Below are 71,666 nucleotides of genomic sequence, written 5' to 3' on the forward strand. Positions count from 1 at the left end.
AACGCTAGAAACCTTAATCCCAAATCAAAGTAATTTCTATTAATCAGGTTTCAGAAAAATAAATCAGGATACCTTCATGGATCTCGTAATGTTGTGATGGACAATTCAAAACTATATGAATTCCAATATCCTTGTGACAATGCAATCCAACTCATAAAGACAATTCGTGCTGATAATGTGTTGTGAAACAAACCTAATAGCCAAGTAATATGACAAAGAGATGTATGGAGAAAAGGGAGAGATATTATTAATAAGGTGTGTCTAATACAATGAGATACAAGAATATTATATAGAGATGTGAAAACTTGGAGAAGAAGCCAAATCTATTTTAGGTGTTGATAACCATAATAATTATAATTCATAACACGTTATGATTTTATTTTATTTTTTTTGAATTTTGCGGGGTTTTCTATTGAAATAAAAAAACCCCTCAAAAAAATTATTCAAAAATAATGATAAAAATTTCATAACTCAAACTATAAATCAAAAACAAAAAAAAAGTTGAAAACTAAAATGTTTTATTCGTTGTTCTCATTCAAATAAAAAAAAACTCGAGAAAATATTCCAATAAATTTACTTGAATTCCTTCACATTTTGAAAGAATTTGGAATTCCTTTATATAAAGGAATTTGAAGGAACTGAATTTCAACTCAAATTATTTGAACCAAGCACACTATAATGGAATTAAGATTCTAACGAAATGAACACGCCATGCCATGGAATTTTAATTCCAATTTCATTAAATTCCCACGAATTATGTGAAACAAACACGCCCTTAGATTTCTTTCTTACTTTTCCTATATATTTAAAAATTTTGTATATATCTATCATAAATTAAATAATTCACATAAATTTGTTACACTATAGCAGTATTGCCTAAGAACACATAGTTCTCAAAGCTATCTTCTTTCATGATTTGTATTTCTTCTGATACAAGGACACCGTGAATATTTCAAAAGTTTTAAACCTTTTTAAAACTTAAATGAATTAGTAATGCCAATTTTGGAACCCTCTCTAATGGTATTTGAAAATTTCATAAAGACGATATAGAAAAATTTTAGTGAGCTCATAAGAATTTTAGAGTGAACCTATATTATGTCAAGTGGTAAATCATTATTCCATGAACTTCCTCCGTCCATCCGTTCTTAAAGAACCCGGGTTCAAAACTCCTATGCTACATTTTTCTTCTACGTTTCTCTTCTTTTGGCCTTCCCCAAAATCTTACCATTGGTCTTCCCCAAAATCTTACCATCATCCTCTTCTTCAATCCTCTGTCACCGCTTTCACACATAACAGGATATGGTTAGCTTAAGCTACCCAGCAATGTTCGCGGACACAAATGTATGAGGTCGTCTTTTACCATTGGCTTTCTCCGAGTAAGCAGACTTTTATTAATTCATCATTAAAAAATATATATAATTAAATAAATATAGTAGAAGAAATAAAAGATAGAAACAAATGTAGATAAGAGGAAGTTTCTCTTGCAGAAGTTGCACACACACAAACAAATAAAAGCGGTCAAGTGTATAAACTTTCATCAATCTTTTGTCTGATTTTGGCATCCCTCAATTCCAGTTCCATTCGAGGTTAGTCGTCTTCTGATTACATATTTCTATTTCCTTTCAAATCATTATCCACTTTCGTCTTATATTATATGAACCACAAGTTTCAATTTAGGTCAAAATTGCTCTTATCTTTTCAATTCCCAAATGCTAATTGACGATCTGTGTTGCCGAATCAGTTGTTAAGTAGCAAAACTTATAGTCTTCGTTTTGCATACGATCCGTTCCCGTTTATATGAAATAGAATTAGGTCAATTAGCTCAAACAGTTGGTTTGTATAATGAGTTGACCATTGCTTTCATATCCTGCAATTTAACCAGAAGCTAGGTTAGATTTAATATATGTTTGTTACATATTTAGGGTTCAAGGCCCCACTCAAGTCTAGATCAAAATAGTTTAGAATTTCCATTTATCTCGATATAAACTAGTCTCGACAACGGTAGATCCAACCCTCCACCAGCCGCCGCCTATCCATCAGCAATCGGCTGCCAACCTTTGGCTGCACTCGCTAACCATGGAACTGCCTCCGCTGACTCCACAACCATCACCGTTATCGCTTTTGAAACTGCCGACACCATCAACCCCTCCGATTGCAATTTGATCTTACCTACGCCAAACCATGCAAATGCATTTTATAAGTCGTCCTCTTGGGCTTCTTCATGTACATTGGTTATTGAAATCATTCACCTTTCAATTGCTTAATCCGGGTGTTGCCTGAACTGATGGGAAATCATCTTCATCTTCTTCGTCATCGTCGTTGATTAGCAGATTAAGTTTATTCGATTTCATCGGATTAAAAAACTTCTCCCAGAAGGCTTTATGAGAAAGAAAGCATATGCTCGGTAGTTTCTAAAGTGATTAGTGTAAGAATTATCACTGATCTCAAGAGCTTGTAAGTGTTTGGTGAGTTACTTGAAATATTTCCTATTTTGCGAAATAAATTAAAAAGCTAATAATAATATCAATAATTAAGAAAGAGGTAAAAGACCGGCCAGCTAAGAAATTACCGAGGCTAACTGGACACAATAATGAAACTATGTGTATCCCTTATCAATATTGATAACATTTTCAACCGGGGTAACAAAATGGGCTTAACCGAGCAATCATTTAATCAGTTTACGCAAGCCTTCAGGGAGAAGTTTTTTAATCCGATGAAATCAATAAACGGAATCTGCTAATCACCGATGATGATGAAGAAAGATGATTTTGCCATCAGTTTCGGCAACAACCAGATTTTAAGCAATTGAAAGGTGAAGTATTCCGGTAACTAGTGTACAAAAAGCAAATAAGCAATTTCCCCAAGCTTAGCCAAGCACCCCCTTAAAAAATGCATTTGCAGAGTTTGGGGAAATTAAGATCAAATTGCAATATCATTGATAAAAACAATGGCTTGGAAAACTAACATAAAATTGCAATCGGAGAAGGGGGGGGGGTATATCAACAATTATAAGAGGTCGTGATGGTGGTTTTAACTTTAAGCGATAATGATGGTGGTTCTGGAGTGAGCGGAGGCAGTTCCATCACTCCATGGGTGGCGAGCGCCGCCATGAGTGCAGCTGATGGTGATGCATAGGCAGCTGCTGGTGGAGGGTTGGATCTACTGTTACCGAGTTCCCTGCGCAACGTGCATTGAGAAACCACTAGTTTCTATCAAGATAAATGGAATTTCTACACTATTGATCTAGACTTGAGTGGAGGCCTTGAACCCCCCCCCCCCACCCAACCAACCACCCACACCCACACATACATGTAGATCCGCCACTGATTGTCCTGCCAGTTTCACCGGATTTATAATCTCATGAACATTTGAATGTTTGTTACATACTTACGGTTTAAGGGCTCATAATTCATTGTTTTAGTAACTGATTACATCCATAATTTGTGTTTACTTCATTCACTAGCCACTTGTATTCATCAAATAGGAAGATTCTACTTTACTTTACCACAGCAGTTGGATTTTAAAACCATAACTTTCTGATTTGAAGTCTGACGAATTTAAAGTTCTTTGTAGTTGTCAACTATCACTCTAATTATCCATCATATCAATAACTTCAACCCTTTTTTGTTCTTTATCTGTGATTTGTGTAAAATAACTTAAATTAGATGTGCATCACTTGTAGACGGTGATGATCGAGATGCAAGATGGATCCTAAATTTAGGGGTGTTAAACGGGTTGTGTTCATGGGTTTGCGGGTCGAACTCAAAAATCGTGTCAGATGCGTGAACCTGAAGATGACACGGATATTCACAGGTTAACACGAAGACGGCCCGTTTGACTCGATTTTTATATTTAGCGTATTAATACTCTAAAAGTACAATTTTTCAACAAATAAATACAAATGTATATAAAGCAATTACCTTTAAGTTATAGAAGTTAAGGTCAGTTTTTCTTTTAGCTGTTAAGTTTTGGCATAAAATACCCCATCATTTGAAGGTGTGACGTAAGAACACATTTTTAAAAAGAAAAAAAGTAAACAGGCCAATCAGCAAATCCGTGAGGTCAACCTGAACCCAACCTGCTTGGCTCAACGTGTTTGCGAATTGATCCAAATCTGTTTGGACTAAATCTAAAGTCTAAACACATGAATTTCGTGTCGTTTTATAAATTTGCACCCCTAATCCTAATATCCACATAGCCATTTTAAGACTTAGAGTGCATGCCTTTGTGCATCTGCTATATGCCTTTGCATATCCTTTTTATTTTAAGTGTGAACCTATATTTTGGGTGAAAACCTATTGTTTTCTTAAACCATTTCCTGAAGCACTCAAAACAATTGTCTTTAACATAGATTATCACGAATAATAAATCAATTGTTGCATATTCTCCTTGCAGTTGTAACTTATGGACACCAATGACACATCAGTTGTGGACCCCACAAGAAGATGTTGCCTGTGTCATCGAACCATTCCTTCAGAGATCGATACCCGTGGATCACTTGAACCAATGGGCATATGCAACAACTGCAATTTTCTGTTTTTCGGGGATAATGTCACAACGCAAACATGGTACAACAACGGCATAGAATCTGTTGAAAGCATGTTGGCACAAGAGTTTCCAGATTTGCAGCCTGCAATCTCTGAACATGTTTATGAAACTGATTCTGATGCTTCTGTTGATGTTGATACTTACCTTAATAATGATGATATTGATGATATCGATAATAGTCATGACGAAAATCCAGGTGAAAGTGTAGTGGGTAGAATTCAGTTGCATAGATCATTAGCGACAAATGGACGAAATCGCCCTCGTGATTGGCTTAGTGAGATTCTTTCTGATGAGAGTATAAGAAATAGTGAAAGGAGACGGCTTTTTGGTATTTTGGAGGACTATGTCGATGTTGAGACACACGGGTCAACCCGGTTAGCTGCACCGGCTGCAGCAGCCGCTTGGTTTGTTAAGAGTCTTGAACAGGTGGTTGTAGATGAACCGGGTTCAGTTTGTGTGATTTGCAAGGATAATCTTTGTATTGGTGTTGTAAACCGGTTACCTTGTGGTCATGTGTACCATGGTTCGTGTATTGTGCCTTGGTTAAGTGCACGGAATACTTGTCCTCTTTGTCGGTATGAGTTACCGACTGATGATCGGGATAGAAGCTCGGAAGTGCAAGTAGAGGGTGTGGTGGCGGAGAGTGGCGGAAGAAGATGGTGGTTTGTGGTGGCGCCACTAGTGAGTGTGGTGGGTATTGTGTTGTGGTGGCTGGGTGGAGGAGTGTTTGGTGGTCAAAGGGATGATAGAAGTACAAGATGGTGGTCTCTTTTTTGTATTGAGTAATTAGCTTTGGTGTGTGGGTTGTGAACAAATTTGAAGAACCCTTTCAATGTGTTACTGTTAAGTATGTAAATATTAAATTAGCTAAAGGCATATTTATTGTTAAACATTTGATTTTACTTAATTGCAACTGAATAGCGGTAGACATGTGCCGAAAAATTTAAGTAAAAATATCTGAAAAAAGGAAAAAGAAAAGCAGCAAATCATTTCATGAGTTATAGAATTTTAAAATGATAGCTCAATCATCTAAGTTAAAATTGGTTGATTTGGGTGACCGATCCATATAGTATTGGGGTTTCAGGTTTTATTGTTGCTATATATTATACTCAATACTGACCCGTATAACATTCGGGTTTTGGGGTGGTTTGGGATATTCGAGTCAATGCTCGGCTTAATTGGGTCCGGTTCATTACACTGTATTATTCAAAACCCAAAAAAAAAAAGAAAGCTAAACATATAATTAATAAGAAAAGAAATCAAATTTAGATAACTGGGTCAGGTTATTCAGAATTTTTACTGTATATTACGCCCTTTCTCACCGACTGATATAACATTTGGGTTTCGGGGTTGTTCGTGATATTTGAGTGAACGTTTGTGTTAATCGGGTTATTTGAGTGGATGATTGGTTTAGTCTGGTTCGGTTTGTTCGAGTTATTCTAACGGATGATTGGGTTAATCGGTTTGGGTTGTTCAGGTTATTTGGGTTTCAGTTTGTTACGTTCTATTATTTGTTAGAAATAAGAATGCTAAACATATTATTTGTAATAAAAATATACAAAATTAGATAATCAATCATTGTTACATTCATAACATTCGGGTTACTCGGGTTCAATTAAAACCGAGTTATGAAGCTTAAATATGTCTCACTTTCATTACTTATTTATTTTAGATTTGGAACGATAAATCGTATGCCACCCTAGCAGAAATCGATACATTACTCTAAAACATCATGCCGCAATTTTCTAAGAAAGTGTTTAATTTTGAAGAAGATCATGTAAGATTTTTGGTTTTTTTAAATTCTTTGACGTAGTTTTAACTATGCTACCATTTATATGAAGGTTGAACAATGGTATTAAGTGAAATATTGTTTCGTAATTCGTACACTCAAGTAACCATAAAGCATGACTGTTAGCCTAAAAGTTAAAAAAAGTATTTACCCATTGTGGGTGGGTTTATCTGTATTGTATTTAGGGGTGTCCCAAAAAACCCGAACCCGATTAACCCGACCCGACCCGAACCCGAATAAGCTAATTAGGGTCGGGTTAATAGGGTAAAAAAATATTAATCGGGTTATTCGGGTTAACCCGATTAACCCGAAATGTTAATAGGGTCGGGTTTCGGGTTCACTTTTGAAAATAAATCGGGTTTCGGGTTAACCCGAATAACCCGATTAGTGGTGATAATTAACTTCATATATGATATTTATGCAAAGGTAATATAAAAACTACAAAGTCAATGACTGAAGTTTTATAGAGGGTTTATTTATTTTACTTGCTTGCTAACGTTTGTTTATGACCGTTTATTTAAGTTTATCTATGTTCGTTCATGTTTGTTCACATGAAAGTTATTAAATATTAGGGATTTTCTAATATGTCCTCTAAAGGCACATGTAAGAAGCATTTATTATATTGAATGTTCTTGTTGCAACTATCATTTTACTTTAATCTTTAAATATTTACCATATTTACCATTCTATTATTCCTTTTTAAATTTTCTTTCCATTCATGACTACTACTTTAAAAAAATATTTAATTTTCTCTAAAATAACTCTTTAATCCAAACTCTTAATTAATACTATAATTACAATTAAGTACACATTTATTTGAAATAAACTTGATATAAAATGTGTAAACCATCATAGGTAAGTAATAGAAAAAAAATATACGAATATAATAAAATAAAATGTGTAAACCATCAATAGAACCTTAATTAGGGATATAAAATTAAAATTAAGCAATTTATTTCGTTTAGATAATAGTATTTGAATATTAAATGTTGACAACGGCCATAACGTTTTTATGGAGGTTGTCATAAGTTCTTTTACCAAACTTCATATTTCTCTTTACATAGCTCCTAGATTTTGTATAAAAAATATGATGAATTCATGTGACGAAAAAAAGTAGAAATATTATGTTTAATCAAACTAAAGAGGATTAAATTTATACTATTAAGACACTTATTTTTAAGTAATTTATAATTTTTAATGGCTAATGTACATCTTATATAGCATGCAAGATAAGGACAAACTTGTCCATTACAAAATATGACTTGAAATAGTTATAATATAGCTCCCTCAACTTTACACAACTTTTGTAAATTTTAAGAAATAGTTACCATTTGGATCTTTATCTTTACACATACATTCCTTTTAATTTAATTGTAAATAACTTCCCACCAAAGATTTTATAACGACCATAACTTTTTCATACGTTAATATTTTTTATAAAAAAATGCACCCTATAAATGAGCATTTTATTGTCTTTAATTTGGGTATGGTCTTGCTATAATTTTTCAAATACAAAAAATTAACATATTACGTATGGGTATTCACAATTTGGTTTTAACAGTTTCAAAGTTATACCGTGAGCCAAACCGTTGGTTTGATATTTTGTTATTAAGAACCGAAACTGAACCCTTGAAACTTTAAACTGAATCGTTACTAATGGTTTGGTTTCACTTATTGAACTTCAATAATAAATTTACCGTCTGTACCGATTTTATATGGTCAATTTCCTGTATAAACCATAAACCAAATCCTTTGCTATGGTTTGAACATTAAGAAACCGACTGACCAAAAGTAATGATTGGTTCAAACGTTTTCAAGGATTCAAACGAACATTGAACATCCACAATTGTTACATGATTACTATAATTTTTGTATCCCGCCGCATCGCGCGGGCACCAGTCTAGTAGTAAGAATATATATAGTATAGTTATTTTATAAAATGGACAAAAATAAAAATGATGAAAATGATTTGTGGTAAAAGAAATTATAGAAAAAATAGAAAAAATGAAAAAATCATAATGAAATTAGAAATAAAGAAAGAGTTATTTTAGAGGAAATTAAATATTTTTTAAAGCAGTAGTCATGAATGGAAAGAAAATTTAGAAAGGAATAATAGAATGGTAAATATGGTAAATATTTAAAGATTAATGTAAAATGATAGTTGCAACAAAAATATTCAATATAATAAATGCTTCTTATATGTGCCCTTATGGCGCATATTAGAAAATCCCTAAATATTATTGACAGAATTACAAATTTTATCCTTTAAGCAAAGTCAATTTATGGTTCGTGTCCTTTTTTTAGTTTTTTTTGCAGGCGGTGTACTTTAAACATTTTTTTTCTACACATTATGTCTTTTACGCTAACTGGGTTAGAAAAACTCAGTTAAATATGACATGTGCCAGACATGTGACGGGTAAAATGGTCTTTTATAACTTCCATTCACACCTACAAATACTATCCCATTACCACCATTAATAACACTTTCATCATTTCTAACATAAAATATCCGGCCACCATTAACGCCGCCAGACAGCCTGCGCGCATTCCAGTTTCCAATTGCTCCCCAGAATGAAAGCATTTCATCATCATCTTCTTCAATCTAATTCTGTATCTATCAATCCACTCTTTAATTTTCATTTCCCACTTTCACATCTGCAATCTTTCGAAAAAACAAACCCAAATTGTCAATCTAATCAAACTCAAACACCCACTCTAATGGTGATCAAGATTCACTTTTTTTAACAAAAACCCACAAATCGGTGAAGGTGAAGATCGGAGAAGAAACTGGTGTTCAGATCTGGCCCGAAACGGTGTTCAGATCGGTGCAGGTGAAGATCGGTGAAGGATTAGATCTGAACGAGGTTAAGATCTGATGGTAGTAGTTCAGGTGATGGTGAAGGTTCAGATCTGAACGAGGTGAACGAGGTTAAGATTGGTGAAGGTGAAGGTTCAGATCTGGCCCGAAAAAATATGGTAGTGGTTTAGGTGGCCGGAAAAAGGAGGCGGTGATTCAGGTGGCCGGAAACGGAGGTGATGATTCAGGTGGGTAGGTTAGGTGAATTGGGTTTTCGGATACGGGTTTTGGAAAAGGATGGGTCGGGTTCGGGTGATAGGGATCGTTTGCGTTTGTGAACGAGAAGTGTGGCGGTGGTTTGTGAGATGGAGAGGAGGCGGTGGTGGTGGTGGTTGGAGATGGGTGGCCGGAATTTATGGTGATGGTGGTGGCGTATAGAGAAAGAAGAGAGAAAGGAGGGGAATGTATTATATATATGGTTTATTGGATTTAAATAATCCAAATTTTGGTCAATTGGCCAATATTAATCCCAACTTAAGAATTGACCCACATTAATCTCAACTTTCACTGTATTGGCTGTCAAAAAACCTTTTCCTAACAAAGTCTAACTCCGTTAATTTTTGCGTGGCTACTTATGTGACGCAAAAAAACATTAATTTTTTAAAAACACTCTTTTTAACATATATATCAAAGTTCATGGACCATTTGTAAAAGTTACCCATCATCATCATCATCATTCTCTAACATCTTATACCACCACCACACCATTACCACCACTACCACATCAGGCTACCATATTTTCCGGTGATGTTTTTGACGATTCCGGCAAGATTTTCGGCTTAAAACGGTTTTCCGGCAAGGTAACCATATTTTTCGCTGTAACAACAGAAATTTCCGGCGACGTTCATGCCATGGATGTGAGCATGATAAGAATTGTTTGATGATTTGTAGAGTGTTAATTGATCTCGTAACCATTTTTCTTTCCGACAAGAAACTGGATATTTCGGTGAGGCCATTCTGGGGACGCGTTTTCGGCAAGCCATATTAGTGTCATTTTCTGATTTAGTAATAACACATCGAGTTCCGACTATAACAGATTTCTCCGGTGAAGAAAATTGTTGTTCTGGTGGCCTAACTACTTTTTCCTGTCATTTTCGTTTTTCCGGCCATGATTAAGTTTTCCAGCGGGTTTGTATAAGAAAACAATGTGTTACGAATTGTACGACGGCAGAATATCTCTACAAAACATATTTATTTTGTTCCGATCAAATTTCTGTCAATGTTCAGATTTCGTTCAGATCCACATACTCTGATTTTTCTGAATAGAATGGTGTGGTGGCCATGCTTATGTAGTGATGGTGGTGATAATGGTGAGGTGATGGTAGCTTGATGTGGTGGTGGTAGACTGGTAGTAATGGTGTGGTGGTGGTATAAGATGTTACATGGTGATGGGTAATTTTTACAAATAGTCCATGAACTTTGATATATGTGTTAAAAGAGTGTTTTTAAAATATTAATGTTATTTTGTGCCACATAAGCAGCCACGTAAGCAAAAATTAACGGAGTTAGACTCCGTTAGGAAAAGATTCGTTGACAGCCAATACAGTGAAAGTTGGAATTAATGTGGGCCAATTCTTAAGTTGGGATTAATATTGGTCAATTGACCAAAGTTTGGATTATTTAAATCCAATAAACCTATATATATTTTCTTTTCTTTTTTTTTTAATTTAAGGATACATTAGAATTACAATTATGCCCATCACATGTCTGGCACATGTCATATTTAACTGAGTTTTTTTAACCCAGTTAGCGTAAATGACATAACTTGTAGGAAAAAAATGTTTAAAGTGCACCGCTTGCAAAGAAACTAAAAAAAGGACACGAATCGTAAATTGGCTTTTTTTAAAGGACAAAATTTGTAATTCTGTCAATATTATTTTGCATTTAAAAATTATATTACCCTAATATGTTTTATTTTGGTTTGTTTGTGTTCATTTATATTTGTTTATGATCGTTCATTTAAGTTTCTTTATATTTGATGCTCCATATTAATAGAAAATTATTAAATATTTTTTGCATTTATAAATTATATCACCTTAATATGTTTTATTTATATTTGTTTGTTTCTGCTCATTTAAGTGTGTTCATTTATGTTCGTTTGAGTTCGTTTATGTATGTACATATATGTTTATTCAACGTTGTTTAATTATATTCATTTATGTTCATAAACTGTTCGTTTTAGATTTTAAATGAACAAATATAAACGAACACGAACATGTTTATATTTTAAGCGAACGAACATGAACACAAATATGTTTTAAGCGAGCAAACATAAACACAAATATTTGTTCGATTAAGTGTTCGTGTTCGTTTAAAGTTAAATGAATAAACACGGGCATGCCATTTTTTCATGTTTGTGCGGTTCGTTTACTAGTCTATATGTAATTCTGAGCTAATTACATGTGAAAGAAATTGAAAATTAAGTGAAACGAGAAACACTACAACTCAAAAGTTAGAAACACAAAAATTAATTTAACAATATAAAGTAACATGATTAACTCGATTAACCCAACTAACCCGACCCGACTAACCTGAAACCCGACTAACCAGAACCCGACTAACCCGAACCTTAATAGGGTTGGGTTGCGGGTTAGATTTTATTTTTTAAAAACCCGACTAACCCGAAACCCGATCGGGTTGACCCGATTAACACCCCTAATTGTATTTGCAAATCTACTTTAAGCTAATAAAATATGTTACCACTTGAATTTATTTATTTATAAATAATTCATACAGATTACAATATCATTTGTTTGACCCTCTACGTTAGTGGTAAATTATTTGCTAACGTTAAGCTAGTTTTACTTTTATGTAATTTTATAGTGTCGTGGTAGTCTTTAGTTCGACATTGACGTCTTGACAATATACACATGACATTTTCCATTAAGGCTTCGGTCTAGATTCGCTTATTATTAAGTACTAATCAACAAACGTAAGGGATCTTTTACCACTTTAAAAAAGAAAACAGTAGACTTGGCCAATGAACAAGAAAAATAAATAAACTAAAGTACCAAAGTTGTTTTAATTCCTTTCTAAATTCATTCAATATATTCTTTTATTATCACCATTAATTATCAACTTTATCAATAATTTCCTAACCTTTTAAAAGGTAAAACCTTTTAAACATCAACGGGTCAGGAGGTTTTACCGTTAAAAAATCACACTTGTTACAAAATAGTTTGACTTACTATATTAGAAACGGGCCGAAACTCAATTTCAATTTTCTTCCCCCCACCACCCACACACACACCGAAGTCTCTTTTTCGGTGAATTTAGTATTTCTAAACTTTATATTTTATTTAGTTAAAGCCTTATATTTTTGATATTATAGATAAAAAAACGTACTTTATATTTTGTTTAAAATAGTTATGAGTACAAACTTTTCCATTTTTTTATATTTTGCTTTTATTGTTTGCTTGATGTTGATAAGACCATGTGTAGCCGAAACTTTTTACATAGAGACATTGTGCGACACGTGGTGCCTCAATCAATAATTGAGAGTTTTGCTAAAAGTGGTGCAGTGGTTAAAAGCCTCAAAACTCCCCTACAATCATTATTATGCTATTTTTTTTCTATTTTTTTAATATAAATAAAAGAAATAAACATGGGACAAAAAAATTGATTGGCTAAAAAAGATGGGGTGAGGCATTTTATAAAAAACTCTTCATGCCAAAATTTAGCACAAAACTTGGAAGGGAGGGGGAGGGTGTTCATAGAGTTATGGGAAAGTTTTGATGTGGGAAACGCTCCACTACGGATGATCTAAGTGTAAACCTTAACATTCTTCGGTGTTGGGGCATAAGCTGATGAGCTCGGTTTCATCAGAACAACGATCTCATTTGGAAAATGATATTTAACTCGATGTTAGCATCTATGTATTCACAGCTATCACAACAAACCCGACGTAACACACGGGATATAAAAACTAGTTTGAATTTAAATATTAAAGATAAGTATGACTGGATATCTATATCATTTCATTCCTTAGTAAAAACGAGCCAAGCTCGAGCCTGGACTCCTGGTCAAGCTCGGGCTTAGCTTAGCTCAGCTCGTATACACCTGTATATTTATTTACAATCTGACCTACCATGGACCACATCATGGTCCATCTTTTGTAGAATACAACCAGCTTATCATGAGTGTCATCCTATTCATATCACACCATCAAATAGATAGATAGTTTTGCTAGTGGCAACTTCATAAGGCTATGTATAGTGAAGCGGCTATAAAATAAGACGTTTTATGTTATGTGGCACATAGTCAGCAAATGAAGGGTTTTTTGTGTTACGGGTGTAATGGTGTTGTAGCCTCATATATATATATATATATATGTATATATGTATATCACACATAACATTAAAATAATAATAAAAGTGTAAGGCCCCGTCACTGGTGTCATACATTTGGTGTTGAATTTACTCATAAACACAGTTCTAAATATCAGAGTTAAATAAAACTTTCGCGGAATAATATAAAAATCAACCATTCGTTACAAACATCCATAACTTGTCTTTTAAAACATAACATAACTTATAACATTCAAAACATCATGACAAATCTTCAGATGCCAGCTTCTTCAATCCTGCCATGTGTCATTCTCAAACCAGCTGTTTCAATCTGTTAGCATGCGTGCATACTAAAAGTCAGCTACACTGAATGATTTTCTAGTTAATCAGGTAACATACAATACTTTCACCTACTTATACATACGCATACGAAGATACATATTATATACTTAACCTGCTCATCTTTCTTTCGTACATATATAAATAAGTACATTCTTTCTTTCTTTCATTCTTTCTTTTATGCTTTCTTTACATACTTTACATCTATCAATACTTTACATACTTATACGTGTTAAAGAGCGTTACGCCCTACTACCTCGAGTATTATTAGGGCCCGGTCCCTTTTTCTACCTTGAGTATTATTAGGGCTCAGTTCCTTTTCTGCCTTGAGTATTATTAGGGCTCAGTCCCTTTCTGCCTTGAGTATTATTAGGGCTTGGTCCCTTTCTTCTGTACCTAGCCATCCCTTATATTCATTCATAACATACGTATATCATCCATACATTATACATAACATTCATATATGTAATTATAACCTATCAGTACATGCAATATCCGAAGATCGTTCACGTACCTATAAGCAATCATTCATATCTTTCACATAAAACATACAAGGCATACACTTATCTCTTAGGATAAGGGTATTAACTAATCACATCGAGTATGCACACAGCCACGAAAACATAACAAGGAATGGAGCTAGAACTCACCTGAATGCGGTTAAGTTCACCGTTAATAGTTATTCCTTTCTTGAGCTGTGCACGGCTAACTGTGTAATAATTACATGTATTAATTGACTATTACTACTCATATCATATTTCTATCTTTATATAACCCACAACGAACGGGGTCCGGGGGCAGCGCCCCTGGCAGCAGCCCTTAGCAGGGTCCAAGAGGCAGAGCCCCTGGCTGGGGTTAAGCTGCCACATTTTCCATTAGGATTTCATAATAATATTTTATTGTTAACCACTTAATCCTTTAAAGTATCTTCTATGAATTAATAAATTTCGAGGGTTATTTTTTAATTAAATGATTCTTTCTCTAAGTCCAGGGACTGTTCTGTCATTTATCAAACTTCTAGTTTGTTACTCGGTTCTTAACGAATTAGGTTCATAACGAATGGTCCATTCGTTGCTTTATAGCGAATTGTCTATTATAACTAACTGGTCCATGTAACGAATTGGACCCTATAACGAACTGGTCCTTTGACGACTTGAACTTCATGGCGAGTGACCCCTCTGTAACGAATTGAACCTTCTAGTTCGTTATCACTAGTTAACGAATGGTCATAACGAATTGGGCCTAATTCGTTATCTTTTCCTTAATGAATTTGGATACGAACTAAGGCTAGTTCGTTAAGCTTCCATTAACGAATCACCTGAAGAATTACCTCTAGTTCGTTAATTCCACGTTAACGAATTAGGGTTAGGTCAGAGAATGTCAGAAACATTCTTTGACATTTCGCTAACCTCGTACGCCGTTTTCCGGCGCCGCCGTCGCCGGAAAACTGCGACTTCACCGGAAAAACGAGATCTGACTTGTTTTCCACTGCTTTTCCCGTTTTTCGTCCCGTTCGATCCAGATCTAAGCTAGGGTGACCCCTAGGCTCATCTTAGGTTCGGTTTATACCCGATTCCACCCGGATCTCGTGACTTTAACGGTTTAACGGTGTCGGCTCGTCGTTTCGTGACTAAATCTAACGGGTTTTAGTTCATACAACATCATACTATCATTACCTTGATCGGGTTCGGTTTTCTATCTTGGTTCGGCTAGAGAAAGGAGAGAAATTAGAGAGAGAGCTTAAGTGTGTGTTTTGGTGGTGTATGAAATATGTGTAAATGAATGAACTAAATGGGTAATTAAGGTTTATATAATTATGGATCATGGGCTTAAGCCCATGGTCTTTCCTTCTTTCCTTCTTAGCCCAAGTCCATAACCCATATCTATTTAACCCAACACTAGCCCGACTCATAATAACTCATGTTTTCATTTTATTAATCGAACTAGAAAATAGGATGTTACAAAAAGAAAAGGCATGAAGGGCGACAAATATTCCTCCCCCCCTACACACACACACATTTCGCCTCTTTGTAGCCCTAGGGGCCGGTGTTCACCAAAAAATCACCCCTTGTAACCCCTTTTGTCACCCCACTACAGGTGGCCTAAGGAACTTACACGGAACACCCTAGGGTCCACAGGCACTTGCAAGCGTTCACATGCTTCTGAATGCATTCGAAGTAAAGTCATATGCAACTTACATAAATGCGTTAAAGACCCATCAAGTCATCAACCAACCTTAATCATGGGTTCCGAAGAAAATCGGAGATGCCAATCCTTGTAGGGGTGGTTTTTTCAGCTATCTCACAAGTCGGTCAAGAGTGATAACTGAGAAAAAAAACCAACAATCCACCCTTACTAGTCTATTCTCTAAGGTCACATCTCCTCACCCAACTTTCCTTGAATAATATATAGTCAAGTTTGAAGTGTTAGGTTAACAAAATATATGTAAAGTATAACATCTTGTCCGCCTATTAACAAATTGCATTCCTTAAGTAAACAACATCCACTAGATCACTTTCAAAATCCCAAGCGAAGAAGTAAATTTGTTGTAATTTAAGAGTAAGAAGAAATACGTATTAACATTTTCTGTTAGAAAAATTAGTTTCAAAATCCACATAGAGAAGAAGATCTATTACGTACCAAAAATTTTGTATTTCATATCCAATCAAATTTCATCACAAACGCTTGGCCGGAACTTTGGGGGCATCATCAAGTGAGGATATCTCCTGCTTGATCATGATATGACATCCGCACCGGTGGAGATGTGACGTTCAGAAATGCACACGTTATTGACAAGGCCATAATAAATCAACAACACGTACAAATTTTGTGGGGTTCGCACCAGTGACAGATGTGACAACCGCTTGTAAAACACCTTAACAGAATAGCATTTATAAAAAGAAAATTCACACAAAGATACAAATTACAAAAAAGAGAGTAAATATAAATCTTGATATTAAATTAATATAAAAGCAGATTACTATTCTTATAACGACTAATTTAAATCACTGAAGTCACCATTGTTATTGAATGGCCCGCATCATGTCCTTAAACTCCGAAAAATCAACGCGCCCGTCGTGATTCACATCAACCGATGAAATCATCATCTTGACACTCCCCAACTCATTCGCCTCCGTAAACCCAAGCTTCCCAAGCACCTTCTGCAGCTCCATCGCCGATATAAACCCATCACCATTCTCATCAAACACCTTAAACGCCTCGGTGAGATCCGCCTCATCCTGGTCCTCTTTATTACATCCTACATCATCCTCAACACCTTCAAAAAACAACATATCATTAATCGATCTATGCAACTTCACGAAATCATCATACGTCAACCCTGCGTTGCCAGGTCGGACGTAGGATTTGATTATGGAGTCGAGATCGGATTGGGAGGTGTTGGAGTCAAGGCCCAGGAGGGTCAAGGCGCGCGTGATCTCGTCAACGGTGATCAAGCAGTCGTGGTTGGAGTCGAATAAGTCGAATACGCGGCGGAGGCGGAGGGAGTTGAGGCTGGGAGAACGGAGGTGGAATGATTTGCTGCTGGTGATTGATTTGATGGACTTGGTTATTGCAATTGGTGCGGGTGTTGGTGATTCCATGGATGGTTTGCAATGAATGGGATATGGTAGACAAGTTGAAGTTGTGATGGTAGGTATATAAAGATGAACTACAAATAGTTGACTAGTATAAAAAAAGTGGTTGTATTGCGTGTGAGGCCAAGTCTTGGTATTTAAGAAAAGGGTATTGAGAGCTAAAGTTGAAAAGTTGAATGTTATGAGAAAAGTGTGAATGTCGACGTTATATGAGTGTGTGATTTAGATCATTCATATTCGAATCTCAATAATTCATTTTTTATAAAATAAACAGGAAGAAAAATAGACAAAACAACAAAAGCATTGGAATCACTTTAATAAAGAAAATGATGCCATAAGGTGAATGGGATACACATGATTTATCAATCAATGAATGTGTATGGGATGCATAATATTTTATGATCATCATCCTAGTTCAGATGCTATGAATGTGTGTATGGGCGCATATGATTTTATCACACTACTACATAAATAAGTATTATTGATGGCTAGTTAATGATGGACGATATACTAGGAATCACCGACCAAAAAGGAAAAAAGTATTTGTAGGTAACCTGACGTTGATTACCAACGAACACCACAACTTCAAGAAAAAAATGATTTTCATCAATGGATTACCAACTGACACGAGGAAGTATGGATCCAATCATCTTTTTTTCCCCGTGGAATATATTTCAAGCGCACATGCTTTTTAGTCATTTGTCGATAAAGACCCATTTGCGACCAATACTTCTATTGGTAATTTTGCTATTTTGAGGATAAGATTTGAGAATAACATCATTGCCCATACTTCTCGGTAATTTTTCGGCGAAGGCCCATCTACGATGGGTAGTTCTGTCAGTAACCCGCAATAATCCTTCGGTAAAGTTATATCCATTTAAGTATTCGGGTCTTCTTTTGAACACAAAAAATGGGAAATATTAGGAGTTTGGACGTTATCATTGACAAACGTAAGAAAAAGCTATCCAGTTGGAAAGCTAACGTGTTGTATATTGGGGGTAGGTCGACTTTAATTACTTTTGTTCTTAGGTCACTGGGGACTTATTATTCATCTTTGTTTGTTATGCTGATAGGAGGGAAAAAAACAACTTGAGCTATGTGAGCTACGTTTTATTTTTTGGAAGGGAATGAGGAGAATCGTAAATTGGGCTGAGTGAGGTGGGGTATAGTGTTCATCTAAGGATAAAGGGGGATTGGGATAGGTAGTCTATAGAATTTTAACTTAGCTTTGATATAAGAATGGAGATGGAGATTCCTGAATAGCCCTAATGATTCGTGGGTGAAGGTCGTTAAAGCTATTTATGGTACAAAAATTGATCAAGATGGTATGCCGCAATGTATTAAAGGGAACAGTATTTGGTCTTGGATTATTAAGTCGATAAATAAACTTCATGATAAAGACATTTTATCAACTTCTATCATTAGAAAAGAAGTGGGGAAAAGTAATAATACGTTTTTTTTTGAAAAGACGTGTGAATGAGTGAATTGAGAGGTTGGTTGTTCAATTCCCTAGATTATTAATAAAAATTGCTTATTAAATGATAGTGTAACATCCTGAAACTTTTGATCTATGGATGCCATGGAAAGTGTTTGATGTGTAATTGTTTTTTTTGATGTATTGTTGGCTTGTTGCAACACTTGTTAGATAGTATGGTTGCTTTTTGTTTTTAATGGAAGGATGCGGTTAAATTTTTTTAATAGTTTTCCAAAATAATCATTTTCTCAATGTTCAAGAATATTTGATATATCTCCAATGAATTTTAATAAAACTGGTCTTATAAGGGAAATGAAGACTTGGACTAGAGACTACAAAGTCTCAAGTTCAAATATAATCTCAATCAAGTTTTATTGTAATGGGTCTTTCAACGACACGTTTTACCCGGAACATAATATGGTGGACTTAAGTTACTCAGGATGGTCTAACTTTATTCGTTTATCGTTAAAAAAAATTAATATATAAGTAGTAGTCAAAGAATCATATTGGATTGGACACGACTCATGTGATGCCATTGATTGACAGCCGTAAATATTTAAAGAAAGGACCAACGCCACTTGACCCGCCGTCTGCCATCGTTTGGGGCCTTTTGGCTGTATTCCTTTGACCCAACTATGTTATACTTGTTCTTCAAAGGCAAACTTTTCTAGAATATCTTATATTTAATACATACAACTTTTAGGGTGAAGGGGTCATAATCGGCCTATACAATCGGATAGTGAAATCGGTAAATGATTTTGGGTTCCTGAACCCCAGTTATTTGTGAAAAGGAGCGTAAAACGGTAACATATCCGATGAATATAGACGTTAAGTTATAATAATAATAATAATAATAATAATAATAATAATAATAATAATAATAATTAAATCGACACTATAAATTTAACCATCTTCTTTGATCATTTTCCTTAAAAAATATAAACTATTTTCTACTCTTCTACTTCAACTAAATGAATCGAAAATAAAGTAATAATAATCAAAGCCCAACAAACTCATTGACTAGAAGACTAAAAACAAGTTAGCGCATCAAACATGAAAAGTACTACGAACTATGAAAACAACCAATCAAATAAATACACATGTAAAGGCCTAATGGATTTTAACCACTTCATAAGGCTAACTAACCTAACCACTGGCTAAGGCTAGCCTCTGTTTCTAAACGTCGGCTTAGGTTTAGGCTATATTGCAAGTGTATTATTTAGATTGCTTGTTTTCATAAACACATTATACTTATAGCCGCCGACTAAGATCTAGCTGATTAGCTGATGTTTTACAAATTAATTACTATTTTGTTAAAATAACTTGGTCCATTTTCCATTTTGGTGACTTCCCCTAAAAGAATACGTACTAGTGGAAGTAAATTACGTAAATGATGTGACCAATTTAATTGCACTATGCGGCCTCCATAAGTAATTTGCGATGGATGAGGCTTGTCTTAAGAGAAAGTTATGCCAGTTATTATTACTGCATCCAGTGAAATTTACGTTAATGAGGTACTAATTTACGTTAATGAGGTACTTCTCGCATCAAAAGAGACTTACCACCTAATTAGGCCATGCGTTATACTACTCATTCTCTATTCTTCACCATTCGCCACCTCAATGTCATTTTCACAACTCTTTTATAATCCAACGGTAAATTTGTTGTGGAAATATTAACGATCAAAACGCCGCTCCCTTTTTCCCTTTAAAGTTTTTGTTTTATTTTTTTCCTTTGTTAAAAAAAATGTAATAGAGAGAGAGAGAGAGAGAGACAGAGAGATGGAGATAATTGGGTGTTAGAGCATCCACAATGGTGGATGATTAAAAAAAACTAAATTCGTCACATCAGCTAACACATCATATTTCTATTCATCCACTTTCAAACATCAAAAATTTTTATTTTTCTTCCAACACTAAATCCACTTTTAAACACCCTTGTATTCCACATAATCACTTATATATTTTATTTCTATAAACTCAAATACTTTTATAAACTAAAATACTTTTATAGATATTTTATTTTTTATTTTAAATTATTTAAAAATAATATAAGTTATAGTAAATAGATTTAGATAAAAATAATCAAAGTCATATAATAAAAATTAATAATTACATAAACAATACATAAAACAACCACACGCAAACACTCACAAAAATGTATTAAAATTTTTGAAAAGTACATAATAAAAATATTTTTTATTAAATAATTTGACCGTTGAAAGTAAAAACAAACAAAAAGAAATTATTTTTTAATTCAAAAAGAAATATAGTTAAAATGGATGGTCGCAATTGGTTTCAAAATTTAAATGAACAATTAATTAAATTGGACTTACTTATTATGTTTACTTCAATTCAGTTTTATGGATATGCTCTAAACTAAACATCACATCCAATGTGCATTTATACAGTTCAGAATTCTGAAAAATGCCACGTCAGAACTAAACATCACATTGAAAATGCTCTTATACAATCTCCAACATTTTTTGGTTCAAACCAGACACATCATTGGCACACCAGCTTTCTTAAAACCACATTTTCTATTCCAATATTACACCTCCTCAAACCATCTTTACGTTTTCACATTATCACTTACTTTTACATTTATTTTAAATAAGAATCTCACAATACTGTAAAATATTTAATTTTTATTTAAATAACTAGCAATATAATAATAGTTTAGTGAAAAATATATTAACTAAAATATAACAAATAGATAAACAAAGAAAAAATTACATAGTTTAAAAGTACAATTACTCTAACAAATTGAGGTGGGATAATTTGAAACTTTTGCCTAATAATAAAACCTATGAATTATTATTATTATTATTAACTGTCTACAAATGCTCCATTAAATCATTCTGAAGCGCATGATGAGCTTCATTGTTACGTAAATCACAGAACCATTTGTATTGTCTAAGACTTCTTGTAACCTTTTTTAAGACTTCTTGTATTGTTTTCAAGACTTCTTGCAATGTTGTTTTATTCGTATTAAGCATTGTAAAATAGACAATAATATCGTTAAATAACTAGCCGTTAAAAAAGTAACCGTTAAACTAGCCATTAAAAAAAATTAACCGGTAAACTAGCCGTTACATAGAAAAAAGCAAACAAAAAAAAATATTTTTTTAAATAAATATAAAAAAATATGTATATCTGTATAATATATTTTATAAACATATAAATATAGGTATATATATGTAGGGTGAAAGATGTGATTTTGAGCTCAGAATGGTTGGTTTGAACCAAACAAAACCACTAATGGAGATGTTCTTATGTGTGTGTGTGTAGAGAGAAAGGGGGGGGGGGGGTTGATTAATTAAAATATATATTTTTAGAGAAGATAGAGAATATTTGAGGTGTTTGGTAAAATTTGGGGTGTTTGTGTGTATTTAATTAATTAAAGACAATATTACATAAATTGTTTCTGATGTTTACATCAAATTTCAATGGTTGTTCTTTATCTTTAAAATTACCATAATTTGTACTTTATATTTCCAAATGTTATACCGTTTTTCCTTTGGCCCTAACCCAGTTAGTATTTCTCGTTAACTCAGGTCACATGCCTTGCACAATATTGTTAAGTAAATGGTTGATTTACCAATTTGCCCTCATGTGTAAGGCATGTGACCAGAGTTAACGAGAAATACTAACTGGGTTAGGGTTAAAGGACAAACGGTGTAACTGTTGGAAACATAAAGCACAACTTATGTTACTTTTAAAGATAAAGGACAATCATTGAAATTTGGTATAAACATAAAAAGCAATTTCTGTAATTCTGTCTTAATTAAAATCTAATGTTATTTATATTTTATATTAGTTATACTAGTATAATAAAAAACTAATGTTATTATTTTTGAAACACAAAAGTCTTTTTACATGTAATATTATAATTTGTATGTGACGAGTTGAGTTTGATCGTTTCACGTTTTATAAACACGATTCTAATCATAATAAATTAATTTTAGTTATATAAATATTATTATTTTATTTGAAAAAAGTGAAGAAGTGAATTGGTAAATTGATTATTATTTCCTTGGTGCTGTGAAAGATAGTGGGATAGAGTGAGGTATGATGCGACACTGACAAGGCACTATAATTCGGGAAACAAAATGGCATGTACACCCTTTTGTCTTATGCTAACTAATGACTAACACCTCATAATAATGCGCCCCGCTAACGATATGGGTGTGCATCTCCGCTTTAACGTCCTTATTGTAGTGATACTAGATTGTCGCTATCTAGTCTTGAATAATTAAATCAAGTTCCTAATCACCTAAGTAAGCTAGGGTAAGTAGGGTGTCGAACACGAAGAGTATGTGGTCAATGTAATCGTGTAAACAATTTTTAATATTATGAAGTATGAATGGTAGTGCTGATCACACAAGCAAATAAGTTTGAGTTTCAATACGGATTAAGCGACTTAACAAATTCAAGCGATCAACAAAAGCAAATCACATCAAGTATGCACACAAAAAGTAATCTCATGCAGCTTAACAGATTAACTATCACTAATTAAAACAGATTGACTAGCAAGCTAAACCTTAGACATCAACAATCGCTAACACACGACACTGGTTATCAAACAATCCCTACCAGTGTGACTCAACTATAGGCAATTGTATGCTTCATTGAATTCAACTAGTTAAAACAATTCTATGAGCAATTATCATAGCAACCGACAAAGTAATCGTTCTGATCAACATAAACCTAAACCGACTGAATGATTAACAATACTAAACATCAATATTTATAGATTAATCAATAATTGTTACAAAATATTCGTTCTTAATACATGAGAAAACTGAAAATGATACAAACTTTAGATCCTGGGTATGATTCGAAGGATTTAGCCGAGCCTCGACATCACGAAATCTTCAATTATGATGAAATGGAACATGGATATGATCTCGGTATGAATTGGTGTGATGGATTTATCCTCTCTTTGCTCTAGAAATTGCCTGGAATGAGTTAGGGGAAAATAGGGTCGTCGTAAAAATAATATCATAAAAACCCTAACATTCCTGTCTTCGCCACCCATCGCGATACGCGATGGGGTCTTCTGGGGTCTTCTGGGGTCCATCGCGTATTGTGTTGGACCAATAGTCAACAATCAATATTTTAATCCCATCGCGATACGCGATTGGTCTTCAGGCTCTCCCATCGCGTACCTTGATGGGTGTCTTCACCAGCAACAAATGTTATTTTGCCTTGTTTTGCGTGCTGGACGTCCCGGGCCTTCATCCCGTGCCTCAACAGGTCCAAATTAACTGTTTTAATGCATGTGACCTGAAAATGCAATAAACAAATATGAAGTATCGAAGTTTCCACAATAAACGGTTAAAACTAGTAAATAAACGAACTTAAATATATACAAATTAACCAACCATCATATAGCTCCACAATAATGAGCCTAATAATCCTTGATTATTAAGTAGTATAGATGTCATTTCCAAGCATAGTGGTAGGAAACATAGGTTTCTAAATGGATATCCAAGTTCAAAGCTCACTTATAACATTTTGCAGAGGCATGGGTGGCTTATTGAATGAAGACTGTGATCTCTAGTTTGATCTTGAGGGCGTCCAGTTTTTTACCACCAGTGGGCCTTTGAGAAGATGAGTTATCACTGATACTGAAGATAGCTTGGAGACAATTAAACACTCTGTACAGTTGGATTAGGCTAGTTGGCAGCGATCTTTTACCATCAGGTCATCACATACAAAGTAACTACATATTATATGTTTGTTGATGGTAAAAAAATTTAAAAATAGTATAGATTTGTGTTACCAACAGCTCTTAGTCACACGTTACTATTTTATAATATCAAGGCTTGCATGTGCTCACCATGTATATATAAAAATGCGTTTGATGTAAATGGATTAGGGTTGAATGACCAATTAGCTTATTTTTTCCTTTTCATTTCTTCACTTTTTTTGGACTTTTACTTTCTGTTTAATGTTTATATTCTCGAGGCTACCCGGTATATAATTAATAACACTAGCAATTTAATTATATTCAAACTTGTCGGAAATTGTTTGTACCAATAATTAACATATACTTTTATACTAATCCATGCATAATATATAGTTCTTTGTATATCTTCTTAGATCAGCTTACTAGTTTCTCATTCATTTGTAACCCACTCCTTAATTTCTACTTGAAAATGGCATCAACAACAATCACCAAGCTTGCTCACTTACAAATCCCACTCGAAGACATACTAAAGGCTACCAACAACTTTCATCATGGTAACATAGTTGGACACGGTGGATTAGGACCAGCATACAAAGGACACCTCTTGCGGTCTGGGGAGTTGATCAAAATTGCGGCGTTGAGGTTAGATTGTAGGCAAGGGGAAGGAGACATCGAATTCTGGACAGAAATTTCAGTGCTTTCTGATCTCAAGCATACAAATATAGTCTCTATTATTGGATTTTGTGACGAGAAAGATGAGAAGATCATCATAACGAGGTATGAGCCTAAAGGAAGTCTCAAGGAACATTTAAACAACCCGAACCTCACATGGACGCAAAGATTGAGGATATGTGTAGGTGTGGCTCGTGCCATGAGTTACCTCCGTTATGATGATGAGCGTGATTATGGTGTTATACACAGAAACATCAACAGCTCCACAATTTTATTAGATGAGAACTGGGAACCCAAGTTATCCGGTTTTAAAGTTTCCATCAAACAATCAGATAACCGGATGGACCAAGTTTTCCTTTTTGAACCTATTGGCACAATTGGGTATATGGACCCAGAAATTGAAAAGATAGGAGGCGTTACCCACAAGTCGGACGTATACTCATTCGGTGTCGTTTTATTTGAAATATTGTCAGGGAAGAGAGCATATATTAAGAATGAGGCAAATAGGTATCTTGATCTATTAGCCAAGGATCATTATGAAAAGAAAACATTGCAGGATATAATCCATCCTGATTTATTAACTCAAATGTCGCGAGGATCACTCGGAAAATACTCAAAAACAGATAGGGATGACAATGGGTTGGGTTTGGGTCGGGTTTAGGTATTCCCAAACCCATACCCGGTTATGAAAGTCCATCCCAAACCCGTCCCAAACCCGTCGGGTTTTAATCGGGTAATTACCCGTCGGGTTTCGGGTTTTTTATCGGGTTTTGATAAAAATACCCACGGGGTATACCCGACTCAAAACTCGCTAGGTTTTTACCGGGTTTTGACAAAATATAACTAATGGATTACAAAGATGGTTACCATAAACATAAAATGTCTCAAATAATTGACATAAACATGTTTTGGCAAACAATATATATGGTATATAGTATATATATATAATATAATAAGTTATATCGAGTACATTGGGTATATAATCGGGTAAATGGGTTTATGTTATCGGGTAATCGGGTCGGGTAATCGGGTATATTAGAAATCCAAAACCCGTCCCAAACCCGTGAAAAATTTCAAAACTAATCCCAAACCCTAATGGGTCGGGTATTACCCGTCCCATTTATGTCGGGTTTCGGGTTTTCACATCGGGTTCGGGTTTCATTGTCATCCCTAAAGACAGCATACTCTTGCTTAAAGGTCGAGCAAGCACACCGCCCACGTATGCTTGATATTGTCCATGAACTCGAGAATGCATTGGAGTTCCAGCTGCGACGTGAAAATTTTGTAAGATTTTTTTTCCTTTTATCACGTTTTCATTTCTTTATATAGAAGATGTTTATTATAAGGGCGTTTGGACTAGCGGTAGGTTGATAAGACGTTGCATATTTTCAAGAGGTTTGTGTTTAAGTCCTTTAGTTGTCAACAAAAAAAAATGTGTAATTTAGAAATAAAATTGAAGAGCGTGTGAGATGTCGTTCTAATAAATGCAAATTAAAAGCACCTGAGAAAAAAAAAAAGAAAAACTAAAACTACCATATAATATTGGCTAGTTTGTAACAAATTAACACTTTTAAATTATAATATATAAATTGTTGTTAATAACAATATGTGGAGTTAGCCTACTTAATAAAGACATGTGCCTTTTAAATTGGAGGTTTCAGGTTTGAACCTGGGCAATAATGGTGTAGAGTAGGAATAGGAATTTGGCTTTTCATAAAAAAGTAACGGTTACAACTTATTTTAATTAAAATTTAATAAATATTAGAGTAGAATAGAGATTGTATTGTTGGATGAGTTGTTGGTAAAAAAAGATTACCCGCATTGAAATATTAAACTACGAAGATTTTTATGTTCGAGTGTTCTCTCTCTTTTTCTCTTTTCTTATTTAAAAAAATTGGTTTTAAATAATCTAAATTATGCTGTAATTATAAATAACAGTCCAAACTTAACTTATAGTCGGTGGCGGTCACGACTAAAGGTGTATTTGTTTACAACGTTCCGTGACTAACAAAACTTAACGTCGTTAGTTGCGGGTCGTCGGAAAAACATTTTTTGTCGGACAATTCACATTTTTTGTTGGAAAACTCAATATTTTTGACCCAAACCTCTTTATAACCTTAGATCAGACTTTTATACGTTTTTCAAGTAAAAGTCTCAGTTGTTTAGGTCGCCGGAACCCTAGAACCACATTTGGAGTCAATTGGTGGTGCTCAATTAGTGGTGGTAATTGGTTAGTGGTGGTGGTGTTCATGTTGAGCTTCCCAACGAAAAATGTTTTACGGGCGACCTGTAACTAACGACGTTAAGGTTCTGCTAGTCGCAAACCTTTGTAAACAAATACACTTTTAGTTGGGACCGCCACCAACCAAGTGTTATGCTAAGATTGTTATTTGTCAATAGGGCATAGTTGAGAATATTTAAAACCAATTTTCTTTTTTTTTTAATTGGTTTCATGATTATGATCTATGAAGATGTATTTGGTAATTGGTATCCTTGTATAGCCACCACCACACCACTACCGCTTACCAACATAAGTAGTGTTTTTTGGGTTGTGTTTCTCATGTTGGGTTTTTCGGGTCTTGGATTTTTATATCCAACCCTAAAAGTAAAACCGACGAGAATCTGTCTTGATTTTTTTGGGTTTGGGTTTATCGGGTTGGGTTAATGAGGTTTCGAGCATTTGATGGTGAAAATTTAAAAAATTAAACCATAAAAGAAAGTCAAAAACTAAAAATAGAACATAACTATCTTCACTCGTAAACATAAATAACCAAATAAACTGACATAATCCAAAAACAATATCTGTAAGCAAGTACAATATAAAGAAGTCCAATGTTGAATCGAAATCCAAATGGATGAACAAAACACCCAAATGAATCGAAATCCAAATTCCAAATGATGAACTTAAGTCCGATAAAATTAGATGATCCCTATCATCGGCTTAGAGTCACCAGTAACGTTATCCATTCTTAATTTACACCCCTTGTTGGCTATGGTTATGGCTAATGTGAACATAACTTTTTAGGTTATATAACGTAAGCATTAACAAAATATTAACCATAAAATTTCTTTCTCCTATTTCTAACTTGTAACTCTGAATTCCATGTTGTCACAGAACATGGTACACTTGAAGATTTCACTCGATGATATAAAATTATCCACCCATAATTTTTCAGACACATGCGTATTTAGATATACCAATTATTATACTTGGTACAATGCCGTACCTGATTATTCTTTTGAAGAAAAACGATCGTCTCATGAAGTAAAGAGTAAAGGTAAAATTCCCAAGAGTTATGACAATACATTTATAAGACGCCTCATTCCTAAAGATCACAAGATAGGAGAAGAACTGTTTTTTACAGAACTAGAATTGCTTAAGAGGATTAAGCATCCCAATATAGTCACTCTAAAGGGATTTTGTGTTGAAGGTTCCGAGATGATCATTGTCACCGAGAGTGGTTCTAACAGATGCCTTTTTGATTATTTGGGAAATGACAAAGATATGCGCATTTTAACTTGGGAAAGACGTTTGAAAATCTGCATTGATGTTGCAAGCGCATTGAATTATCTTCACTTTGAGATGGAGACAAAAATGTGATACACAACCTTATAAGCAGCAACATTATTTGGTTGGACGAGAATTGGGGAGCAAAGATTGATGGATTTTGTCATGCAGTACTCGTGTCTCCAAATCTAGAAGACGTAGCTTTCAATACAAAACAAATCAATTACAAAGATTACTATGCGGATCCCGAATATGTGAGCACTAAGGAGTTAAGAAGAGAGTCAGATGTTTATAGTTTTGGAGTAGTTTTATTTGAGATTTTATGTGGAAGGAGTGCCGGCGACCCAATTTACCTTAAGGAGAGTAACGAAGGGCTTGCTTACGTGGCAAGACAAAGGTTTTGGAGGGGAAAACTAAAGGACATGATAGATCCCATAATAAAGGGCCAAACTGATGAAAATAATTCTTTTCTAAATAAAGGACCCAACAAGGATTCTCTTGACGCATTTTGTATGATTGCATACAAGTGTGTAGCAGATACTCAAGACCAACGTCCAACAATGAAAGTCGTACTAAATGAACTTAGAGAAAGCCCTATTTTTACAAGTAAGTGAATATTATAAAAACACATTTAACCTTTTTGTATTTTTCATATATTATTTTCTAGATGTAACGTAACCGATTTGGTTGGAAACACAAATTATCTTTTCCTCAAGCGGGTTATATATTAAAAAATTAATAAAAGAACGTAATGTTGTTATTAATGTACGTAATTTATTTGGTCCCTCATGGTTCACAGGAAAGCAACAAGAAAAACCTGAAAATGTCACTAGAAAACGCAAAACTGGCCACGCACATCGTCCTTGACAATCGCAAACATCAAGAAAGAGAAAAACGACTCAAAATGAAAGAATTTTTAATGCAAATGAAGAATGCACTGGAATTCGACGTAAGTCATCCTAGCTTATCTCATTCTGAAAGTAGGGGTCTTTTAACTTGTGTGTTTATTTAACAACATTCATCGTTATTGTACTCAGTAAATCCCATTAATAGTAAAAGTATGGTAGGTTTTAGGAGTGTAAAATGTAGACACTTACCTCTACCTTGTAGAAATAGAGTAACTGCTTCCGGTGAGACCCCTATTTGATGGTTGTTTTGCATCAAGCTTTGAACATAAGACACATAACACTCAACTGGTGCATGATTAACCTTCCGGTACTTTTAAAGTTATTTTCACAAAATAAGTAAAATAACATCAAAGTTAGTGTAATTTCGTTTTTGTCGCCCAAAGACCCGCACATATGTACATTAAAAGTTATTATCTATATTTGTACTATATATAATGTATGAGAGGAAGACAAATTAAGATACATTGGATTTTAAGGGATTTACAATCTATATAACACATGGTACAACATACAAAGATGTTGAAGGACAAAATAGTCACTCAAACATAAAATCTCACGCGAATTTTCAACTTATTTGAAAATATGTACAATTTTTCACCTTCAACTTTACTGGATTTTTGTTAAATTAAATAACACTTGCAAGTTTGATCCATCATATTTTACTATATATTATTTTTTATTATAGTTTTAAATCAATTTCCCCTCATGATTTTTCAACGACCATAACTTTTTCATACGTAAATATTTATTTAGAAAGTTACACAATAAAAACGAGTATTTTATTTTCTTTAATTTGAGTATGATATTGTTGTAGTTTTTTCAATTAAAAAATTAACATGTTACGTATGACTGCTCACAACCCGTTTTGACGATTTTTAAGTTAAACATGTGAGACAAACCTTTAGTAACGATTTTTTGTTGACGAAAATCGAAACTAAACTGTTATAAATTGAAACCGAAAGTTAAAGAAAAAATGAACTGTGAAACCTAACCGATGGCTAGTTTAAACGATTTCAAAGTTTTAAATCGAACCATGAACACACATAATTGTTACGAGATTACCAGAATATGTATTCAAACACCCGCCGCATTGCGTGGACTTTCATCTAATATTTTTGATATATAATAGAAGCAAAAGGAAATGTCATTTATAAAGTAAAAGATAAGTAAATAGTAAATGTTTTGCTAATTTTTTATATCATTGTTCACCTACTAGTAATGTATAGTTTATCATTAGTTCATTTGAAAGGGAGATTCTCACAATAGTGTCGTAAGATGTGAAGATCTATTGTTGTGGAAATCTTGGGTAGTTGGGTTCTAATATTGGCATCATATTATTTACTCAGTGGTAGGGGGGATCTCATATTTGATAAACATTGGACTTTTGTGAATGTTTTTTTCTTGATTCGATATGCCAAGATACAAACAATATAAAGGGATGGAGGTCCACAATTATCTCCTATGATTGTGGATCACCATGATTTTGATTGATTCCTAAATATATGAAACACCATAACAACCAAATCAAATTACATTAAAATGATAAGACAATAGTTTCCTTCAATATTCCCCCTCAGTTTGAGGTGAATATGTTGTGATGTTCAAGCTGGACCTAAATGTCTAGAATAAGTATCTCGGTAAGCCCTTGGTGAAAATGTCTGCGTATTGTTGTGGTGATGGTACATGAAGCACTCTCACGTGGCCTATTCGAACCTTTTCACGAACAAAGTGGATATCCATCTCAACATGCTTGGTACGTTGATGTTGCACGGGGTTCCCAGATAAGTAAACGGCTGAGATGTTGTCGCAAAAAACAATTGTGGCTTTGTTTGTTGGAGTCTTTAGCTCAAGAAGAAGATTTCGAATCCACGTGGCTTCTGCAACCGCGTTTGCCACACCTCTATTCTCGGCTTCCGCACTTGATCTAGAGATGGTTGGCTGACGTTTTAAGGACCAAGAGATCAGGTTATCACAGAGAAAAATACAATAACCCGACGTTGAGCGTCGAGTATCCGGGCATCCCCCCAATCTGCATCAGAGTAGGAAACTAACGAGTGACTTGGTGACGCGGATAACCGTAGACCTAGATCGATGGTGCCATGAATGTACCGTAAAACGCATTTCATAAAATCGAAATAAATATCTCTCGGGGCATGCATGAATAGGCAGATTTGTTGCACCGCATAAGACAAATCGGGTCGGGTGATGGTGAGATATTGAAGTGCTCCAGCTAGACTTCGGTATAACGAACCATCCGGTAGTGGAGTCCGATCAGTGGCACTAAGTTTGGAGTTAGTGTCGACGGGAGTGTAACATGGTTTGCATGCGGTCATGTTAGCCCTGTGTAGGATGTCTCGAGCATACTGAGTTTGAGCGAGGAACAAAGACTGATGATCTCGGGTAACCGTGATGCCGAGGAAGTGATGAAGGGATCCCAAGTCAGACATGGCAAATTCAATGGATAGTTTGTTGATGAATCTTTTGAGAAGGTCAGAATGGCTAGCCGTTAGAACAATATCGTCCACATAAAGTAGAAGATAGGCTATGTGGTTACCATTCTGGTAAATAAATAGAGATGTGTCACACATGCTGTTGCGAAAGCCCAAGGACGTGATGAAAGCCGAAAAGCGAGTATACCATGCTCTCGGCGCCTGTTTTAGCCCGTATAATTATTTCTTTAGTAAACAAACATGATTGGGGCGAGCGGGGTTAATAAAACCGGGTGGTTGGTACATGTAAACGGTTTCCTTAAGATCGCCATTGAGGAAGGCGTTTTTGACGTCCAACTGATGTATCGGCCATGATCGTGACACGGCTAAAGATAGAACTGTACGAATGGTAACGGGTTTGACAACCGGGCTAAATGTCTCGGCACAATCAATGCCAACTGTTTGAGATTTTCCATTACACACAAGGCGAGCTTTGTACCGCTCCAATGTTCCATTAGCATTAAATTTATGACGGAATAACCACATTGAATTTATGACCGGACTGTTTACGGGCCTCGGAACTAACTCCCATGTATTATTAGCCTGCAAGGCACTATATTCATTGTTCATAGCACGTAGCCAGTTCTGGTCCGATAATGCTTTGGTATGAGAATTAGGTATAGGTGAAATGTTTGTTGTGGCCGCGAGATTGTATCGGGGGTTAGGTTTGGATACACCAACTTTGGAGCGGGTTTGCATGGGATGGTCATTTGTGGGAGGTTGGGGTGGTGGTGGTTTCGGGTTGGCTTCCGCATGTTGGTTGGAGGGGTTTTGCATGGGAGATTGGTTTGTTGGTGGGTTTACGTGAGGTTGGGGTGATGGTGGGTTTTGCATGTGTTGCATGGGAGATTGGGTTGTTGGTGGGTTTTGCTCCACAGAATGGTTGGCATTTAGGGTAGGTTGATTGATAGTATTGGTATTGGTATTATTAGTGGGTTTGGTGGTGACAGTATGGTAGGATGAAGGAAAGAAGTGAGGGTTAATGGGGTCGGGTTAGACGGGTATGGTGTGGGTGGTGGTGTCCAAGGTGGTTGTGTAACAGACTGTTGGGATTGAGATGTGGGAGCCATGTTGGTTTGGTGGTGTTGTTGGCCCAACTAGTTATGAAATTGTGTTCCCCAAGTACTGGATCCACGACCACCTGTGGATGGAGGTGGTCGGCTGTAGCCACCTTGTCGCCCCCCACGCGTATTATGTCCACGAACTCTAGCTGCTTTAGTCGGGTCATAGTTCCGGCCCCGATAGCCGTTGGGATAAGGAGACCAGGTTGAATCGGTTTGAGCGGGGTTATTGTAGTGCAAGAGTACCGTGTCACGGTTGTTGTTGGATCGAGCAGCAATTCGAGTTTGTTCGTCTTCAATCATGTTTCGAGCAACTTCCCATGTGGGTTTGTTTTGGTTTATGATTGCAGCGATGGTGTCGTATTCAATGGGAAGTCCGCGAACCATTTGAATAACCAGGCGACTTTCATTGACCGGTTGATCAACATAGCGTAATTTCTCAGCGATGTCCTTCAAGGTTTGACAGTAGTTATCAAAGGAACAACATGAGTTGAGGGTGGTGCTTGTGAACTTGGTTTCAAGGGTGACGGCTCTGGCGTGTTTGTTGTTGACAAAGATATCTTGTATTTTTAGCCATGCGGCTCTAGCCGTGATATCGGTGTCAAGAACACAGCCGAGTAGATCGTCGGATAATGTGCTATATATCCACTGGAGACTAAGCGCATCAAGTTCGAACCAGGAAGAGAATTTCGGGTCAGATTCTTCAGGTGGTTCTGTGCCATCTATGTGATTGAGAACTTTATAGGCACGGACATGGAGTTTGAAGAGTTTAACCCAAGAAGAATAAGTTACTTTCTTGCCATCGAGGGTTCGTATTTTATTGTTGATGTTGGTAACAGTATAAGCTGGGTGTAAGGGTTGTTTTTCTGGTGGAGTTTGGTTGTTTGTAGCTTGGGAATCATTGGAGGAAGACATGGAAAGTGAAAAGAAAAAAAAAAAAAGAAAATGAATCAGGAAGAAGAAAGCTGTAAGTGGAAAAAAAATCAAGTTTTCTTTTTGGCTCTGATTACCATGATAAACATTGGACTTTTGTGAATGTTTTTTTCCTTGATTCGATATGCCAAGATACAAACAATATAAAGGGATGGAGGTCCACAATTATCTCCTATGATTGTGGATCACCATAAACACAAAATCATGATTGATTCCTAAGTATATGAAACACCATAACAACCAAATCAAATTACATTAAAGCTAAAATGATAAGACAATAGTTTCCTTCAATAATATTGACCGTGAAACCTTTTGGTGGGATTGGGGAACGTCCAATAATGACGTACACTGTCTTTAATCCATATTTTTTTAGAACTCAATCTGTTTATCACCCTAATTCACGTGAAATTCAAGGAAGTTCTCCTCCTACACTTGCTCTTTTTTTTTTCCTCGTATTAATTACCTCAACTAGTTTAAGTGACAATTTGGATATAAACTAGCATTGAAGCCCGTGTTTTGTGGCAGGGTTATAGGAGGGTGCTGATGAGGATGTATAATTTAGATTTTAACCTACTCATGCAGTTAAATAAACATGTCTAGGGTTAAAAACTAACTTTGATCAACCATAGAATACAATCATGGGTGGGTGTTTAGGCTTTAGAGATTTACCTTAACAATTGATGTAGTTATTATTAACCGAAAGTTCTGTAATGGTTACGGTTTTAGGTCAAAACTGACCCATGCACACCAATAATTTTCTAAACTGACCAACTAAATATTCACGACACAGTTCTTCTCAAATTTTGTTCAGTTTTGTTCTCGTTTTTCTAGCAAGTTTAAGTTGTAACTCTCTTTTTTCCCTTTCACATGTTTGCAGCTAAGCAAGTTGGATGGCTTGAAGATTTGTCTAAGTGATATTAAATTAGCAACAGATAACTTTTCAAATACACACGAGATTTTATCTTGTAGTCAGTATACTTTGTACACAGCTGACCTCGAACACTTTGATAAAGAAAAACCTTCATCTGTAGAAGGGAATAATAACGGTGAACACCCCAAGAAATACCGCCTCGTAATTATAAAACGCATCTCTAGACATTCATGGATCGGGAGAAACAGTTTTTTAAAGAACTTGAAATGCTAACAAGCGTTAAGCATCCCAACATAGTTACTCTACTTGGATGTTGTGTGGAAGATTCTGAGATGATCTTTGTCATTGAAAATGTTTCTAATGGAATCCTTGGCGCGTATTTAGGAAGTGCCAATGAAATGAGAATTTTGACTTGGGAAAAACGTTTGAAAATGTGCATTGATGTTGCCCACGCTTTGAATTACCTTCACTCAGAGATGGAAGACCAAAAGATGATAATCAATCGTGATATCAACTGCTACAACATTGGGTTATGTGAGAACTGGGAGGCAAAGATTTTTAACTTTTGGTTCGCCTTATTCCTGCCTCCAAATCAAGTAGAGGAAGCTCTATATCCTAACAATTTAGTTGGCAAACTGTCCTACACAGATCCAGAATATATGATAACCGGCGAGTTGAAAAGAGAATCGGATGTTTATAGTTTTGGGTAGTTTTGTTTGAAATTCTATGTGGAAGGAGAGCATCCGACGAGATTTACAAGAAGGAGAGTCCCATGGGGCTTGCCTATGTGGCAAGACGATGCCTTTGGACGGGAACACTACAAGACAATATTGATCCTATGATTAAGGAACAAACTAGTGAAAATAGTTTTGTTCTAAATAGAGGACCCAACAAGGATTCTATAGCAACATTTATAAAAATTGCAAATCAATGCATGGAAGAAACTCAAGACCGACGTCCAACAATGAAAGTCGTTGTCGAGCAACTTGAGAAAGCCTTATTTTTTCAAGTAAGTAAATGTTTTAGAAACATAGTTTTAAGATAAAAGTAAAATGCTTGCTCATTGTTTTAGATATGTGATACCGCCAAGTTATCTTTAGTTCATCGTCATTTTATAGTCTCTATAATATTTTACTAATTTTTATTACCAATTGAGTTTTTAGGACTTTTAACAATTTATTTTTATCCTTCTCATGGTTGACAGGAAAATAATAAGGAAACCCCCAAAATTTCACTTGTAGACATAAAAGATGCCACACAAAACTTCCATGTTAAAAATCGGATTGGCAGAGGAGGATTTGGGAATGTCTATAAAGGAAACCTTCAAGATGTTAATGGATTTAAAACCATTGTTGCAAAACGACTAGATACAGAGTCTAGTCAAGGGGAACAACAATTCTTGAGTGAGATCCAAATTCTTTGGGAATACAAGCATGAGAATATCATTGGTCTTGTAGGTTATTGTGATGAACAAGATGAAAAAATCATTGTTTATGAGTATGAACCCAAAGGAAGTCTTGATAGGTACTTGAATGATGCTACTTTTACATGGGTTAGACGACTTAATATATGCATTGATGTTGCAAGCGCGTTGGATTTCATTCACGGGGGAGTTGGAAAACAAGCAAAGGTGATACATAGGGACATCAAAACTTCTAACATACTGCTAACTCATGATTGGAAAGCAAAACTTGCTGATTTTGGGCTTTCTTTAATAAGTCCATTAACTCGTGAAACAGACTATGTCATCGATCATGCGTGTGGCACACATGGATACTTGGTCCCACTTTATAAAAAATCAGGATTCTTAACCATAGAATCTGATATTTATTCATTCGGTGTAGTTTTATTTGAGATTTTGTGTGGGAGATCAACGTTTGCCATCTACAAACATGAGGGTCGCTATCTACCAGATTTCATTAAGAACAAATTTAAAAAAAGAAAGATTGACGAGGTGGTGTTTGAGCAAATAAGGGACCGGATGATGCCGAAATCCTTGGCTGCATTTCAAGAAATTGCTTACCGGTGCTTACATGATGAAAGAGAACAACGACCAACAACAAAAGAGGTTTTAACAGAACTTAAGAAGGCATTGGAATATCAGGTAAGTAATTATCATACTTCTACAAAAGATGTTAAAACAAGAATGGATCAAACAGTTTTAACTGTAATTTAGACATAGGTGAAAGAAATGTGTGACTACAAAGATTAAAAGTCAAAATTAAGAAGAATTAACTCATCAAATTTAATTTAATTTTGCTTCTGAATGTTATTCTTTTCTTTGTACAATTCCTATTTGTACTCACTAAAAAGTGTGTTGTTGGCTTATTATTAACTAGCTTTTGAATACGTGTATTAAACGAAATTTGATTTGTTAAATGATAAAAATGAATAATGTCTGTTATTTTAATTGTAGATTTCAAAATACTTATTATTAATTTAATGTAGACTTAATGGAAAAATAAACGGGGTTAACGAAAAGTATTAAAATACTTCATTATAGTCTTTTTTTAGAAATTATGTTTCCTAAATATTGTGTAAGAAACATCTAATTTAACGTTATCCGGTTCTTAAATTCGAGCTGACCGGTTCAACCAGCCGACCGGTGAACCAGTGACACGTCCAGTTTAATGCCTGATCCGGTTGTGAAAACATTGATCAATTGATATTTTATAATATGCTCTTTCTAAAATTCCTTTATTTAAGAACCGGATAACGTTAAATTAGATGTTTCTTACACAATATTTAGGAAACATAATTTCTAAAAAAAGACTATAATGAAGTATTTTAATACTTTTTGTTAACCCCGTTTATTTTTGTTTAATGCTTTTAACAGCGTCAAGAATCCGATTCCATTACTATTGGTGCGTCTGTTGAGACATTTAGTGTGAAGGTATGTTACTTTCCATTTTAAATTACCTTTATTATACAAAATAATATATATATATATATAAATTCGGTAGTTATTGATTCCTTTTTGTATTAAATTAATAGGATGTTATTTCGGTGACGGGTGACCATCTCAATGCAATTGAAAAAAACACAGGGAAGAGCATGACAACCAACAATGAGAAGACTTCCTTGTCATGTTCAAGTCTCATTAATAAAAGAAATCTTATTGATGTGTATGATGTGGATGATCCCCCGACTCAGTCTGCAACCAAATCTCACTTGATGACAACTGTTGTTGATGAGGAAAATGTCAAGTCCAAACTCTTGATTCCTAAAATGGAAAAATCTTAAAAACCGTCTCATTTAAAAGCTTTTTTTATACATTTTCAATTTGCTTCATACGGTCTCATTTGGATTTTGAACACTTATCTATGTTTAGGCTTTTGTGATTTATGTGTTACTTGGAATTTCGAATTCATATGGTTTATGGTTTTATTATTGCATTTTGGAATTTATATTGTTTACGATTTTATTATTGCTTTATAAAATATTGAAATGTTCAACTTCTTTTTTTATGGTTGTTTTATGCACACATTTTAAATTCTTTTGAAGTTAGTTTACTATTTTTCACTAATTTTATAGTTAAGTGATTATAGGTTATGGTTTTTTAAACTTATGAATAAACCTTAACAATTGCTTATGGTATATGTCAAATGGTTTATGTTATTTGATTTTCTAATAACTTTGAAAATTGTATAATTACAAATATACTTATTTTATTTTGTAAAAGAAGTTTAATGATTACAAGATGTTTAAACTTATAGCTCATATGTTATTTTCTGTTTTTTTGTTATTTTTTTGTAGTCAGAAATTCAAAAAGACCTTATGACGACATTACCAATGATATTAGTTATGGCTACTTTTATCAGTTTTACATTTGTAAACCAATTTTCACATTATCATACAACCTATAAACACATAAAATATGATTTTTTTATAAAAAATTATGCAATACTTTAAAAAAATTGCACATAATTGACTAATTAAATTTATGCTTAATTAATATATATTTGAATTTTTATATTTTTTAGCTTTCAGAAATTCACAAAGATCTTTCGCTGACATTACCAATGGTTTTGTAACATTTTTTACGTTACACTTTATTATACTCATTATCAGCGTACTAAACATCTATTTTCTTCATGCAAATATATATATATGTGTGTGTGTGTGTTTCCAACGCTCAACATAGGGAAAAGGTTCATAAGCTCATTTTAGACAACAAGAAACGAAAACGTATGTCACCAGCATCAACCATTCAAGCAACAAGTCTACGCAAGTCTTCTGCCTATGTCACACAAATAAAGAATAGTAAGACAATATTCCCATGAAATTCATTCATAACTTATAATCTAACAAACATTACATATTCCCATGAAATTCATTGTTAGTTTTTAGAACTTAACAATTTATTTTTATCCTTCTCATGGTTGACAGGAAAACAATAAGGAAAGCCCCAAAATTTCACTTGTAGACAAAAAAGATTCCACACAAAACTTCCATGTTAAAAACCGGATTGGCAGAGGAGGATTTGGGAATGTCTATAAAGGAAACATTCAAGATGTTAATAGATTTAAAACCATTGTTGCAAAACGACTAGATACAGAGTCTAGTCAAGGCGAACAACAATTCTTGGGTGAGCTCCAAATTCTTTGGGAATACAAGAATGAGAATATCATTGGTCTTGTACGTTATTGTGATGAACAAGATGAAAAAATCATTGTTTATGAGTATGAACCCAAAGGAAGTCTTGATAGGTACTTGAATGTTGCTACTTTTACATGGGTGAAACGACTTTATATATGTATTGATGTCGCACGCGCGTTGGATTTCATTCACGGGGGAGTTGGAAAACAAGCAAATGTGATACATAGGGACATCAAAACTTCTAACATAATGCTAAATCATGATTGGAAAACAAAACTTGATGATTTTTGGCTTTCTTTAATAAGTCCATTAACTCGTGAAACAGACTATGTCATCGATTATGTGTGTCGCACACATGGATACTTGGACTTACTTTATAAAAAATCAGGATTCTTAACCATAGAATCTGATATTTATTCATTTGGTTTAGTTTTATTTGAGCTTTTGTGTGGGAGATCAACATTTGCAATCTACAAACATGAGGGTCGCTATCAACCAGATTTCATTAAGAACAAATTTGAAAATGGAAAGCATGTCGAGGTTGTTTTGAGCAAATAAGGGACCAGATGATGCCGAAATCCTTGACTAGAAATTGCATACCAATGCTTACATGATAAAAGAGAAAAACGGCCGACAACAAAAGACGTTTTAACATAACTTAAGAAGGCATTGGGATTCCAGGTCAATAATTATCATACTTCTACAATAGTTAGATTCGTTAAAGTGAATCATTAATTAATATAAACTATAACTTTTAACTTGTGTACATCATAAAAGGTAATTTATGGTAACTTCTATACACATATATTTTAAAGAATTGTGAATGAAAAGATGTCAAAGCAAGAATGGATCCAACACTATTTTAACCGCTTAGTTTAGACTTTAGACATAGGAAGAAGAAATGTGAGACTACAAAGATTAAAAGTCAAAATTGAGAAGAATGAATTCATCAAATTTAATTTATTTTTTCTTCTGAGTGCTACGGTTTTCTTCGTACAAGTCCCATTTGTACGCACTGAAAAACAATGTTGTAGCCTTGGCTACTTAAAACACAAAAGGGTGAAATTTAGTCATGATATGCTTTATATTATTAATTATAATTAATTAATCATATTATCGTTCTCTATTTTGTAATAACAAAATACCAAATTAAGATGCATAAAAAAAAGAGGGCTGTGGCTAAGTGGCTAACTGTGTAATCATGTAGATTTCAGGAGGTGATTGAGGTTCAACCACAAGTATATAGTTCGTATCGTGCAAGATTGAAAGTCAACCATGTTCAGCACAAAGAGTTTCTGGATGGATGGAGGTTTATAAATAAACGTGTTTACGGTATCATAAGATTTCGTGGAGGAACCAACCGTTTTTATGTTAGTAATGTAAATTTACTTGTTTTCATTCGAAAATTTTTATACATTATGTCAATTTACCTCTTTGCATCAAAGTTTGACCCCTCACCTACGTGTGCACGTTTTTGTCCAAGCTTCTGTAGAATAATGAAAACCCTCTGAGGTGTAATGTATTATTGATCAACTATATATAGGGTTACAAAGAAGATAAATACAAGGAAACATAATCAAATATAATCTACTAATTATGATAACACTATATAACTAAAACTCTAATGATATTAACTATAATTTTCTCTAATAGCTTCGTCACTGGTTCAACATTTGGAAACCAACTTTAATTTGCAGGGAGCGGTTGTTGACAGGGGAAAGATCGACGAATGGAACATTGTCGAACGATGATTAGGATATGGGTCATAACATCCGTTAAAATTTTTGAATTAAATTTATTATAGATACATTAGTTAGGTTTGCTTTAATAGGTTAGATAAGTGTGTTTTACCCAACATTACTTTAGAACACTAACCTATAGTTCAAGTATCAAAGATTACCCATTTATAGTTGAATCACGTTATCTAATAATGCAATGGAGTTGTTTTCAACTTTTGGCAAGTTCGATTCCCGTTTTACCTTCTAAAATTAGGTTACACTCCATCTAGTCAAAAAGCAAAAAAATCCTCTTTTTCCTTTAATTACAATTAATGAAACGGACACTCCTGTAACGGAGCCAAGTGATTGAATGGTGATGACGGATTTGTTTTATAAAAGAAAAGCTTGAGTGATAGAAACAGTTCAAGTGATGGTGTTGCAAGTGATTTTAGTTATGTGGTAGAATTAGATAGAATGAGATGAAAGCTTATGATTAATGGGTTTTATAAACTTATATATTAGGAAGATTAAGTAATAAAAACAATATAATCCATAAATCTACAAATGCTTATTATAAAAACACTATAATTCGATAATTTATTTTGGTTTTATAAAAAAGAAATATTTAATTTATAAAAATATTTTATGAACAAATTTCGCATTTTTTCATATAACTTTTTTTATTAAAATAACTATATATTGTTTAGCATCTAATAAGATATAGAGGTGGGAAACAAAATATTATAAAAACAATATGTATAATCTATTCGAGATAAAGACAAGGGAAAGAAATGTTTTAATAGACGTGATAAAGTGGTTACTCTTTTCTATATGTAGGTATAGAGTATAAAATATAGAATATAAAATAAAATTATAGATATAGGCATCATAAATAATTAGGTAAACACACCCAATTCATGGTAGACATCAAAGTCTTGTTTTTTTTTATTGACTCACAACTATTGACCCACTTTGATATATAGACGTTGGGTCTACTCTGCAACATGGAATATGTGGGATTACGGTTATCAATTCGTTCATAAATGCCAAGCCTTCATCTGGAAGTATTAGTTATAATGTATACGGCAGCCTCTTAACATCCACGTTCCTTTTTATTTGTTCCCAAACATTTATTTAATTTATATTCATGAAGAACAAAAAGGACTTCTATCTCCGCTATTATTTAGTTGGCGATTATTTACTTGACTTTGTGGTTCTTTTGGAAACAATAGAACGAAAAGGTGTTTAAGGCTCGGGTATTATTCATTGCCTTCACGGTTGAAGAAATTAAAAGGAGCCTATTTGGGTGGTTCAAACTTAGGTCCAAACATAAGAAGTCGATTGGAGTGTTTGGGCCGACTCCCCCTTGTCTTGCATTACAACGGTGCACCTCTTGCTCTTCACTATTGTTTTTATTTTCAAATTATGTAACATTTTTCTAGTTTTTTGTTGGAGGCGTTTACGTCATACTTTGATATAATTATACTCTTGTCATGCAAAAAAAAATAAAATAAATAAAATATTCGCCATGATTGATGAAGAAAAACAAATTGTAACGACTACGGAACAAAATGTTTTTATAGAGGAAGAATCAAATAGAAATATTTTTTTACTTACTACATGAAACTGTTAGGGTCAGGCTAAATGTACCCCCCTTGGTTGCTTGTCATACCCCCCGTTGGAAAAACCAACTTTCATATTACCCCTTAAACTTATATAATTACCAAATTAGCACAAAATTAAAGATTTCATATTTTTTTTACAAGTCGCTTTTTCTTTTTATGATTTCGGGTTTAGGGTTTAGGGTTTATGTTAACTGTTATTACATAATCCACAAGGGCCAATGAGCTAATGGTGCCTGGTGGAGTGGTAAGAAAGAGACTTGGTGTTTCATGTGACCCATGTTATATTATGTCCACAACATTTAGTTTCAGAGACATCAAGGTGATGATTGGAGACTAGGCGATTATGTGGTTTTCACATGTCCTAACCTTCGGGCGAGTGTTCACGGGTGTGAGCCTTAGATGATAAAACATCCTTACCCACACCTGTTGAAAAAGAAGAAAGTACTACTAATATTAGCAGTTTACAAACCGAGAAAAAATCGAATAAGCATTTTCCAAGCAAAATTTGATCTACGAGTTTTCAAGCATTATTTATCTCCTTTTTCCACTTAATATTTTTTTTTAATAAGAAACAAATGTATAGTTGAATATAATGTATCTGAAAACAAACTTAAAAGGTTGAAAAAAATTGTATATACATATATAATTATTTATATACAAAATAGTTCGAGCTAACTAGACCGAGCGTACCTTTGATCATGTTTTGCTCATTTACAAACTAAATAGAACCAGTCAGCTCATTTAAAAACCAAGTCGGAATCAAATTATCGTTTTAAAGTTAGCGTCAAGTTAGGAAAAAAAAGTCAATCGAACCGGTTTGAAACTATTACAGCCCGTTAGGTTAGGACATGTTTTTAGTTTTCAGCTGAAACAAGTTTGGAACTGATTCTTAGAGATCAATGTATGAGTAAATTTTTATACGTATGTTATGTTATGTGATGTTATGTATTTGTCTATACATGTATGTATGTTTGTTTGTATGTATCATGTATGTATTAATTTTGTTTTTAAATAAAAGTATCATGTAACAGAAAACCGGTTCCTACGAAAACCAGTTCCAGACTGACCTTAAATGGTTTCATCAAATCAGAGAAAAGAGATTTTAAACAAGAAATCCAAACACAAAAAAACCTCTCTCTATACCCAGGGGAGGAGAACGGAGTGAGTGCACCCTCGCCTTTTTTCGGGTGTTCGGCCCCAGTTTCCCAGTCCTTCATACCGGTTTGGTTTGTAACCATTTTGATCATATAATAGTTTTGATTGCGTTGAATCGTTGACCAGAAACCAATTTAGTTTCAACCTAAACCAGCTTATGAGTAAGTACTCAGTTTGTACACCTCTAGCGTCAAGCCACGTGAATGGCCATTTATAATAACCCAAAACAAAACAAAACAAAACAAAATAAATAAATGTATATATGTATATTTATTTATTTAAATTACAAGAAAGTAAAGTAAAAGAAAGTTAGAAAGTATTAAGAAAGAATGCTATAATTAGATTCCCAACTGTCCGCGTTACCCAACATATATACACACATACTTCCTTAATTTCCCACTTTGACGCATAATAACTATAAACTCAACCTCCAATGGACGTCGAAAAGCGATCCGCCTCCGTCGACCCTTCCCGGAAGCTCCACCGGCGGAAACTCATCATCATCTGGTCATCCATCACCGGAGCCATCCTCACCATCGCCTTACTCCTCCTCATCCTCGGCCTCACCGTCTACAAACCCAAAAAGCCAATCCTCACCCTCAACTCCCTCCACCTCCAAGACCTCCACGTCTCCCTCATCCCACCGGTATCATTCAACCTATCACTCGCCGTCAACATCACCATCAACAACCCCAACAAGGTCACTATCAAGTACCAGAGCAGTTCTGCAACGCTCCGGTACAAAAACAACGACGTGGGTAATGTTCCGTTTCCGGATGGGAGGATCGGTGCGGATGGTTCGGAGGATTTGAATCTCACGTTAACTGTTTTCGCGGATCGGTTGGTTTCGGATTCGGATATTTACGGGGATGTTGTTGCTGGGAATGTCCCGTTTTCGACTTATACCCGAGTTAAGGCTAAGGTTCGGGTTCTGTTTTTTTATATTCATGTCACGTCCACGTCCACGTGTGATGTTAGTGTCAATGTGGTGTCGCAAACCATTGCGAATCAGACGTGCTATTACAAGAATAAGATTTAGTTGATGTAGATGAAGAAATAGTGATTATTTGATTTAATTTGGTTTTATTTCACGCGGATTGTACTCGATTTTGGTGTTTTTTTTATGTTATATGGTTGATGTTTAGTGTTTTGATCTGACTTTGTGTTTATTTTGAAATAAAGTTGTTTGTTGTTGTTACAATATACAAGTCATTTCTTTTGTGTTGTTGATGGGTTGAAACAAAGTTAACATGATGTTTGTGAAATTATATGTCAACTGTCAAGTAAATAATAAGTTTGTGGAAGTTTCGGTCGAATATGTGATTATGTTTAGCTAAATAGATCGGTCTCAAATACAGGGGACACCTATACAGGTTGGCCCGCTAACTTTATAATAAATAAAATTAAAGGGCGTTTTAGGTGAAAAGTTAAAAGCAAACTTAGTTTTTATAAACACATCTTTTTGGATGGATTTTTATTAGGGTGTTCAACGGGTCAAAAATGGTCCTGTTTAAGTAGAAAAATCAGACCCGGGGCACTACTCGTTTAGAAGATATCGGTTTAGGTACATTACCGGGTAAACGGGTCAGGTTGCTTATTGGTTCCTAAATACCCGTTTATGTTTTATAGCCCATTTAAGTATCTCCATTTTTCTATTTGTATAAATATTTAACAGATGGTGATAAACTAGGCCCTTTTAATGGTTTGTCACCATTTGGAGTTTTACAACCACCTTTCTTTTTTTCCTGTCATATTTATGTTCAAACAATTTAAGGGTCCGGTTCATGCATGCTCAGTCAGTTAATGAACATAAAGATTTATTAACATGAAACAAATAAGGGTTCATGTACAGTTGATTCCTTGAAGATACTTATGTTATCAAAAGGTGAAGAAGACTAACCTTGATTCAATAGTACACAGACAATCAATTGATCCCCTCTAGATTAGACGGTGTATTTGATATTGCTTCAAAATTCACATAACCTTATTTACATCAGTTCTTAATAATTCTAAGTTCTTTTTTGTTTATCGGCTATCACTAACTGGGTCTTAAAGGGTTCGTTTGGTGTGTTTCATCAGACCCGAACCATTAACCTGCGAAAAACAGGCCCAGGATCCAGACCCTATGTCTTATTCAGGTCTAGCAGGTCTAAAGCGTGTCGAGTTTGAATAAAGAATTTGTATTCAAGTTCATGTAAAGATTTGTGTCGAGTTTGACACACTAATTCGTGAACTCAATCCGTATAAGGTTTAGTTTTAAAAAATAGACAGGTATTAAAATTATTGTGAAATAGATCTTCAAAGAGGGATACTAGTAACCTTCTGAAAATAGGCAGGTGAAAAATCTTGTGAATATGTTTTACAATATGATTTATTCACAATATGTTTTATTCATGTGTGTGCATATACTAACTAAAAAAGCCAAACCAGATAAAAGGTTTTTGAGTCAACAGAAACCAATCCAATCTACCATCAAGAAAACATAATATTTGTAATCACAATAGGGAATTATAGGTGAGTTCTTGGTTGATAACATATTACAACTAGCATAAGTAAAACATAGTATTTGTTTGATAAAAGACATAAACTGTGAAATAGATATCACACACTATAATCAGTCACCAAGTTGATGATGATGTTGATGATGATTTCTGACAATCAAATAACAAACAAGAACCTTCAGAACTGCGACCGGTCAAGACTGTCGAAATAAGGATGATCCATAGCAGCTTTGGCTGAAATCCTTTCAGCAGGGTCATACTTCAACATTTTCTGAAACAACAAATCATAATATTACATCAGCACTTACAACCATTTAACAATATCCAACTTTTAATCAACTAACAGAATTATGTTTATCATCATACCGATAACAGATCAACACCATCAGGTCCGAGTGACGGAACAGCACGCGCCAGATTCTGAGGTTCCCACTTAGGATAAACGTGCCAATCCTTTAGACTGCTTACCCCTGGCCACACCTCTTCTGTAGGCGTCCCTAGCAACCTGCAATTAATGTAATATTATCATAAATGATGCAATGGTACTTATCCCTAGAGTCGAGCCACTCTCGAACTACTCAAGTTCAGATTGATAAAAAGCTCGAAACGAGTCAAGCCCAAGCCTCAAATAAAGGTTGTTTAGTTATCAAGCCCGAGCTCAAGCTTTGTATGGGAAGCTTATTTAGGCTCGCCTTACCGAGCCTTGTGTATTTTAAGAGTTACCGAATTTGGACTTCTATGTAGTAATTTTTCAATGCATTACTGAGCTCGAGCCGAGCTTTGGCTTGTTTAAGGTACTACACATGCCCAAGCCGAGTTAAGGCTGGTATAAGATTTTTCTTCAAATATATAAAAATAATAAACTCGTATATAAGTTAATTAATAAAACCAAAGACCGAACTTGAAAAAACAACTCACGAGCCCAACTTTAGGAAAAAGAGCTCCTAACGCTGCAAGCTCGAGATCTAGTAAGTCAAAACGAGCCAAGCTTGGGCTAGGCTTGGCTCATTTGCACCACTACTCAACCCTTATATGCGCGGTCGAATTCTTTATGTACAACCAAAAGATGCATATCACTCATCTATTTTAAATATAAACCATTAAACAGATTCATGCTAGTTTTTGCATATGTATATCTAACCAACCCTAAATTGGACCAAGGCCATACCTTTAGCTTTTCTAGTTGAATATAAAGAAACCAAATATGATTTTTATCATATTAAGTTATACAAAAACAAATATCCATGATAGTTTCTGCATATGTATACTACCCGACACTAATTTTGACCCAGGTCATACCTTTATGTTTTATAGTTGAATATAAATATGCTTTTATCATATTAAGTTTTAGTAAAACACATTTATGATAGTTTTTGCATATGTATACCCAACCCTAATTTTGACCAAGGTCATAGCTTTCATTTTATCTAGTTGAATATAAAGGAAATAAACATGAGTTTTATTTTATTAAGTTATATTAAAACCTGAAAATATGAAGCAACTGTTGGAACTCAGAATCACCAGGAAACAGAGCTTGTCGTCTTGACATTTCAGCTGTACAAAATTACAAATCAAATTAATTATTAATCTAAACACCCTGATCTTTATAATCCACAGTCCACACAATTCCAAAATTCAAACACATTTATAAATTTAAACACTTTAGGATGAAAATTTGTTAACCAGTTTAACATCAACATCAGTAACTTCATATGAAATAAACACATTAACAAACAGATTATGAACAAGATACTGACCGAAAATACATCCGACAGACCACATATCAACCCCTAAGGCATAAGAAGCAGATCCTAATAAAACCTCTGGTGCTCTGTACCACAGAGTAACAATCTGCAATCAAACATTCAAACATCAATTATCACTTAATCAGATTCTAATTGTAACCTAATCAAATCACTTAAAACAAATAAATAATTATAATAATAATAACAAAACCTCATGAGTATAGTTTTTAAGAGGCACAGTAAACTCTCTTCCAAGCCCTAGATCAGCAATCTTCAAAATCCCCTTCTCCTTATCCACCAGCAAATTCTGCGGCTTCAGATCTCGGTGAAGCACGCCGTGGCTATGACAATGCGCAACGCCTTTACACAACTGGTACAAAAAGCTCTGGATCTGAGTCGGTGGCAGCGGGGACGGGTTCGGTCCTTTCCGATGCGAGTCGATAAACTTCTTCAAATCGGTATCGAGGTACTCGAACACGAGGTAGAGGATCGGCTTGCCTTTGTGCTGGATATGTTGAACGGACAGAAGCCGGACGATGTAGATCGAAGTGGAGAGTAATTGGAGGATGGAGATCTCGCGGAGAGCGGTTGGCGGAATGCCTTCTTCGTCCATTTCGAGTCGGGTTTTCTTTAAGGCGACGAGCTCGCCGGTCTTTTTGTCTTTGGCTTTGTAGACTTTGCCGTAGGTGCCTTCGCCTACCTTCTCGAGCTTCTCGTATTTGCCTTCCATTGTGATTGATTTGGGGGTTAGGGTTTGGTGAGTGAGTGAGATGGAGCGGATATATTGTGAATTTGAAATGAAATGGGAATGGTAACGGGAATTATTTTGAAGGGGTGGTTTCCCTCTTAACTTGGTTTGAATTGTTTTGGTAATTTGGGTTTGGGTTGGGCTTTTTCTGGTGGCCCAAATAATTCTTTGAAATTTTTGAATGATAAAATTATTAGTTTACTGGGTTATTAACCCGTGTACTACACGGATGAAAATATAAAAATCGTCAATTACTTTTTGGATATACTACGTCTATACACACTACTTAAAATATATATACTATATTTAAAATGAACTGGTGGGAATAACGGAGTCATAGGAAAACTTATATTAGTATTAAGGCAATTAATGTATAAGATTACGAATGAGTTTTGATTTATTACATAAAAGTTATAATAGAATAAAACTCTTTATGGTAACGCAATAACATGTGAAACACCTATACATAGCAAGAAAGTTGTTTAGTAATGTGCTAAAATTACTAAAATGTTTAGAAAGTTGACGTAAAATTAACCATATGGAATCCGGTAATAAACTAAAACCAACAAAAAAAATAGTTTGCCATCCCTAAACTCCACTCATGGTTCGAAACTAAACCTATATATTGTAAAAAAAGATTTGAAATAACTACAACAATGTTTTACGAAAGTTGGGCATTTATTTTTTTATTTTCAAATTGTTGTTGACATCAATAGAAGTTTACACATTCCCATATTCAAAACCCATGATTCACCATAAATCTCACACAATCCTTCCTACATCATCAATAAACTTTAGTACAACACAATATATATATATATATATATATATATATATATATATATATATACACATCAACGTCAGTTGGTCTATCATTAACGTCAGTTTTTCGGTTGACCAAATAATCATTTCGACCCTGCAGGGTTGCACCTAAGCTTATTAAGAGATATGTAGCCACAAAACAATCTCTTCAGATTTCATAAAACATGCTAATATTATTTCTATACAACAAATTAAGTCCAAGAAATGTTTAGCATACAATGAATAATCACATATAGTTAAACACAAGAAATTACACTGTTGTCACAAAAAAAGTCAAAAGAGTCTATGATCAACAAAGGAAGACACATAAGATACACAAAGAAACCAATAACACCTTTTGTCATCTTTGTGATTATCATTTCAAGACCCTCTTGTACACATAAATAAATCAACGGTTAGGCACGAAAATGGAAAAATAAAATAAAAAACTAAAAAATCAATGAAAATAAGTACTCCGGTTTCAGTTATGTAAAACTTTTAATGAAATTTTAATTTTAATTACATTTAATTGTTTTATTTAAGTTTAAATTTTAAATAAAAAAATAAAAAAAAAGTTCTATGTTTTATAGTACTTTTGGGTAGGTGTTTCCAGTTTGTGGGTACTTGAGGGTAGAAATGAAATAACGGTGTATGATTGGCCGGTGAATTTGTAATACTCATGAGTGCACCTTCCCCTCTAATGACCAAAAACTTTATTATAAATTACTGGAAGTTAATCCTAAAACGGTTCAAAAGAGAAAGTTGAAGTGGCCAAGTAAAAGTGTTTAGTTTTTTGTTTATTAGTCTTTAATTTGAAAGTTTGAATTATTTTTATATTTATGCTTTTGCAAGTTTATCAAGTTAGTTTGAATCTCTAGAACGTAGGAATTTGGGTCTTGGTATGGATGCATGATAAGTTTTGTGCCTATGCTAAATAGGATGTTGGCTGATGATTTTTGTACTGTGTTTTCTTGATTTTTAATTTCATTTAATAAAGTGTAGAACCTTGGTTCAATCTTTCTATTTCTTTGTTTGTGAATTTTTTAGGAATCAACAAATTTTTCTACCTAAAAATTCTCAAAATCTTGTACGTTCTCATTTTTTGAGTGACAAACATCCACTAACTTTTTCTAAAAATTTATGGTAAAAGTATATATATATAATTAAAATGTTTGATTGATACTTTTTTATGTTATATAGACTCTCTATTGATCATTTGATTGTGGATTAATTGTTTAAAGCTCTTTGCTTTTGTTAGATATTTTAATATTTATGGTAAAAGTATGTATATATTAAAATGTTTGATGTTATTACTTGTTTTTATTGGCCCAGTGGTAGGTGCATTGGTGGGCCCGATGTTGATGCCTATTGTGGTGGTTGTGGGGACGGTGATGGTGGACTGGTGGTGAAGGTGACTTCATACTTTCATTGAAATGTTCCAGCTTATTGGACATATTCCTTTATCATATGAAAGGCTTATTAAATAATACACGGGCCATAAGCCCATAATAGTATCCACGTAGCATATTATTAACTATTAAGCATATTTTCTTAACAATATTTAGGAGAATTATTAAAAGCAACGATTGAAATAATGTAGTTTACTTTCTTTTGACCAAATAATGTAGTTTACCAACCATTGCATTTTACTTTCTTAAATTATAGAATTTTAATCCTCTTAGGTTAAAAAATTTGTTAACAGTCAAGTAAACTTTTATTAAAAACACACCATACATTCGACCCGGGTCTAGCAAGACACTAGCCCGAGGACCAAGAAACACCCGATAACGCCACCACATAACGTTTAAAAAGCATGCCTAGCTAAACCTTGAACCTACAACAATCCTCCTAAGACAAGCTTGACCCACCCGACCTATCCTTAACCCAGAGATATTCGAGTGGTTTTATATCCCCCACCACGGTCTCCACCGTAACCGCCATGATATGTCATTTCACACCTTCCATAGGCACCACACCGACACCAAACAAACCGCGTGGAACAACTTTGCCTTTCGTTTTGAAATGTTTATAAACTAGCAAGATTAACCCGCGCGTTGCGACGGGAATTTAGTTGGCAGCGGTTGTTTTTTACAATATTATTACGGTACCATAACTTGTTGAAATTTTTGCGCGTTGCGGCAATGTTTGTATCTCAAGCCTTATGGTACCGTTACTCATGTCTATAAACATTATGTTGTTTTACGAATGCTTCAAAATAGTTACCACATATAGGCATTGCATCTCAATTAATTTCCATTGGTTTTATTATGTGTCGATAATTAAAGTTAATAAAATTGTTTGCTTGTGATGTAGAAACTATTTGTGGTAATATAAAAAATTTAAATATAACTAATTTATGTCATTTTTGCTACGACTTATTGTAAGGTTGTTTTGCCTTTGAATTTTGATATGCTTTTTATTATTGGTTATAATAATTTTGACATGGCACAATTTATAAGGTTGAATTAGGTTTTTAAATAAATTTAATTTCATTAAAAAAAGCAGTGTTCAAAAAAATGGGTTCAAGGATTTGTGATTATTATTATTATTATTATTATTATTATTATTATTATTATTATTATATATATGTGATTTTTTTAGGTGAAGAAACACTAACCGGACCCCGGGCAGATTACGGATAACCTGGGGGTTAGATAGATGTTTCCCACAAGGGGTTAGACCCCGAGAAGATGGTTCTTCTGATAACCTGCAAAACAGACACCGTGAGCTCGTCACTGAGAAGGGGGGGTTCCTCCTTGTGACCACCCTCCGGCGTGAGAATCAGACTAGATTGCTCTTTAAATATAAATGTATATTAAGAGATTGCTAGAGCAGATATCAGGTATGATATAATAAGATATGATAATGTAATAATGTGTTCAGATGATCATACCATTTGGGGTATTTATAGCCGAAGGTAGGTTTCCAAGGAGGTATGGCCGGCTGCAACAGTGTTCCTGTTCATCAACAGTAGCCTACGCACGTGCCCTGCTGGTAGTTGGTGGGTAGGCAGCGGCTGATAGTGACCAGGCCTGCTGTATACTATTCCCTTTCCACCAACTGCCGGCTACGCACGTGGTATGACAGTAGTTGGTGAGTAGGCAGCGGCTAATAGTGATACAGTACAGGAGCATGCTGCTCGCCATACTGTATCAGTGAGCTGTCGTATCTCTGATCAGATCTTTCGCCCATACCTCGTCAGGTACAGTAAAAGATCCTTCAGTGTACAGACTGGCTTATTTGGGCGGGAGTATTCCCCCTCCCGCCTCTGTGCGGGATTGCTCCCGGCTTTGCTCATTCCTTCAGGTGACACTGATCGAGAGCTAAGTGCCTTGTGCGTGTAGCCATGCTGCGCGGGTGGCCTTCCCTAATGGCTTGTATCCGAGGCTGCGGGGACAGGCGGAGTCCTTCACCATTGGGAGGCATTTCCTGCGGGACCAGCTTGCGTACTGCGCGTAAGGACGTCACGTCTCTGAGCATGGTTGGTCCTGCGTATCCAGTTGGTCTCTGCGCAGACGTCCCTGTTTAAGGTTAGTCTTGCGGGTCCAACTGGGCTCTGCTGGGACCTACCTCTTCAAGTCCCCCCAGTCCAATGTTCTTCTCATGCGTGTTTAATAAAGTGAGGTGAACTTTTGGACTTAAGCAAAGGGTTTTGAAAAGGGTTTTGTAAGGTTTTCCATGGGGATTCTTTCCGCGGAAGTCCTTGTCACTTGCAGAAATGCCCGAGTTTCCTGCTTGGTCTTTGGGTATGATGCGGGTAGGTCTGTAACCTCCTCGCAAGTCAGGAGCATTGAGTCCCAGTTGTATGTATTTTCCATGAGGTTTTGGTAGTTTTGAACATAGTGATCAATTATGTTAAAACCACCAATTCCATTCTGGAGCTTCAAACAACGTAGTTCTCGACGTTCCTGCTATGCGGGGATGTTATTTCCGTTTCCGCAAGCATTGCCCAGAAGATCCTTCCTGGTTTCAATTCCCAGCGGAGCGCTAGGTATGTGAAGGGTTTTGCCTTAACACTGTACCAACGCTCGTCTTACGGTTACTTTACTTCCAAGGTATTCCTGGCGTCAATTCCCTGCGGGTGCTAGGTATGTGAAGGGTTTTGCCTTAACACTGTACCCGCAGCCGTCTTATAGTTACTTGGTTGCCGAGGTACTTGGCTTCAATTCCCTGCGGGTGCTAGGTATGTGAAGGGTTTTGCCTTAACACTGTACCCGCATCCGTCTTTCGGTTACTTGTTCACCAAGGTTTACTTGGCGTCAATTCCCTGCGGGTGCTAGGTATGTGAAGGGTTTTGCCTTTACACTGTACCCGCATCCGTCTTACGGTTACTTATTTGCCAAGGTTCTTGACTTCAATTCCCTGCGGGTGCTAGGTATGTGAAGGGTTTTGCCTTTACACTGTACCCGCATCCGTCTTACGGTTACTTGTTTGCCAAGGGGTAAGGGGTATTTTCCCGCTTACTTTTTAATATTTTCGAATTTTGAATTTTGAAATTCGAAGAGTTGGTGAAAAGATAAGAACAGTCCAAACCTCTGAAACGTCGTGCGACGGTTTCTTCTGACTGTCAGGACGTGCAGGAAGTTATGGTGACGTGACAGAACATGGTCATTCCAGTCGCTTTTTCTGGCGCGTGGGCACGATTTTTCGGGCGCGTGGCCGCGAGATTACTGGCACGCGTCCTGTCAACAGCTGTTGCCAGCTTGCTTTTTGCCACGTGTCATAGTTTCATTGCACCTTCGATTTCTCTCTCCTCCGCATTAAATTCACCGCATTAATTGCGATTACTATATAAAGGGGGAGAGGGTTATTTGTAATCCATACTTTTCACTCTTCTCTTCATCTTTAAGGCGATTTCCGGCGAATACTCCTTTATTCAATCGAGCATTCTCTCGAAATCGTTCTCTTCTTCCTCTACAAGATGTCTTCTCGTGATGCTGAAGCTATAGCTGACGACAGGAGTACTGCTGGCGAGTGCCAGTGTGCTCTGCCCGGCGATCAGTACCGGTATGTTGTCAGGAAGTTCATGCTCGATCATCTCGAGCCTGAGTTTCCTGAATCCCACCAGACCGTGTACGATGCCCCCATAGGCAAGATCGGGGTTTATGCTGCATTTTTTGTCTAAAGATTCCCATTGACAAAATTTGTTTACCGTGTCCTTGAGAGGCACGGTGTTCATTTGACCGAGCTGCACCCCATGGCGATCGCCAAGATTCGCCATTTTGAGTGGGTGTGCCGGATTTTGGGCATCGAGCCCCATGTGGACCGCCTGATGACCTTCTATACCTGGAGGTGCATCCAGGGGTGGTACACCCTGACGACCCGTATTAAGGGTCTGAAGATTTGCGACACCGAGCGCAGTCTTCGCGCGTGGAAGCAGGAATTCTTCTACATTTCTGCCCGCGCCATCCCCCTTGCCATGAAGTTTAAAAATGGCCAAGCGATACCGAGCCTTTACGCCCCCAATTACTAGGAGGCGGAATGGTTTTCGAAGATATCCCGGGTCCAATCTCCGGTTTACCGGTTTGCGGAGTCCGGGATGGTCATGTTAGGGATGAGCCGGGTGTGGAAGAATGCGTCTCAGGTTCCCATCCTTCTCGAATATAGTTTGAACTCTATTCCCTATGGTATGTCTTGTCTTTCTTTTTGATACAAGTTTGTCTTCTAACTGTTTCTTTTCTTTCAGAGGGAAATGATTTGGAGTCGCTTCTGTACCCGCGGGAAACCGACGGTCCCGCGCGGATGGGTACTCGTGCTCTGGACGAGGGCGAGTTGCCCATCCTGGAGCAAACGGCGGATCGGTTTGTGGAGGTCTATCCGCTGGGCCACGAGATCCTGAGCCACCGGCGGCCAGGTAAGGCGATATTCTTTCCTCAATCCCTCAATGCTGTACCCGCTGCTGGAATTAACGACCTGTCTTCTGAGGAATCCTCAGATGCTCCTCCGTTGGTGCGGAAGAAGAGGGTTGCCGGCGGGAAAGGGAAGGAGAAGGCCTCCACAGCTGATCCGGTGATTCTATCTGACTCCGAGTCAGATAATGAAGAGGTGGCGGGGAACCCTGGTGGTGAGGAGACCACTGCTCCGGAGGCTACGACTGTTACCTCCGGAGATCCAGCGACGACGACGGTGATCGGTACCAAGAGGCCGGCTCCATCGGGTTCCTCCCCGCCCGTCCGTACGTTCAGGGTCAAGAAAACCCGTAAGTACAATCATAGTTTCTTTGTAGATTTATCACTATAAATTTATCTAACACTTTCTTCTTTGTGCAGGCGTGGATGTTGACGCATTCCGGGGTGAAGCGCAGAGGAGTACCCTTCCGCCAATGACGGTAGGCTTGGTCAGCCTACCTGAGGCGTCGACCCAGGTAACCGCGCCTGCTTCCGCTGGTTCAGTTGCTCCCTCAGAGCAGACTGTTCCAGCCGAGATGACGTCACCGCCGGCTGTGAGTGCGATTTTTACAGCATCCTTCACAGAGCCGGCGGTTACTGCTGCTGCTGACTACGAGGCGGCGACCACGGCGGCGACCACAACGGCGACCACGGCGGCTGTCACCATGCCCGCGCCACCGGCACCGATGGCCGGACCATCAGGTACGCGCAGGGCTTCCCGCCGATCTTTGCCACCTTCCCGTCTGCCTGACCTGTTGGATGGATTTCCTTTAGGTTCAGGTGATGGGTTTGGCGGCTATCGGCCTGTCATTGACCCTACAGGTGCGTAGGGTTCCTTTCTTTTTCCCTTGCTTTTTATCATCTTTTCCTTACTGCCTTTGTTTCTTTTGCAGTGTCGGATTCCAATGAAGTGTATGTTCCGCGATGGAACATACGCCGAGGAACAACCCTTCGTACCCCTGTGGAGTGCGTGGACTGGGCTCGCCTCGCTGCTCCTCATGGTGCGTTGGGGGAAGCCATGGCTAGCTACCAGGAGGGTAGGCTAACCAATGAGCTTCGGGTTCTCCAGGCCCGGATGCAGCCGCGCGTCGAGCTGCTTTGTCGTGAAAATGACAAGTTGAAAGCAGCTCGCGCCAAGGACATATCTGAGGCGCGTGCTCTTCGGGAGGAGAACCAACAGCTGGCGGCAGCTGCCGCCGACAAGGAGAAGGCCTTCAAGGCCCTCGAGGTTGAAGTTCAGGCGCGACTCGAGGCCCGCTCCAAGGCTGCCCAAGCTGTGAATGAACAGCTTCGGCTGGCCAGGGAGACTGCGCGAAACGCAACCGAGAGGGCTGCCAAGGCTGAAGCCGTTGCTGAGCCTTTGCGTGTGGAGAATGAGGAACTCAAGGCCAAATTAGAGGCTCTCCAACGCGCTCATGATGCCTTGGCAATGGAAGATGCCAAGAAACTCCAGGAAATCCTGGACCAGAGGGGGGTGCTTGACCACACCGAGCGGAAGCTTAAGGGCGTCGAAGAGGCTGCCGCAAAGGAAGTTTTACTTGCCAACCTTAACAAGAGCGAAGCCGAACGCGCCCATAACGAAGCTCAAGCTGCCCTCCAATGGCTTCTTCGAGAAGCGTTGCCTCAGGTATGTTTAGTTTTATCTTCACGCTTTTCTTTTGTAAGAAAAGGTTCTAATACTTGTGTTTTCTTTGTAGGTTGTGCGTCGGGTCTTTTCAGAGACCTCTGACGATGATGCTATGACCGCAGCCCTCAACGCTTCTCATGAGGATGGGGAAAAGGCCGGCTTCCTGCTTGGTCTAGGGTTTGTTGAGAAAGGCGTCCCGCCTTCCAACTTCCCTTTGTTCGATGTGGATACCGAAGCCATTTATGACCAAGCATTGAACCAATACGCCGCCTTCCCGCATCCAGTGGTGGAAAAGGTGGACGAAGTAGCTGCTGCTGATGATGGGTTAGCTGTCCTCAAAGCGTTCCTCGAACCACCCCGTTCTTCTGACGGAGCGGGTCCAACTAGAAGCGGCCCTGAAGCTTGATCCTGAAGATCCCTTCCCATTGCTAAGATAGACTTGTATAGTTTTATTCTTTTAGGCGGGTAGTTACCCGGCCATTCTTGTAATAGTTAATTTGTGAAATATAAATCTTTTTGCGTATAAGATTGTTATTTCCTTCTTTGGATTCCTTGCTTTATAAACTTATGACTTGCATACTTAGTTTAAATTAGCAATTTTCCAAGTGTTTAGAATAAGAACCTTTGAACGTGGTTGATAATGGGTTAAAGTTTCGCTTCCTCCTTCGTGATTGTGCGGGTAGAACCGTCACTTGCACTTGGTAGGATGGCTAAACTTTAACCTTCATCTGACCTGCGTGTAGGTTTTCCTCACCTTTTGAGGATAAGTTAACCTTTTAACGTGGTTGATAACAGGAAGTCTTGCTTCCTCTTTCGTGATTGTGCGGGTAGAACCGTCACTTGCACTTAGTAGGATGGCAAAACTTTACCCTTATCTGACCTGCGTGTAGGTTTTCCTTATCCTTTTTAAGAATTTTGTTTTGAACCGTTCGACGCGCGGTTGTCGATAGGTTAGTGTTCGGTTTCCTTTCATGATTCATGCGGATAGACCGGCACTTTCATTTAATGGGATAATTGAACTCTTCCCCTTCAACTGACCTGCGTGAAGGTTTGTCAAGTTATTGGGTTCGTGCGGGTAGGACCGCCTTCCCACGCAACGACTTCACGTAATGTGAACGCCGTCACCAGTGTTGCATAGTTTAACCGTTCGACGCGCGGTTGTTGATAGGTTATTATTCAGTTTCCTTTAATGATTCATGCGGATAGACCGGCACTTTCATTTTTGGGTGCTGAACTTTTTCCCAAACTGACCTGCGTGAAGGTTGTTATTGGGTTCGTGCGGGTAGGACCGCCTTCCCATGCAATGACTTCACGTAATTATGCGGTGAAAACCGGCATATTAGTGTTCAGAAAAGTATAAATGTAAAATCATCAGCTTCGATGTTCTAAAGAGAATCATTTCCATTAGAAGTGGCTCTTGGCCTTTTCTTTACAAATTGGAATTGATTTACATGCAAACTGTGTAAATGAGCTCCCTTCCATGTTGGGATGGGAGCACCATCGAGCCGATACGCACCTGGTTCGGGATCTCGTTCTTTACGCAGCATGTAGTCTCAATGTTGAAGCTGGAATTTTTATTCGTTTTACCCAGCTGGGGTTCTACACGCATCCGCCTGCTCAGCCTTTATTGCGCCACGAGGTGCGCGAGCGTCCCATCTCTGACAAATGCTTCGACCATGTCTTTTACATCTATGCATTCTTCAGTGTTGTGGCCCTTTGTCTTGTGAAAGTCACAGTATTTGCTCCGATCAGCATCGTGACGATGTCGGATTATCGGAGGTTTTGGCCACGGGAGCTCTTCAGTGGCGAATATCTCAGTGACGCTTTTGGTGAGTGGCGTCCATCTGGAGTTTCGGTGCGGCTGTACATTATCCCTTCCGCCCAACCGATGTTGCAAGCCGGATGAGGTGTCAAGGTTTACCCTTGACTGCCAAATGCCTAGCTTTCGTTTTTTATTTAGTCGGGCTGTGAGGACGTTGTCCTCTCTCGTCCTCTGGGTGTAGAGGTTTGTGCTCTGTGGGAGATCTTTACCCAGTTGCTTCTCCGTTTCCGCATAGCGTTTTGCTGCTGTCATGATGCCATCCCATGTGGATGGCATGCCATCTTTACCCGTTAGGGTGCGGATGAGCTCTGGGTCATGTGCGCCCTGGATGAAGGCAGCGCGAACAAGATCTTCGCTGATATTGCCCAAACTTAGCTTCTTTGAGTTGAAGCGAGTGATGAAGTTTGGCAGAGATTCATCTTCCTCTCGTATGCATTTGAGGATTGTCCATTGCTCCTCGGTATACTTCCGTTGCTGGCTGAAGTGTTGGCTAAACTTCTGTTGGAAGTCTGCCCAGTCGTAGATGTGGTTGACCGGTAGACGATCAAACCAAGCTCTAGCAGCCCCAACAAGCGTCATTTGGAACATGTAGCACCACGTGGGTTCCGTCCAATTGCTGACGGTTGCCCCCGCTATGAACCTGTTCAAATGATCGTCTGGATCAGATAAACCGTCATATGTGCCTATGTTAGGCATTTGTTTAGCACTCTTTGGGGCAATTGCTTCCGCAATGTCCCGTGCAAATTTGGACGTTCCCGCATTTGCTACGTTTGGTCTGAACGTTTTGGAGAAGTCTCGTGGACTTCCACCTGTGCTTTTTGGTTTGAAGGCTTGTCCAAAATGCCTTTTTGGTTGGGATTCCGTTTCCTTACGCTTCCCTTTTGCCCTATGGCGAGGGTTCGCGTCGGAGTCGGATTCCTCCGAGTCATCCTCCCAGTATTCGAATTCGTCGGCCTGTTGCACGGAACGCAAGCGTTCGTCCAACTCAGCCTGGAATTCCTTTTGTCGTGCCTCCGCCCATGCCTTAACTTCATCGAGAGTCTGGCGGGGGAGTCTTCGTTTCTCAAACTGGGTATCGGTGGATCCCAGTAGGCGATCATTTACTGCACTTGCCCCAGCTTTGGTAAGTGGGGTAGTGTTCGTAAAATTTACTTCACTTGCCCCGGCTTCGGTAGCCGGGGTAGTGTTCGTAAAAACTGTGTTGCCGGTATTCCCCCAGTAGCTGGGGTTGTGGTTACCGGAATTTCTCTAACCATCTTTGTAAAGGTTTGAAAAAACTGGAGAAAATTGTAGTTCTAGCTTTATGCACGGATGGCGCCAATGAAGAAACACTAACCGGACCCCGGGCAGATTACGGATAACCTGGGGGTTAGATAGATGTTTCCCACAAGGGGTTAGACCCTGAGAAGATGGTTCTTCTGATAACCTGCAAAACAGACACCGTAAGCTCGTCACTGAGAAGGGGGGGGGGTTCCTCCTTGTGACCACCCTCCGGCGTGAGAATCAGACTAGATTGCTCTTTAAATATAAATGTATATTAAGAGATTGCTAGAGCAGATATCAGGTATATTATGATGATATAAGATAATGTCATAATGTGTTCAGATGATCATACCATTTGGGGTATTTATAGCCGAAGGTAGGTTTCCAAGGAGGTATGGCCGGCTGCAACAGTGTTCCTGTTCATCAACAGTAGCCTACGCACGTGCCCTGCTGGTAGTTGGTGGGTAGGCAGCGGCTGATAGTGACCAGGCCTGCTGTATACTATTCCCTTTCCACCAACTGCCGGCTACGCACGTGGTATGACAGTAGTTGGTGAGTAGGCAGCGGCTAATAGTGATACAGTACAGGAGCATGCTGCTCGCCATACTGTATCAGTGAGCTGTCGTATCTCTGATCAGATCTTTCGCCCATACCTCGTCAGGTACAGTAAAAGATCCTTCAGTGTACAGACTGGCTTATTTGGGCGGGAGTATTCCCCCTCCCGCCTCTGTGCGGGATTGCTCCCGGCTTTGCTCATTCCTTCAGGTGACACTGATCGAGAGCTAAGTGCCTTGTGCGTGTAGCCATGCTGCGCGGGTGGCCTTCCCTAATGGCTTGTATCCGAGGCTGCGGGGACAGGCGGAGTCCTTCACCATTGGGAGGCATTTCCTGCGGGACCAGCTTGCGTACTGCGCGTAAGGACGTCACGTCTCTGAGCATGGTTGGTCCTGCGTATCCAGTTGGTCTCTGCGCAGACGTCCCTGTTTAAGGTTAGTCTTGCGGGTCCAACTGGGCTCTGCTGGGACCTACCTCTTCATTATGCTTGAAATATTTTTTATATAAAACTTACTAACTTAGACTAGAAATATAATCAAATTGGATTTTGTGATGTTGAAATTAATAAGGCGTAGCCTAAATGAAAAACGAAAACTATATACCATATGAACGCAAAATAAAGAACCACGGTTGTGGCACACCCCGGTGACCATCGTTTTTTTATTACGGTTTAATAATTTAAAATATGTAGTGATTTTAATTTTTATGTGGGCTAAAATGAATCCATCAAACTATAATAAGGATCAAACTTATATTTGAATGTATTCCGAACCCCAACTTCCCAATGCCATCGATCTTCGTCCCTGAACTCATTTATAAATTTAAACACGGATCAGTCATTCCTAATCATACGCATGCAAAGAGACGGTTATATCAGAAATTTGCAAACAGTTGCGTTTTTTCCGACTCCGACTATGCATCTCCTCCAACCGTCACTACCACTTCCCCCACCGTCTAATACCCTGTATATATAACCCTCAACCACCGGCGAATTCACTCCGTAGACTTTGAGATTGAATTTATGTATTACTCAACCACGGTACAATTTTCCGAACCGACGTCTCCTTTCAAAACGGCACTGAAGGCATTTAACATTCTCTGTCATCCTCCGGCAGTGGGGATCATTTATGATTTATGGTTCGGTGTCTTGAGGCTTTTCGGTGATGCGGCCATACCCGACCAACATTCGTTTGCTGTGACGGTGACGGGAAGTAAATAAGTTGGCGGTGGTGCAGAAGATGATGACACGTTCACCATGGTAAGGGATGATGAGAATATGAGGATGTATTTATAGATTTGGAGGGGGTGGCGGTTATTAGTTTTACGCTTAAAAAGGTAGTTATTTGAGAAAACCATAACCGTTGAGCAAATTATGTTTCAGCAACCTAAGGAATGAGACATTTTCGGTTTAATATATAATTATGTCTTAAGTGGTGCATTTATTAAAACCAACATGCATTTTATAATGTAAAACTCTTTGTTATTTTTTTCCACCCAATTCTAAATGGAAACCGAACATGCATTTTATAATGTAAAACTATAGTTGTTTTTTTTCATTTAATTCTAAATATAGTAGAGATAATTTAAATAACTCAAAAATATCCCGAATACTAACGCAAAAATGTGCGGAACATTACACCAAATTGAAACCGTTTTCTTTCAAGCCAAACACAACTGTTTTCTTTTAAGCCAACGGACAACCAAAAGTTTGACTAGCTACTTATCTTGATATTAACACATTGGAATATTATCATGGAATTAATTTTCGTTCTCAATATCAACACACACGTGATTATCAGCATGCCTCAAAGCTTCAAACAAAGATATCTCGACCATTATTTCTTCAAACAGAAGAAGATTATGGAAACGCTCAAATCAATTAGTCACACTTCTAGAAAACCCTTCTAGATACCAACCACCTACACGTAACCGTTGTTTTGTTGCTTTCAAAACCACTAATTGCGCTTCAATATCACAATCGGAAAATCTTGCCCTTACAAAACATCAACCTCAAATTCTTGATTTTTAAAGATAACCAAATCATTCTAAACCTCAAATTCTTGATTATTAAGGACAAAACCAAATCATCCTAAACTTTTGCATTTCACATTAACACGTCATGTAAGTTGTCACGCTATTTAAAGAAAGCTTAGATATCAACTCAAATCTTCTCACATTATAAAAAATGGTGAATGCATACGTATTTATATTTACTTCAATTCCAAGTTATAAAAGATAACATCGAACACCCAAATATTTATAAACTAAAGAAAGTCGGTTAATTTGGCCCTTGGATCGTTTGAAAATCCACCTTACAATTTAGGCTCATAAATCATATATATAATAATTTAAATAAACACCACCATAGGGTATATTTCCTGCCAACATGAACGCTATTAATAGGGTCTAGGATAGTATAATAAATCATCGTACTCAGTATATCTCACCAATAGCAAAGCTATAGTAGGGTTTGAGAAGGGTAAGATGTAGACAGCCTTATCTCTACCACATAAGGATAGTAATAAAAACATAAAAATATATGAGATCGTCATTCGGCCCTTAACTTTTGTAAAAACTATTTAAGGAACCGAATCATATTTACAAATCAAACTTCATTATGGTGAAAGAGCTTGATCTTTTATATAAAACGAAAAAACCAAGCCCAAAGCCCTGACTTTAATCGAGTTGAAATTTACGGCTAGACAAACATCTGATCGAGGACTACGACAAGCGCCATTGCAACCGTCGGATCAATCTCAGGCTGCACGAGCAAACGGAACACATCTCCACCGAACGTCACACCTCCCACCGCCTCTTTCCGCTTAATCTCCGCCACACACCGCCGCTTGTCGTCGTAAACAAAACAACACCTTTGCGTGTATGATCCTTCAATCTCGTATATCACTTTCTTAGTCTTTGATCCCGTGCTGCTCACGTGAGCTAGGGATTTCGTGTTTAACGGATTCACGTTTTTCGTCACCGCGAACAGAGGATTCACGGTCGCATCTCCGTCGTATACTAGCCAATTGTCCAGTAGGCTTAACCTCTGTTGAAAATTGTATAACAAATAAGTTAATTCGGTAAAATAAAATTTTTAAATTAATGTTATTAAAAGCAGTAACTGGGCAACTTATTTTCCATTAATCATTCAATACGAAATCAATGAAAGACAAACAAGTTGCACAGCTAGAGCTTTTAATAGTTATTAATGCTATTAAAAGCACTAGCTTGTTGCCCGTTTGTCAATCATTTCGATGTAAACACACTTAATGAAATGAGAGGTAAACAAGTTGTGCAGCTAGCGCTTTTTAAATAGCAAAACTCAGTTAATGCTATTTAAAGCGACTCAACTTGTTGCCAGGTTTTCATTGATTTCTCTTTTAAGGGCAGATAAGCGCTTTTAAATAGCAAAACTATTTTTGGGGTCAAAACATTATTATTCGGTGAATAAAACAAACATGTTATTACTTATTACCTTTCGGCGGATGGTGAGAAGTGAATGTCCGGAGGCGTCCATGAGGACGATCTCGGACTTGGTTCCAGCAGTGTAGTTATCGACTCGGAAGACGAGATCAACGTTGGAATCGTATACGGTGAAGCCGTAGCAGTTGAAGAGCAAAGACTTCTTCCAAACGGTGAGTACAAGGGGACCGTCCGTGACCGCGGACAACGGTTGCCGTGTTTGAGGAGCAACCGCGTTAGGGTATATTTTAGCCATATTTTTTTTGTTTGTGTGAGAGGTAAAGAGAAAGTTGATCAAGTTGCAGGTGGATAGATGAGGAAGAGAGGGTCTTATAGCCTACACAAACATTTTTTATTTTATATTAAATTAAATAATAAGTTAAAGATAAATCATATGGCCGTTGAATAAGTTAAAAAAATTATAAGATAATCATCAATGACGTTCATGGACAACGGATAGCGACGAATTACTCACGGACGAAACACTTAACACGTTCTCTTCTCTTATACATCAACATTGTTTGAACGTCCCTCCAAGCAGTGTTGTAAAAATCGCTAGTCGCTAGTCGGGCGGTGGGGTGAGGACTAGCGATTAATCGGGATTAGTCGAGATTAATCGGATCGGACTTTAATGTATAATTTTTAGTTTTATATATACATGCACACATTTTTATATGTAGTTTTCAGTTTTATACATACAAAAACATATTTTGTTTGGAATCTCGCTTGAAACTAGGGTTTTTGCTGAAATCTGCTGCAAAAAATGGCTGATTTTAGTCGAAATCTCACCGGAAACCGTTGTTTTTGGTCGGAATCTTGCCGGAAGCCGTCGACTTTTGGCCTGATTTGACCGGAAACTGCCGATTTTGGCCGGATTTTACCATTGACCGATTAATTGGCCGACTAGCCCAAATTAATCAGTGAAGTGGGAACTAGCGATTAATCGGGGATTAGTCGGTGACTAGTCGGGATTTTTTCAATACTACCTCCAAGTATTTGTCACGCACCCACGCTAGATATTTACACCTTTTACGGTGACACATTGGCGAGAGCAGATCTAGCATAGGTTGAGAGAGAGACTGCGTTTTCTCTAAATTTTTTTGATGGAGTAAACCTTTAATGCGATTTTTTTATTCTTTGTTTTATGTATCAACTATCACTGAACAAATATACATAGTCGCTTAATATTCGTCTCTTTGTATATGAGGTGATGGGCTCTAATTTTTGTTGTTAATCAATTCAAGTTTTTAAATGTTTTATAAAAGTTAATCAAATCTTTTGTATATAAAAAAAATACCAAACTTTTTTTATATGTTTCAATGTTATAAATTTCTTATACAACATTTTTTTGGGGTGATCTAGATTTGAATGTTGGTACGTTATTATCTAGAGTTAGACTAAATATCCGAAGATAAGTAGATTTTTTATAAAAAAAAAGGTTTGTAAGTTATTTTAGTAGGACACCTAGAAAACTTGGTTAATGCTAAATATTATAATGTTTTGACTTAGCTTATTGGTGTGTTAGGTAATAATAATCTAAATAACTGTGTTAGCGAATCAGTATACCTAAACTTACATACAAACCGATAACCTTTCGACACATAATGAGTATCTAAAAGGTATTATATAACATTTTACAAATAGATATGAAAATTGCCGACTCTAAATATCAAATATAGCAATTATGATAACTTTTAAATTCTATTATGAAAGTAAATAAAATATTAAATATGTGGATAGAGACCGAAGAAAAAAGGTGGTGACGATAATTGATGGTGATTGGTGCCGACCGACGACAAATACATTTTTAGTTTAGTTGGTTGACGCGTGCATTGTTGCGTCTTTAAAACTTTACTTTACCATTTTTGGTTTATTGACTTATTCAATTTGAATATATCCATAAACCAAATATCAGTTATACTTTTTATTATAAACATAATTTTGCATGCCAAATAACATTTAAAATATAAAATTAATTGTTTTTATCATCATTATTTTCTTACATGTCGATTTCCTTCTCTTAAATCTTGAAAAGTATAGAAGGAATATCAAAACCTATACAACTTAATACAAATCTAGTCGAGAGACGATCTAGAAGCAGGCGTCAAATCATGATGTTAACCTTCCTTGGCACGAACTTGTTCCATATCGTAGGGATGGTACCCTCCGACAGCTCCTGACGATCCAAGTAAGAGCTGACTCCTTTAACCGAGAACCCGCCAACATGATTCAAGTCCCAAATCCATTTATCATCCGAATCACTCAAAGAAACTGAATCGCGAAGAGATATCAACTCATTGAGCTGAGCGTCCTCCATCCCATCCCTAGGACGCCTTCTTTAGTTCCACACCCAAATTGAATTAGCCAGTTTCTCTTTTACTAAACAGTTTTTGTATATTAATTGAACTCCTGGTGTTCTTTATACATTCATTGAAGCAGCTCAACACTTTAGTAACCATCAACAGTTCGACGGTTACAAGTTTATAATGTTAAACAATTTATAAAACTAAAATGTCTATATGAACAAGTTTATGACTTTGAATATTTAATAATATAACTTAATGTTAATTTAATGTTTATTTTATGATAATGTAAGCTAATCAATTTGTGCAAAAGATATTAATTTCTCAAATAGAAAGTCTACCAATATTTTTTATTAGATTTAGGAGTAGTCAATTGGTGCGAGACTTCTTTTAGGTATGTCGGGGTATGGTACTAAGAACCCTAATTTATTATGTTTTGGGCTTATTTTATTATATGGGCTAATACATTTGTTATTGGGCTGAGGGGGTTTTGTGGAGGTAACCCTAACTGGGCTAGGCCCATTAGGGTACCATGATGGTGGCCATGAGGCTCCCTATATAAGGAGGTCTCCACCTCCTTATCAAGGGTTGGCAAATAGCTCAATAAGAGCCACCACCATATTTTTGTGTCTGTGAACAAGAGATCCTCTGGATTTCTTAGCGGTCACCTCCACACCCCCAAAAGTCACAGCAGATCACAGCAGCGGTCGGAGCAGAAGCAAGCAAGTCGTGGTTCGTTCATCTCGAAGTCCGTGGAAACATCGTCATGGGTCAGGTCAGATTCATTTCACGTTTCTACATTTGTCGGGGTGTGGTACTAAGAACCCTAATTAATTATGTTTTGGGCTTATTTTATTATATGGGCTAATACATTTGTTATTGGGCTGAGGGGGTTTTGTGGAGGTAACCCTAACTGGGCTAGGCCCATTAGGGTACCATGATGGTGGCCATGAGGCTCCCTATATAAGGAGGTCTCCACCTCCTTATCAAGGGTTGGCAAATAGCTCAATAAGAGCCACCACCATATTTTTGTGTCTGTGAACAAGAGATCCTCTGGATTTCTTAGCGGTCACCTCCACACCCCCAAAAGTCACAGCAGATCACAGCAGCGGTCGGAGCAGAAGCAAGCAAGTCGTGGTTCGTTCATATCGAAGTCCGTGGAAACATCGTCATGGGTCAGGTCAGATTCATTTCACGTTTCTACATTTGGCGCCATCCGTGGGACGGCAATGATCCACACTTCGCTTCTCGTTTCGGCCCTCCGATCTGTCCATCAGCATCTCAGATCTACGGATCTGTTCATCAGATCTACGGATCTGTTCATCAAGATCTACAGATCTGTTCATCAAGATCTCAGATATACGGATCAATATTCCAGATCTGTTCATCAATATTCCAGATCTGTTCATCAATATCTCAGATCTGTTCATCAATATTCCAGATCTGTTCATCGATATCTCAGATCTACGATTTCTTCTCTCAGATATGTTCTTCCGTAGATCTAAAAAATATTTCCAGATCTGGAAATACTATCAGATCTGTTGGAAGAAAAACACAAGAAGAAATACTATCGGATCTGAACAATGACCTGGAAATGCACAGGAAGAAATACCCGATATTTTGGGGAAAACCCTCATATCTGTGCTGAATCAGATCTGGGTTCGCTCACGCGTCAAGCATGCTCAAACATCAAGCATGCTCACGCATCGATGCTCACGCATCAAGCATGCTCAAACATGCGCGCAGGCACCGAGCGCGCGACAGGCATGCTCACGCATCAAGCATGCTCAAGCATCAAGCATGCTCAAGCATCAAGCATGCTCAAACACCAAGCATGCTCAAGCATCAAGCATGCTCAAACATCAAGCATGCTCAAGCATCAAGCATGCTCAAACATCAAGCATGCTCACGCATCGATGCTCAAACATCAAGCATGCTCAAACATGCGCTCAGGCACCGAGCGCGCGACAAGCATGCTCAAACATCAAGCATGCTCAAGCATCAAGCATGCTCAAACATCAAGCATGCTCAAACATCAAGTATGCTCACGCATCGATGCTCAAGCATCAAGCATGATCACGCATCGATGCTCAAACATCAAGCATGCTCAAACATGCGCGCAGGCACCGAGCGCGCGACAAGCATGCTCACGCATCAAGCATGCTCAAACATCAAGCATGCTCAAGCATCAAGCATGCTAAAACATCAAGCATGCTCAAGCATCAAGCATGCTCAAGCATCAAGCATGCTCAAACATCAAGCATGCTCAAACATCAAGTATGCTCACGCATCGATGCTCAAGCATCAGGCATGCTCACGCATCGATGATCAAACATCAAGCATGCTCAAGCATGCGCGCAGGCACCGAGCGCGCGACAAGCATGCTCACGCATCAAGCATGCTCAAGCATCAAGCATGCTCAAGCATCAAGCATGCTCAAGCATCAAGCATGCTCAAACATCAAGCATGCTCAAACATCAAGTAAGCTCACGCATCGATGCTCAAGCATCAAGCATGCTCACGCATCGATGCTCAAACATCAAGCACGCTCAAACATGCGCGCAGGCACCGAGCGCGCGAAAAGTCAACCCACAAGATACAGACCAAGGCTTAAAATCAAGATGTCATGAAGACAGCCAAAACCTATGCTCATGGCGCATAGCACATGCTCAAGCATGGCTCAAGCATCAAGCATGCTCAAACATCAAACATGCTCAGACATCAAGCATGCTCAAGCATCAAGCATGCTCAAACATCAAGCATGCTCACGCATCACGCATTCTCACACATCACAGATGCTCACGCATTCAAAATCTCTAGATCATGCGCGCCACCGCGGATCAACTTCGGATTCCGCATGCGCGCTCCCGGCGATCACCCTTCGCCACAGCGGTTTGCATTCGCGCCACCGCATACATGTTTTTGCATACATGTTTCACACTTCCTTTTATTAATTTGAGCAATATGACAACATTATATTGACATCAAACTAAAAATAAAATGAAGTAAAACATACATGCGCGAGCTTCAAGCTCAAACGCGTTGACGAGTCTTAACTCTAAAACGTCAGGGCCTTAGCCCAAAAATATGAGCCTTAGCTCAAACTTAAAATTTGGGAATCCTCATAGACCCACAGGCCTCGCGCCAAGGGTGGAATGCTCATAGACCCACAGGCCTCGCGCCAAGGGTGGAATGCTCATAGACCCACAGGCCTCGCGCCAAGGGTGGAATGCTCATAGACCCACAGGCCTCGCGCCAAGGGTGGAATGCTCATAGACCCACAGGCCTCGCGCCAAGGGTGGAATGCTCATAGACCCACAGGCCTTGCGCCAAGGGTGGAATGCTCATAGACCCACAGGCCTCGCGCCAAGGGTGGAATACTCAAACCCATAGGCCTCGCGCCAAGAATGCTCATAGACCCACAGGCCTCACGCCAAGGGTGGAATGCTCATAGACCCACAGGCCTCGCGCCAAGGGTGGAATGCTCATAAACCCACAGGCCTCGCGCCAAGGGTGGAATGCTCAGACCCACAGGCCTCGCGCCAAGGGTGGAATGCTCATAGACCCACAGGCCTCGCGCCAAGGGTGGAATGCTCATAGACCCACAGGCCTCGCGCCAAGGGTGGAATACTCAGACCCACAGGCCTCGCGCCAAGGGTGGAATGCTCATAAACCCACAGGCCTCGCGCCAAGGGTGGAATGCTCATAGACCCACATGCCTCGCGCCAAGGGTGGAATGCCCATAGACCCACATGCCTCGCGCCAAGGGTGGAATGCCCATAGACCCACAGGCCTCGCGCCAAGGGTGGAATGCTCATAGACCCACAGGCCTCGCGCCAAGGGTGGAATGCTCATAGACCCACAGGCCTCGCGCCAAGGGTGGAATGCTCATAGACCCACAGGCCTCGCGCCAAGGGTGGAATGCTCATAGACCCACAGGCCTCGCGCCAAGGGTGGAATGCTCATAAACCCACAGGCCTCGCGCCAAGGGTGGAATACTCATAAACCCATATGGCTACGCGCCATACTAAAAGGTTCGGCCACGAGCCGCGCAAGCACCTGTGACATCATTATTATTATCTGGCCGTTTGTGCCTCCATTATTATTTTGAAGACAAGCCGGGATAGTCATCCTGCGCAGAAGAGGCCCTTGGCCAGTCATTATCATCATATTACAGCTCGTAAGCCGCCTTGCGCGCCAGCTTAATTATTCTACAAGCTCGTAAGCCGCCTTGCGCGCCAGCTTAATTATTCTACAAGCTCGTAAGTCGCCTTGCGCGCCAGCTTCATTATTCTACAAGCCCGTAAGTCGCCTCGTGCGCCAGCTTCTTTATTATTACAGCTCGTAAGTCGCAATACGCGCAGGCTCTCATTATTCTACAAGCTCGTAAGTCGCCTCACGCGCCAGCTTTATTATTTTACAGCTCGTAAGCCGCCTTGCGCGCCAGCTTTATTATTCTACAAGCTCGTAAGTCGCCTTGCGCGCCAGCTTCATTATTCTACAAGCTCGTAAGTCGCCTCGCGCGCCAGCTTCTTTATTATTACAGCTCGTAAGTCGCCATGCGCGCAGGCTCTCATTATTCTACAAGCTCGTAAGTCGCCTCACGCGCCAGCTTTATTATTCTACAGCTCGTAAGTCGCCTCACGCGCCAAGCTTTATTATTTTACAGCTCGTAAGCCGCCTCACGCGCAAGCTTCATTATTCTTCAGCTCGTAAGTCGTCGCGCGCGCCAGCTTTATTATTCTTAGCTCGTACGTCGCCGCACGCGCCAGCTTTATTACTCAGCTCGTAAGTCGCCTCGCGCGCAGGCTTTTATTATTCTCAGCTCG

At 37.4% G+C, this 71,666-nt stretch overlaps 9 protein-coding genes across 9 annotated transcripts; 5 read left to right on the forward strand and 4 right to left on the reverse strand.

Moving 5' to 3' along the window:
- Nucleotides 1–1,447: 1,447 nt before the first annotated feature.
- Nucleotides 1,448–5,430, forward strand: LOC143546252 (uncharacterized). Its single transcript, XM_077037954.1, has 2 exons — nucleotides 1,448–1,586; nucleotides 4,396–5,430. Exon 2 carries the CDS (start codon nucleotides 4,405–4,407, stop codon nucleotides 5,332–5,334), a length of 930 nt encoding a protein of 309 aa, XP_076894069.1. The 5' UTR covers nucleotides 1,448–1,586; nucleotides 4,396–4,404; the 3' UTR covers nucleotides 5,335–5,430.
- An 11,253-nt stretch (nucleotides 5,431–16,683) lies between these two features.
- LOC143546228 (calcium-binding protein CAST-like) lies at nucleotides 16,684–17,441 on the reverse strand. The gene has a single exon (XM_077037934.1). The coding sequence runs from the start codon at nucleotides 17,419–17,421 to the stop codon at nucleotides 16,843–16,845; it is 579 nt and encodes a 192-aa protein (XP_076894049.1). The 5' UTR covers nucleotides 17,422–17,441; the 3' UTR covers nucleotides 16,684–16,842.
- A 7,594-nt stretch (nucleotides 17,442–25,035) lies between these two features.
- On the forward strand, nucleotides 25,036–28,856 carry LOC143546209 (putative serine/threonine-protein kinase PBL28). Its single transcript, XM_077037919.1, has 3 exons — nucleotides 25,036–25,846; nucleotides 26,389–26,539; nucleotides 28,371–28,856. Exons 1-3 carry the CDS (start codon nucleotides 25,053–25,055, stop codon nucleotides 28,854–28,856), a joined length of 1,431 nt encoding a protein of 476 aa, XP_076894034.1. The 5' UTR covers nucleotides 25,036–25,052.
- Nucleotides 28,857–33,257: 4,401 nt separating this feature from the next.
- LOC143546212 (uncharacterized) lies at nucleotides 33,258–34,136 on the reverse strand. Its single transcript, XM_077037920.1, has one exon. It carries the CDS (start codon nucleotides 34,134–34,136, stop codon nucleotides 33,258–33,260), a length of 879 nt encoding a protein of 292 aa, XP_076894035.1.
- Nucleotides 34,137–35,255: 1,119 nt separating this feature from the next.
- LOC143546213 (calmodulin-binding receptor-like cytoplasmic kinase 2) lies at nucleotides 35,256–35,735 on the forward strand. The gene has a single exon (XM_077037921.1). The coding sequence runs from the start codon at nucleotides 35,256–35,258 to the stop codon at nucleotides 35,733–35,735; it is 480 nt and encodes a 159-aa protein (XP_076894036.1).
- A 62-nt stretch (nucleotides 35,736–35,797) lies between these two features.
- Nucleotides 35,798–40,182, forward strand: LOC143546214 (uncharacterized). Its single transcript, XM_077037922.1, has 6 exons — nucleotides 35,798–36,034; nucleotides 36,230–37,129; nucleotides 37,862–37,918; nucleotides 38,020–38,226; nucleotides 38,782–38,856; nucleotides 39,415–40,182. Exons 1-6 carry the CDS (start codon nucleotides 35,798–35,800, stop codon nucleotides 40,180–40,182), a joined length of 2,244 nt encoding a protein of 747 aa, XP_076894037.1.
- A 4,373-nt stretch (nucleotides 40,183–44,555) lies between these two features.
- LOC143546215 (uncharacterized) lies at nucleotides 44,556–45,161 on the forward strand. Its single transcript, XM_077037923.1, has one exon. It carries the CDS (start codon nucleotides 44,556–44,558, stop codon nucleotides 45,159–45,161), a length of 606 nt encoding a protein of 201 aa, XP_076894038.1.
- A 1,450-nt stretch (nucleotides 45,162–46,611) lies between these two features.
- On the reverse strand, nucleotides 46,612–49,295 carry LOC143546229 (cell division control protein 2 homolog C-like). The gene is made up of 5 exons (XM_077037935.1): nucleotides 48,580–49,295; nucleotides 48,381–48,474; nucleotides 48,108–48,177; nucleotides 46,990–47,128; nucleotides 46,612–46,894 (listed from the first exon to the last, which is right to left on the reverse strand). The coding sequence occupies exons 1-5, from the start codon at nucleotides 49,096–49,098 to the stop codon at nucleotides 46,802–46,804; spliced, it is 915 nt and encodes a 304-aa protein (XP_076894050.1). The 5' UTR covers nucleotides 49,099–49,295; the 3' UTR covers nucleotides 46,612–46,801.
- A 14,339-nt stretch (nucleotides 49,296–63,634) lies between these two features.
- On the reverse strand, nucleotides 63,635–64,894 carry LOC143546230 (protein LURP-one-related 8-like). Its single transcript, XM_077037936.1, has 2 exons — nucleotides 64,548–64,894; nucleotides 63,635–64,118 (listed from the first exon to the last, which is right to left on the reverse strand). The coding sequence occupies exons 1-2, from the start codon at nucleotides 64,788–64,790 to the stop codon at nucleotides 63,771–63,773; spliced, it is 591 nt and encodes a 196-aa protein (XP_076894051.1). The 5' UTR covers nucleotides 64,791–64,894; the 3' UTR covers nucleotides 63,635–63,770.
- Between the last annotated feature and the right edge of the window lie 6,772 nt (nucleotides 64,895–71,666).

This window comes from Bidens hawaiensis, unplaced genomic scaffold (assembly GCF_021521415.1).
Source record: "Bidens hawaiensis isolate Kalapana, Puna unplaced genomic scaffold, B.hawaiensis_p1.1 tig00014295_1, whole genome shotgun sequence".
Taxonomy (NCBI): domain Eukaryota; kingdom Viridiplantae; phylum Streptophyta; class Magnoliopsida; order Asterales; family Asteraceae; genus Bidens; species Bidens hawaiensis.

Coding starts and splice junctions, on each gene's coding strand:
- LOC143546209 (XM_077037919.1), top strand. CDS start 25,053: ATGGCATCAACAACAATCACCAAGCTTGCTCACTTACAAATCCCACTC. Junction 25,847..26,388: donor GATTTATTAACTCAAATGTC/GCGAGGATCACT, acceptor TATGTCGGGTTT/CGGGTTTTCACATCGGGTTC. Junction 26,540..28,370: donor AGCTGCGACGTGAAAATTTT/GTAAGATTTTTT, acceptor ATGTTGTCACAG/AACATGGTACACTTGAAGAT.
- LOC143546213 (XM_077037921.1), top strand. CDS start 35,256: ATGGATCGGGAGAAACAGTTTTTTAAAGAACTTGAAATGCTAACAAGC.
- LOC143546230 (XM_077037936.1), bottom strand. CDS start 64,790: ATGGCTAAAATATACCCTAACGCGGTTGCTCCTCAAACACGGCAACCG. Junction 64,119..64,547: donor TTCTCACCATCCGCCGAAAG/GTAATAAGTAAT, acceptor AATTTTCAACAG/AGGTTAAGCCTACTGGACAA.
- LOC143546215 (XM_077037923.1), top strand. CDS start 44,556: ATGGACGTCGAAAAGCGATCCGCCTCCGTCGACCCTTCCCGGAAGCTC.
- LOC143546228 (XM_077037934.1), bottom strand. CDS start 17,421: ATGGAATCACCAACACCCGCACCAATTGCAATAACCAAGTCCATCAAA.
- LOC143546229 (XM_077037935.1), bottom strand. CDS start 49,098: ATGGAAGGCAAATACGAGAAGCTCGAGAAGGTAGGCGAAGGCACCTAC. Junction 47,129..48,107: donor CAGTTGCTTCATATTTTCAG/GTTTTAATATAA, acceptor CATTAATTGCAG/GTTGCTAGGGACGCCTACAG. Junction 46,895..46,989: donor ATGGTGTTGATCTGTTATCG/GTATGATGATAA, acceptor TTGTTGTTTCAG/AAAATGTTGAAGTATGACCC.
- LOC143546214 (XM_077037922.1), top strand. CDS start 35,798: ATGGGGCTTGCCTATGTGGCAAGACGATGCCTTTGGACGGGAACACTA. Junction 37,919..38,019: donor TTGAGACATTTAGTGTGAAG/GTATGTTACTTT, acceptor TTAAATTAATAG/GATGTTATTTCGGTGACGGG. Junction 38,227..38,781: donor CTGTTGTTGATGAGGAAAAT/GTCAAGTCCAAA, acceptor ATTTTTTTGTAG/TCAGAAATTCAAAAAGACCT.
- LOC143546252 (XM_077037954.1), top strand. CDS start 4,405: ATGGACACCAATGACACATCAGTTGTGGACCCCACAAGAAGATGTTGC.
- LOC143546212 (XM_077037920.1), bottom strand. CDS start 34,136: ATGTCTTCCTCCAATGATTCCCAAGCTACAAACAACCAAACTCCACCA.